Source organism: Hyperolius riggenbachi, chromosome 9 (genome assembly GCF_040937935.1).
Source record: "Hyperolius riggenbachi isolate aHypRig1 chromosome 9, aHypRig1.pri, whole genome shotgun sequence".
NCBI classification, from domain to species: domain Eukaryota; kingdom Metazoa; phylum Chordata; class Amphibia; order Anura; family Hyperoliidae; genus Hyperolius; species Hyperolius riggenbachi.
The window spans coordinates 188536086-188608174 of NC_090654.1; positions in this window are offsets into that span (position 1 = coordinate 188536086).

The following is a 72089-nucleotide window of genomic DNA, read 5'->3' on the forward strand; positions in this document are numbered from 1 at the left end:
TAAATCCACCTGGCTTCACGTCTAAGTAGGGCCCTAGCAATATCGCCACCCCTCATACCCAATTTAATCTGATCTAGACCACACACCTTGAGGCCCACCGTGGAGCCCCCGTGCATGAACAGGAAATGGGATGCAACTGATGTCAAAGTATCACCATTGTCCAGGTCTCGTTGGGCCAATCTAATTTTGGATAGATGTTGTTGAATCCTGGTTTTTAACATATTTTTGGTCTGTCCCACATATATTTTACCACAGGGGCAGGTCATCGCATAGATGACCCCCCTGCTTTTACAATTAAGGTACCCCTTGATCCTATATTGTTTAATACCTTTGGTGTCATGGATCGTACTTTGAGGCCGCATATACATACAGATATTGCAGTCACCACAAGGATAACTGCCTTTAAGAGGACCTCTACATCTCTTTCTTCCTCCAACAAAGTAACTTGAACATAATCTGTCTTTAAGACTAGGACATCTTTTAGCTGAAATAGATGCATTAGGAGTAATAAATTGTGCAATAGTCGTATCTGACAGTAAAGTTGGCCATGATCCATTAAGTATGCGATATAAGTCCCTCCATTGGTTATTATAAACCGTGCTGAATCTTACCAGTTGGCTAGTTGTTCTTGATGTCTGGTGTAGCAACTGGGACCTGTCCATGGCCCTGGCCCTTTGATATGCTTGCGAGATCACCCGCCTGGGGTAACCCCTGTCTTTAAACCGATCTGATAATTCTCGTGCCTGTGAGGAGAAATCATTGATGTTAGAACAGATGCGACGTACTCGGAGGAATTGTCCCGTGGGGATATTATTACGTAGAGGCCTGGTATGTGCACTTTGATAGTGCAATAAGGAGTTAACTGAAGTAGGTTTGCGAAACAGATCTGTGTTGAGATGACCATCTGTATCAATTTTGATTTTAATATCCAAGAAGTCAACATCTGTAGAAGAAACATGCCTAGTTAGGTGGATATTCATATTATTGTTATTCAAAGCACTCAGGAACCTGTCGCAATCCTCCATGGAACCCCCCCAGAGCATGAACACATCGTCAATAAATCTGAACCAGCCTGTAATATAGGGCTGGAACTCCTCCAGGGGTGGCCCAAAAACAATTTCCCGTTCCCAGTAGCCCAGAAACAAATTGGCTATTGAAGGGGCACATTTCGCGCCCATAGCTATTCCGCACACCTGTTTATAAAAAACACCATTGAATAGAAAGTAATTATGACTCAAAACAAAATCGGCCAACCTCAAAAGTAATTGCTTTAGATCATCTTGGTGGTTACTCTCCATATTGAGGAAATAAGATATAGCTTTAAGGGCCCATTCATGCGAGATGTTAGTATATAGAGATTCAACATCAAATGACACCAAAAGGGTACCTGGTGAAACTGTGAGATCTTCCAAAATCTTCAACAGATCGGAGCTGTCCCTCAAGTATGATTCCAGACTTGTCACATGTCTTTGTAGAAAAAAATCTATAAATTCACAAGGGGGAGCAGTTAGACTTCCAATTCCAGCTACAATCGGTCTGCCAGGTGGACAATCAGCATTCTTATGCACCTTAGGCAACAAGTAAAAGGTCGGTATTACTGGGTGATTGACCGAAAGAAACTCAAACTCTTTTTTGGAGATAGTACCTGCATTCTTAGCCATCACCAATATGTCATCTAATAGTGCCTTATAATACTCGGTCGGATTTCCAGGTAACGGTACATAATTGTTGATGTTCTTTAACTGTTTGTATGCTTCTTTCAAATACATCTCCTTAGGCCATAAAACAACATTCCCTCCTTTGTCCGATTCCTTAATTAAAAAAGAGTCATTATCAGATAAACTTATTATAGCTTTTTGTTCTTCTTTACTCAGATTCTGTCCCTGATTAGGAATAACTGGTAAACGTTCAATCTCTTTCCAAACTGTTTCAAAGAAAATTTTAACCACTGGGCAAGAGCCAAAAGGTATAGTGTACTTAGATCGAGGCCTAAAAAGGCGCGACCGGTTACTCACCAAGTCATTCTGTTGATTCTCTTGTAATAATGCCATTAAGTCTTCGAAAACCTGTCTGTCCAGGAGCTCCATGTGTGGGGATACCTCCGTACCTCCCTCAAAGTATTTCTTAAATACGAGCTTCCTACAAAAAAGATACACATCCTTTAAGACTTCAAATTTATCTAGGCTTTTAGTAGGTGAGAATGTGAGTCCCCTTGTTAGTACACTTTGCTCAGCCATAGTCAATTCATAGTTTGTGAGATTTATTACTTTTAATCCATGTGTTGTTGTTCCCTCAAGCGTTTCACTCGTGGAGTTAAAGGATCTCTGAATGGCCCTGTTCTTGTGCCTCCTGCCGCCCCTCCTTGTTCGCTTTCTGCGTCTATGTCGCTGTCCGATAAAAAATCGCTGTTGGACGCTGTATCACTGGATACTGGGACCCTAGGGTTATGTCCATTATGTGGTAATTGTTGGGGACCCCCCTGGGGTATGGGCTTGCTAGGTTTAGGGTATCTCCTACGTCTCCTCCCATTGCCTCTATGTCTCCATCTATAGGCTGCTCCATTGTCATAATCCTGCCGGTCTCTCATGAGTTTTTTACGTTTACCCTCTATAATAAACTTTTCAAAGCTATCCATATCAATTTTCAACTGATTGAGAAAAGGTTGGATAGTGGTGTTCCTGTTGAGGCCCATTAGTGTAGTCTCAAGTGCCTTGAGCTCCACCTTTTTCTTGGCCATTAATTTCTCATCATGCTGTATGAGCATGTCAATAACAATTATTGAGCACTTGGCCAGACCCTCCTCCCAGGTGGCCCTGTAATCGTCAGTGACCTCCCAGGCAGGGAAAATCTGGACTCTAATGCCCCTGGGATAAATCCCTTCTTCTTTATATTGTTTCAGACTGTGTACATTCCACCATAGTTTAAGATAAGCTTTATTCAAGTCTTTAAACGTTCTACATAATTGTTTCATCTCATCAGGAACAGCACTACCGCTTTGAGGGCCAGCCCCAGAAAAGGCTGTTTCAAATCTCCTATTCCAACCTGTCTCTAACGTATCAATAAAACCCTCCATATTGAACAAACCCAATGTCAGTATTAACCAGATATAAATAATCAAATAAGTAAATAAATAGATGAAGATTGCAAGGTGCTGGACCGAGAGGATGGTATAAAGGACAGAACCACCCTTAGTAGTTAAGTAACAAAGCAATATGTCCGCATACACTGGCAAAGGTAAGAGTGTGCTAAGGGCCCAACTAAGAGAGCAATGGTTTGAGAGAAAGAGAGCCCATATATACAGCACCACTCATAAATAATTCAAAAAATATAACAATTTTATTTCACATACTTCATATAATATGACATAATGGGGAGTTCAACAATCTTAAAAACAATTAAAAAGACCACATTATCCTCTAATACCAGCTGCAATAATTCATATATTCTAAGCATGTAAATAAATGTACACACATGTAAATAAATGGACTAATTCCTATAAAATATGCCAACTTGGTGGGCTACAAATGAGAGCCCACCAGTGGTAGAACCCGGGTTCAGTACCTAAATTAAAGTGCTCAGTGAAAATGACAATTCATTAATAAACAAAGTGCTTAGTGCAAAACAATATATGTTGTAAACCAAAACATGGACTGCATGAATTCAACTATAATGACAGGAGCAGCCTAATAGATAAAGTGCATAAGAGCAGAGAGTGACAGTGAAAAAAGGAAGGGGAGATACTCAGCCCAGGTCGCTAATATGAAGAGCAGCTGGAGAAGACTGGGGTCCCCTCAGACATTCCACCAGGTTCGCGGGCGTCACCCCGCTTTGACAGGAGGAGAGGACACCGTGTTTGTGAACGCCAGTCCGGCGTTTAAATAGAAAGAGGAGGGCGTGTGCCGAGCGAGCGGGCGTCATCCGGATATGACGTCACCGCCCCTCGGACGAGAGAGAGGAGGAAAGAGGAAGGCGGAAGAGACCACGCTGGAGCGCAGTATGGAAAGCCGGAAGGTGAGTAAACAGAGAGTTACCCAGGCAACCAATCACTAACCATACACACGGAAGGAAAAATGTGTCTTGAATTATAACAATAATCTACAATTGTAAACTAGGAATGCTTCAATATGCACATTTCTAACAACAACCCAGCAATATGACTCAAAATATGTATGCAAATGCACATTATACATTTTACATAAAAACAGCAGCCGCATCCATATCCAAGCCCCTATTTAAAGAGGCAGATACATATCTATGTACCAGTCTGTATACTGCCAACACTGCCACCAAAGCAGCAGAATGACAGAAAAACAGGGAGAATCCAGAGTGAATGTTCAAAAATCCGGAATAAGAGTCCATTGCAAATAAGGAGGCCTGTATTAGCCAAAGGAATGGGGTCCCATAAGCATATGAAGTTCCACGAGTTCATATCCAAATTTGGACATCAGGATGGCAAGGTCCATGCATAGGTCCATATACAGAGGTCCATGTATAAACGATTGGCAGATATAGACACATATACAAACAGATCTGCACATGCATAAAAAGGAGGAGAAGGATACGGGTAAGTATATCATACAAAAAATGTATCACACAATATCCACCAAGAAAAAATATATATATATACATGCATGTAACAAGAAATGGAATATCGACCGACCATTGTAAACAATATAAGTATTGTGAACACAGCACTATCCCAAATACCCAGACCAATCAATTTCTTCATTGATGCCTGCTGGTGACATGCTGTCAAGCTGATAAATCCACCTGGCTTCACGTCTAAGTAGGGCCCTAGCAATATCGCCACCCCTCATACCCAATTTAATCTGATCTAGACCACACACCTTGAGGCCCACCGTGGAGCCCCCGTGCATGAACAGGAAATGGGATGCAACTGATGTCAAAGTATCACCATTGTCCAGGTCTCGTTGGGCCAATCTAATTTTGGATAGATGTTGTTGAATCCTGGTTTTTAACATATTTTTGGTCTGTCCCACATATATTTTATACATAAATGCATACATAGACAGACAAACAACAAAACACAGCCAGGATCTTCTTTTGTTCCTCGGTTTCCTACAAAATAGAAACTGAAAAACCATTATTAACATTTGACAAAGTTCCTCCTAGGAAGACTGTGTTCTGGAATGTCCCTCATTGTTCTACATTCCAGTATCTCCAGCTTTATTTCACTAACCTCCTGAGCAAATTTCCCTCGAAGCCAACTTACCTCAGCTTGTAATTGCTCAGTCTGTGATCTGAGAACTTTGTAAGGAACCCAGGCCCTGTCCTGGTTCCTCTGCCCGTTCCCCCACCTAGGAGAGTACACCTCAGTTTCTCTCCTCCTGGTATGGAATTTATCTATGAAATAATTCTGTCTGTCTCTCCCAAGTGATGGGCAAAACTGTTTTATGTGGCCCTGCTCCCCACATTTAAAGCATCGCCGGGTCTCATGCCTTCTCTGGGGCTTGTTCACTATATGTACAGTGCTGTCCCTTACAGGCTGTACAGCAAACACCTTATTGAATTTTCTCTTGTGCTGCACTGACGATTTGAAATGGTTCCTTTTCAAATCATCTCTTGGACTCTCTAAAGTCCTGTTCCCCTGAATGGGCCTTTCCAGAGAATGCGCCTCCTGCGTACTCTCTGGCAACTCGATAACTGAACAACCACTGCATTCAGAACTACTATAACCAGCATCACTTTCACTTGGACACTGATTAACTGCTTCACTACTGGAGGACACAGACAATGTTTCCAACTTGCATTGTGCATCCTTCAACTGCTCAGTCAGACCTGCATTCTGACGAAGCAATCTTTTATTTTCCACAACAATTTTTTGCTGGGTAATGGAAACCACCTTGGGCTCTTCAGCAGCAATTGTTAAAATGGAGACTGCACTTTGTAAGTCTTTTACATTGTCCTTCAGCCTCTGAACCTCATGTTCTAGGTTTGATTTTTGTTCAACAACACCTCTGTATCGCTCTGCTATCCACTGTGCTGCAAAAATAAGCATAGCTTTGGCCTCCTTTTTCTTCAACTTCTTATTATTTATCAAATCATACACATACATCTGGGCATGCTTCCACGGATCTACAGAGCTCTGCAATATATTCACCAGTGGTGCTCAGCAGAGCTCGAATATTCGAGTAGCTCGAATATTCGAGCTCTTTTCCAGCTATTCGAGCTCGGTATTTGAGCTCCGAATAGCTGCAGCTATTCGAATGGGCTATTCGAGTAAACGCGAATAGCCCATTCACTATTCGAGCTATTCGAGCAAACGGCGCTATTCGAGCTCGAATACCGAGCTCGAATAGCGTCATAGCCCAGATTGATGTCCTTAGAGCCAATCAGAGGGCTCCCAGGCCCTCTGACGGCAGCCAATCACAGAGGGGGACCCTGGCCAGCCCCTACCCTATAAATAGCGGCCGCCATTTTCCGTTTCTCCGTCCTTGCCTGAGACTTGCTTAGAGAGAGAGTTGCTCCTTTGTGCTTTGGCTTAGCAAGAGCTCTATTGTGGTCATTTACCTAGCGTTTTTGCTCACATACACCTCCTATACACACCTATATTGTTGTTAGTTAGATAGACATTGTATTTTAGTTAGTAGCTTTTGTGTTACATAGAGAGAGACTCAGACAGCTGCTGCAGGCTTACAGCTTTAGGCCTCAGGGCCTTGCCTGTGTGGGCAGCTGTCCTCCTGTCCTCTGTTAGTTTATTTCTCATTAGTATTTAGACAGTATTAGACAGTATTAGATAGTATTAGACAGTATTTCTGCTGTCCTTTGCTACTTAGTGATTGTATTTTGTATTGTAGTTATATACTGTAACTGTACTAGGACACTCACTGACTGTCACTGTTCATAGGCTAGCTCCTGCGTGTGCTTGCACTCACTGTCTGTGTACACACACTCTATTTCCTTCTGAATAGTTATATACTGTAACTGTACTAGGACACTCACTGACTGTCACTGTTCATAGGCTAACTCCTGCGTGTGCTTGCACTCACTGTCTGTGTACACTCTATTTCCTTCTGAATAGTTATATACTGTAACTGTACTAGGACACTCACTGTCACTGTTCATAGGCTACTAGCTCCTGCGTGTGTGTGTGCACTCACTGTCTGTGTACTGTACACACACTCTATTTCCTTCTGAATAGTTATATACTGTAACTGTACTAGGACACTCACTGACTGTCACTGTTCATAGGCTAGCTCCTGCGTGTGCTTGGACTCACTGTCTGTGTACACACACTCTATTTCCTTCTGAATAGTTATATACTGTAACTGTACTAGGACACTCACTGTCACTGTTCATAGGCTACTAGCTCCTGCGTGTGTGTGTGTGTGCACTCACTGTCTGTGTACTGTACACACACTCTATTTCCTTCTGAATAGTTATATACTGTAACTGTACTAGGACACTCACTGACTGTCACTGTTCATAGGCTAGCTCCTGCGTGTGCTTGCACTCACTGTCTGTGTACACACACTCTATTTCCTTCTGAATAGTTATATACTGTAACTGTACTAGGACACTCACTGTCACTGTTCATAGGCTACTAGCTCCTGCGTGTGCGTGCACTCACTCACTGTCTGTGTACTGTACACACACTCTATTTCCTTCTGAATAGTTATATACTGTAACTGTACTAGGACACTCACTGACTGTCACTGTTCATAGGCTAACTCCTGCGTGTGCTTGCACTCACTGTCTGTGTACACACACTCTATTTCCTTCTGAATAGTTATATACTGTAACTGTACTAGGACACTCACTGTCACTGTTCATAGGCTACTAGCTCCTGCGTGTGTGTGTGTGCACTCACTGTCTGTGTACTGTACACACACTCTATTTCCTTCTGAATAGTTATATACTGTAACTGTACTAGGACACTCACTGACTGTCACTGTTCATAGGCTAGCTCCTGCGTGTGCTTGCACTCACTGTCTGTGTACACACACTCTATTTCCTTCTGAATAGTTATATACTGTAACTGTACTAGGACACTCACTGTCACTGTTCATAGGCTACTAGCTCCTGCGTGTGTGTGTGCACTCACTGTCTGTGTACTGTACACACACTCTATTTCCTTCTGATTACTGATTGATTATTGTAAATTCTACTTCCTGACAGTTACTACTTACTTACTGTAGTAGGGACACTCACTCAGTCACTGTTCATAGGCTAGCTCCTGCACGTGTGTGCGCGTGCGTGCACTCACTGTCTGTAGTGTACACACACTCTATTTCCTTGTGATTACTACTGATTATTGTAACTTCTAGTTGTACTTCCTGACTGTTACTACTTACTTACTGCACTAGGGACACTCACTCACTCTCTGTTCATAGGCCAGCTCCTGCGCGTGTTTGCGCGTGCGTGCACTCACTGTCTGTAGTGTACACACACTCTATTTCCTTGTGATTACTACTGATTATTGTAACTGCTAGTTGTACTTCCTGACTGTTACTACTTACTTACTGTACTAGGGAGTCGGGACACTCACTTAGTCACCTCACCCACCAACCCACTCCATTAAAGTACCCCACTTTTCACCCGCCCTTTTCAAAAACTTTTGTGTTTACGCCCAAAACATCGAAGATGTCTGGAAGTGGCAGCCAGCGCGGTTTGGGCAAGGGGAAGGGCAGCAAGGGAATCAGGAGGAGAGGGAGCAGCATTGTGGCAAGCCGCGGGCGCGGCCGCGCCACCATGCACAGTTCCGCAGCAGCAGCAGCAGCGTCAGTGGCTAACATTCCTCCCATAGCCACTGGCCGTGGACGCCTTGGGCGCCGCCCAGCAGGAGCATCTGCAACTCACGCTGCAGAGACACAGCAGCAGCAGCAGCGTGTAGCACCTGTTCCGATTTTCCTCCAGCCGGGTCGGAAACGTCCCATTGAGGAAAAGGATGCAGACACTGTGGTGCAACTGATGACGGAGGATGAGCAGCCCGCCATCAGCTCTGCATCCGAGGCCTCCACCCTCACCACCACCACCACCACCCCTGTTCGCAGCAGCCGCCCAGCAGGGCCTGGGGAGGAGGCCAGTTCACCGTCAGTCGCCGACCTGTCACTCAGCACTCTTTTGACCCCAGGCATGATGCGTCACTTGTCTGCTGTTGTTGGCGATTTGGAGGAGGAGATGCTGATGGGCACTTTGGGGGATGAGGGATTGGACAGCAAGACTGTGGCGACAGTCAAGCAGCCCATCCATGCATCAGGAGAGGAGTTTGGGGGGTCATCATCCCAGCAGGACATGTTTCAGGAGGGGGAGGCTGATGATGACACGGTGACAGACAGAGACTGGGTGCCACCACCTCCAGGGGATGTCGTCCTCAGCAGCTCTGAGGAGGAGGAGGAGGATGCGCTTGTGGGCCTGGCAAGGAGGCGCATCATTGCAAGCATTGGCAGCAGTAGGCAGGTCCCACAGCCTGCTGGTGTTTCAGGCTCAGCAGCAGCAGCAGCAGCATCTGCCAGTACCACCACCAGCCGCACCCAAGCCCCCCCCCCCCAACCACCACAGGGAGACAGGCAGCAGCGGTTCCATGCCGTAGGGGGTCGTTTTTGTCACCAATCTGGCGTTTTTTCACCATGCCCACAGTGTACAGCAAGTACGCCACTTGCAACCGCTGTCAGCGGAAGTTGAGCAGAGGTGCAGACCCCTTAAAGTTCAGCACCAGCTCGCTCATCAACCACCTTGCTGCAAAACATTTCCACCAGCATGAGGAGTTCCAGAGGCTGAAGGCATCTGGTGCTGGCAGTGGCACCACACCCATCACTGCACAGCCTTCAGCAGCAGCAGCAGCAGCAGCAACAGCAGCCACCCGCCCTCCTGCTCCTCCAGCAGAACCAGCAGGAGTGCGGAAACGCACTGCTCCTCCCCCCTCTGCAACTCCTGCCGCCGACACTGAGGCCTGTTCTGGCAGCCAGTCCTCAGTGGCCTCCTCTGCTGTGTCTGCTGATTCCCGTGCCAGCAAAAGGCCACGCCAGAGCCTTTTGAGCGAGTCCTTCCAGGGGGTGGTTAGGGCTCTGCCTCCCAGCAGCCGTCGCGTGCGGCAGCTGAACGGCTTGCTGGCACGGGCCATGTGCTCCCAACTCCTGCCGTACACGCTTGTGCAGGAGGGGAGCGACATGCGTGCGCTGCTTGCTTGCGCAGCCCCAGACTGGCAGCTCCCCAGCAGACACTTCTTCGCCCGCAAGGCCATTCCTGCACTGCACCGCTTTGTGATGGCCAATGTGGAGCGAGGGCTGGAGCACGCGGTTGGTGAAAGGGTCCACGTCACCATGGACTCCTAGAGCAGCCGCTTCGGGACAGGCCGCTACCTGTCTTTCACTGTCCACTGTGTCAGCTTGGTGGAAGGGGGTGAGGATGGGAGAGCAGCAGCGGGCACAGCAGCAGCAACACAGTGGGTGGTGCCCCCCCGCAGGGTCAGGGGAACTGCAGCAGGTTCCTCCGATCCTCTGCCATCCTCCGGCACACCTGGCCAAACCCCCCGCCTCAGCAGCAGCGTGAAGGCCCGCCACTGCCAAGCGCTGCTGCACTTGGCCAGCCTTGGGAAGACCAAGCTGACGGCAACCCATGTGTTGGCCAAACTCCAGGAGCAGGAGAGGATTTGGCTGACCCCCAGAGGCCTCAGAGTCGGAGAGGTGGTGGCCGACAATGGGGCCAATCTGGTTGCCGCAATAGACAGGGGAAACCTGACCCACATCCCCTGTCTTGCCCACGTGCTGAACCTGGTGGTGCAAAAGTTCTTGCGCACCTACCAGGGGATGGGCGAACTGCTGGAAACGGCAAGGAACGTTGTGCGTCACTTCCGGCGCTCGGCTGCAGCCTGTGCGAGCCTGGAAGACGTGCAAAAGGAGCTGGAGCTGCCACGCCATCGGCTGATCCTTGACGTTCCGACTCGCTGGAACTCCACCCTGGCGATGTTGGAGCGTCTGGTTGAACAGAAGCATGCTGTCAACCAGTACCTTGCCCTGGCCACTGTTTCCGCCGCTCGGAGAAGGGACAAGACCAGCAACATCCCGTTCATCGTCCCCGATGATGACTGGAGGCACATGCAGCAGGTGTGCTTAGTGCTGGCTCCCTTTCTGCAGGCCACTAACATGGTGAGCAGGGACCATGCTATGGTCTGCGAGTGGGTGCCCCTGGTTTGTCTGCTGAACAGGGCCCTCGATGCTTTGCTGGAACAGGGAGCGGCAGCCTTGGACCAGCAGGAGCGGCAAGCAGCTGCACAGTCCACCTCTGAGGGGGAGGAGGAGGAGGACTTGGTGGAGGTCCCTGACCTTGCTGCTGATGAGGGGGATCAGCACAGCGCAGCTGAGTTGGTGCGGGGGTGGAGAGAGGATGAGGCGGCAGAGGTGGAGGATGAGGAGGACAGCACTGCCGTCGATGTGCCAGCACACGTGGCCCGCCTCTTCCCAATGGCAGCGCACATGCTGGCGTGCCTGCGCAAGGACCCCAGGGTGATCCAGATGAAGCAGAGGGAGGACATCTGGTTCAGCATGATGTTGGACCCACGCCTCAAGGGGAAGTTGAGCCAGTTCCTGCCGCCTGCAGGAGGAGACCCAGCGCAACAAATAAGGAGCTTGCAGCAGGCCCTTGTTGAGCGCTTGGAGGAAGCCTTCCCCCAGCCTTCCACCTCCACTGTCCAGCAGCCAGCACAGAGGCAGCAGCAGGTGCCTGCATCCAGCAGCAAGCGCCCCACAGACCTGCTGTCTCTCAGCCACGAGCTCTACAGGACTGTAGAGGCTCCGGCAGCAGTGACTAGAGAGGAGGTGCATGATGCAGCAGCATCCTCCTCCGGTCACAGCCAGCGCCTGACCCGCATGGTGGCTGACTACATGGGGTCCTACAGCGGGCTTGACAGCGATGCCCCTGTTGATCCCATGGAGTATTGGGTCAAGCGCCTGGAGATCTGGAGTGAGCTGGCGCAGTACGCCCTGGAAGTGCTGTCCTGCCCCCCTTCCAGCGTGCTGTCCGAGCGCTGCTTCAGTGCAGCTGGTGGCGTGGTCACCGAGAAACGCTCACGTCTGTCTCACAAGTCTGTGGACAGACTGACGTTTCTCAAGATGAACCAGGCGTGGGTGGAAGGCGAGTTCCTGGCCCCTGTTGTCGGCGAGAGGGGAACATGAACTGGCTAAGAACCATCGTTAATGTGCCTTACCACCCTTTACCACCTCCTGGCTCCTGCTCACTAAGCCAGCCTGGTTCAGTTTGACTATTACGTCGCCTGCAGCCACACATTTTACACCTACAGTGGGCTGCTGTGTACTGCCCTTCTGCTGTCTGTCTGTGTTTCCCACTGCCAGGGTACACAGAATTACATTCTGCTGCCACTCTGCCACCAGCTAGTACGTCAAACAATAGCTATATATCTGTGTAATTGGTTGTACAAACAAAACCAAAAAACCATTGAAAAAAAAAAAAAGGTTTAATTTTTCTGAGGTGCCCGGGTTGAAAACTGTGTTGTCCCAGTTGTGTATTGGACACGATGTGGGCTGCATGACCGCTGTCTGGGACCTCCTGTTGTGTTTATTTACAGCCCTGGTATCACCGCTAGGTACCAGGGCTATTATGTCACGCTGCCTGCCTGCTGCCACACTCACACTACTCCTCCATTCCTCCTGCTGCTGCTGTCTGTCTGTGTTTCCCACTGCCAGGGTACACAGAATTACCTTCTGCTGCCACACTGCCACCAGCTATTACGTCAAACAATAGCTGCTCACATTACTCCTCCATTCCTCCTGCTACTGCTGCTGTCGGTCTGTGTTTCCCACTGCCAGGGTACACAGAATTACATTCTGCTGCCACTCTGCCACCAGCTATTACGTCAAACAATAGCTATATATCTGTGTAATTGGTTGTACAAACAAAACCAAAAAACCATTAAAAAAAAAAAAAAGGTTTAATTTTTCTGAGGTGCCCGGGTTGAAAACTGTGTTGTCCCAGTTGTGTATTGGACACGATGTGGGCTGCACGACCGCTGTCTGGGACCTCCTGTTGTGTTTATTTACAGCCCTGGTATCACCGCTAGGTACCAGGGCTATTATGTCACGCTGCCTGCCTCATTGACTGCCTGCTGCCACACACTCATCCTCCTCCTCCTGCTGCTGAATTTACCTCCTGCTGTCTGTGTGTTTCCACTGCCAGGGAGCACATACAATGGCGCTTCCAACATGCGTGCGCCACCAGCTATTTGTTACGCTCAAAAATAGCTGCATTTCTGTAAAAAAAAAAATTGAAAAGAGAAATAAGTGAAGAAGAAGACGATATAGAAGAAGATGAAGAAGATGAAGAAGAAGAAGATGAAGAAGAAGAAGATGAAGAAGAAGAAGGAGAAGAAGAAGAAGATGAAGAAGAAGATGAAGAAGAAGAAGATGAAGAAGATGAAGAAGAAGAAGATGAAGATGAAGAAGATGAAGAAGAAGAAGATGAAGAAGAAGAAGGAGAAGAAGAAGAAGATGAAGAAGAAGAAAATGAAGGAGAAGATGAAGAAGATGAAGAAGAAGGAGAAGAAGAAGAAGATGAAGAAGAAGAAGAAGAAGAAGAAGAAGAAGAAGAAGAAGAAGAAGAAGAAGAAGAAGAAGATGAAGAAGATGAAGAAGAAGAAGATGAAGAATAAGAAGATGAAGATGAAGAAGAAGAAGATGAAGAAGAAGAAGATGAAGAAGAAGAAGGAGAAGAAGAAGAAGATGAAGAAGAAGAAAATGAAGGAGAAGATGAAGAAGATGAAGAAGAAGGAGAAGAAGAAGAAGATGAAGAAGAAGAAGAAGATGAAGAAGAAGAAGAAGATGAAGAAGATGAAGAAGAAGAAGAAGATGATGAAGATGAAGAAGATGAAGAAGAAGATGAAGAAGAAGAAGATGAAGAAGATGAAGAAGAAGATGAAGAAGAAGAAGATGAAGATGATGATGAAGAAGATGAAGAAGATGATGATGATGATGAAGAAGAAGAAGAAGAAGAAGAAGAAGAAGAAGTATATACAGTACTGAACAAAATTCTGGACACAACTTCTCTTTTCACCTTTTTTTTTTAAAGGAACATCCCCACATAATCACTTGCTGTTGTTACTTGGAAAAAAAGATGTTTCTTGCATCATTCACCCTCAAAACAAGTGTTGGAAGCTATTTAAGGCCAATTCGAATAGTCAGCTCGAATAATGAGCTCGAATACCGACTCGAATAGTGAGCTCGAAGTCCGAGGTCGAATCGAATAGTAAAAATTATTCGACTCGAATATTCGACTGACCTCGAATAATTTACTATTCGAATTCGACCAAACTCAAATTTTAAAAAGGGGTATTTGAGCACCACTAATACTTTCCTGGTTTTTCAATTTAGTCAGTTGCACAGAGGTCTCCATTTTGTTTACCCCTAAACAACAAAATGCACAGTCTATTCAATGCAAGCACTTTGATCTCTACACAACAATAGGCAGGGTCTACTCTGAAACCATGTGGCTGCTAACACACTTTCTCCCAAAACCTTTCTGCAGTATAACCTCAACATCAAACCTATATCACAAATCCAACATGCAATATTATACAGTTATCAATATGCTTTCCCGCCAAAACATAACGCACCTCCTACCTGGCTCACCATTTATGTAAGAAATACGATATTGCTGAAAATATTGCATCAACAATGGGATAATAATAAAGACAACAATACCGATTTCTCGTAAGTTCTAGGTGGTCGTTTGGCAAAGAAATACACATCAACAACAGTATAAATAAAGTTTATATTGCAAGTGGTATTTGCGGTAAAGGTACAGAATACTGATGAACCACAGAAAACAACATGTACAGAGCACTCCAACCATATAAGCACATAAAGCTTAGGAAACAATGCCCACAATGTATACATTAATATATAACATTAGTGCAGCTTCCCAATATATCTTCTAAATACAGCCCACAATGCGCAGATACATCTTACCATTAGCCATGGTTTCCAGCTAACAGCCTCACCAGCCCATTCCAGCAAAAGACCCCCTAACCACATGGTCAAAGACTCTATATACTTCTTGACTCCACCCCCTCACCACACATCACTTCCCTGTGAGAAGGCTCAGTGTGATTGGCTGAAAGGATGCAGATTTGACTTTATCCTCGCCCAGGGTCAGTTAGCAGGAAGTGAAGTCTTTTGTCTTAGAAACATGTGCTCTAAGAATGGATTTTCAAACAGTCCGATTCTTACAACTTTATTTCGCCAAGTACAGCAAGAGCTGTAATCGGAATTATTTGTGGTTCACATGGCATAGACAGAGTAAGAGACAGACATACACATGGCATAGACAGAGTGTGAGACAGACGCACAACACGTACAGTAGAAATGCATTGACCAGTTCGTATCTCATATCGGCCATTGTCCTGCTGTGCAAATACAGTCCTAGTGACTAGTAATAAGGTGCAGGTAAAGGCCCCGAGTCCATTTTGGGTATCAGACCGTCCATTTGGGTATCAGACCGCCCCGGCAGGCATCGGCGGGCACCGGCTGACCGACCCAGCTGGAGCACGCTGGTGCGCGGGCCAGACAGGGGGAGGTTGGAGTTCAGTAGCCGAACAGCTTGGGGGAAGAAAGTGTTCCTCCGCCTGGTGGTTTTAGATGGTATAGTCCTGTAGCGACGGCCCAGCGGAAGGAGCTTGAAGTAGTGGCTGCCTGGGTGAGAGGGGTCACGGGAAATCATGGTGGTTCTCTTCCTCATCCTAGCGGAGTGGAGGAGATCAAGAGGTGGAAGAGGAGATCCGATAATCTTCTCCGCGTCTGTTATGACTCTCTGTAGTTTGCGTTTGTCGCTGGCCGATGCACCAGTGTACCAGACAATGACTGAGGAGCAGAGGATGGATTCTATGGTGGCGGTATAGAAGCTGGTCAGCAGCTCCCTGGGCATGCCAAATCTCTTCAGTTGGCGCAGGAAGAAAAGCCTCTGCTGGGCTTTCTTCTGAATTCTGGTGGTGTTTTGCCCCCATTTCAGGTCGTTTGTGAGAGTCGTGCTAAGGAACCGAACAGATGTCACCGTAGAGACTTCCGTACCTCCAATGAGGACTGGAGGGAGGGGAGGGGGGTTCCTCCTGAAGTCAAAGAGGAGGTGAGAGGGGGAACCAATGAATCTGTCCCTTGGAGCACACCTGATCCAGCCCACCTCCTTCCTCTGCTAGGAAGAGATTTACTCTTTGTGGTCAGAACTGCAGCTACAGCTCGATCTTATATAGCTGTCTGTATTCAACCCTTCCCACACCCTTCCCAGTGTCTTTACAAAACATTGCTACGTAAAACAGATTTACTATTACACATATTACAAAACTGAAAGCTTACTAGGGCTTTCAATAATTATGCAAACAGTAGTCAGGGTCAGACAGCATAAAATCAATGGGGGGTATGATTATGTCAACAACTGTGGGATCCAATTAAAGCAATCACATGTAATAATAGCTTATTGAGTTCAATAAAATCTATACAGTCCCATTTCTGTGAATGGAGTACCGTTTGAAAATGTTTCATATGTTTGTTTTTGTTTGTTTATTACGGTAATGTCTCAGCAAACACTGTGTAACATGGCTGCTTTATACTTTAACACAGCCAGTGCCTCCAATACAGGAGCTCCTTGCTTTATGATGTGTGGGAAATTGTGCCTAATTACATATCTGTGGGCTAAAAATACAGCATTACCCCTTGACACATAATTACACATCATCATGTGTACCATAACATCTGTTTTGTTTAGTGCACAGAGATATCTAATTATGGCGAGCAATGTGCTTATTTAGTGATGCTTCCCTTAGCATTTCTTTATAAAGTTTTGAATGATAAAGCGATTTCTAAACTAGGGATTGCCAATTAACAAAAAAGAGAAGAAAATCCAACAACAACAATAACAACAAAAAAACAGAAGAAAAAAGACAGAGTAGCAAATGCCCTTGTAGCCAATATTCTAAATTAATTTTACAGTAAGAATGGCAATTGGGCTGTGCACTATTTATAGATTAAAGGACGACTATCATGAAAAATTGTACAATTCAAAATACATACTGTACATATACAATGTAGATTTCTCCTATAGAAAATGCACAGTAGGCAGTAAAAAGCTGACAGATCTGACAGATTTTGGATTAGTCCATCTCCACATGGGTTAGTCTTAGTATTACTATTATATTCTTCTTTATATTCTTTACAAAAATACTCCCTTGAAAGGATCTATGAAAACAAAGATCTTCCAGCTGCCCGACTTGCTTGCACACTATTTTGCAGTTGTACTAGGCTACTGCAGTTGTTTAAAGAGGAACTCCAGTGAACATTTTACTGTTGGCAGGTGATGTAGCTGCTGCATGGTTTTTGGCAGATGGAAACAGCTGTAAACAGTTTTCAAACAGCCCAGGCCTTTGCTTTCATTAGTGACATCGGCAACTGGAGTTCCCATGGGATTTGCCCCAGACGCGTCATCAATACTATGATTACTCACTGTAAGTCCTCGCTCATCCCCAGTAGCTGGCTCTGTACTTTCTGGCCTGGGGGTCCTACCATACGGAACATATCTGATACATTTGAGAGCCTTTCCATAACATTTTCTAGGCAAAATTTTGACAGAGTAGGTCGCCAGGTCTTTCTCCAATCCTCCCCATTTATCCGGCCTTGGGACCACATTTTTTTGTATGTAGTTTATTTTAAATATAAATATGAAAATTCAACTGCAAATTGTCCTCCTGACTAGTGATGGAAATATATTCCATTACTGATATTTCCTTCAGGAATGGATATGAGAACCCCTAGATACCTCTTGTTTACAAACATTTCCCATGTAACAGCAGTCTGTACATATACAACACTGTGCACCAGCACTTATATGCATCTACCTTCCAGTTTTATAGATTATTTATACCCTTTATGTCTACACCCTATGACTATATACTAGCAATTAAAGCAAACTGGGCTTGACACTACCATGAAGCCCCATGCTGCATTCCTGGATTCTCTTTAGTGAGGATGACTATACTGTAGCTATCCTAGGCACACCTTCCCTCACATTACTATTTCCCACCAGTAGGGAGGAAGGTAATTGGCTTTAAAGCAAACCTTGACTGAAAATAAATTCCCTAATCTTAGGGAACTTGGGTAGAGAGGAGGAATGGCCTCATGTGGCATAACTTCCCATCCCAGGAGGCACATTGGGAAGTCAGGTTGCTGTGATACCATGCTTTCATGCCAACCTCCAATAAGCATCAGGACCTTAATATCAACATTGGACTATTTCGCCAAGGGGACCAGAGCCAGATCATCCACAAGGCAAACCTAGGCAGTTGCCTAGGGCCTGAAGAGTGTCTAGAGGCCTGGTGGATGCTAGTCCCTAACAAATCTTATTTTAAAAAAGATAGGTAATCATCAGCAGTGGGCAAACAGTGCTATCTTACCTAGGGTAAAACATGTACCTTTCGAGAGAATTACTAGGAAAAAAATCCTGGCATTCCAATTTTTTTTAAACATGGCCAGCCACGTATGCAAACTTTCTCATGTATCTAGTGGCATAGTTTAGGAGCTCTGGGTCCCAGTGCAAATTTTATATTGGGTCCCCTCAAGTGTTTTATACATAACAATTGATATGGAACACCAAAACCAGCAAGGAGAGGTGTAAGCAGGTGTAAGCAAGAGCTACTAAAACAATTGAAGGAGGGCCCCTAGTAGGCTCCTCTGGTCCAGGGGCCCTGGCGCAGTGGCCACCTCATACCCTATTGCTACGCCACTGGATCATGTCACATATTTTAAAGGAGCACAAAACTAAATCTAAAATTTGGCTTATAGGAAATACAACACATGTCACAAACATATAACAGTATGCAAGTTAGCATCACTTTATCTTAAAGAGAACCAGTCCCAAATACTTATTTTGAATAACTTGAATTTGCTCTAACACACACTAGAGAACAGTCGGCCAATTTTTTTAGATGGGGGGGGGGGGGGGGGGTCATTAGCTGCCTTGCGGGGTTATTAGTTGCCCACCATGGTAAGGTTCTGTGTGAGAATGGTGAGAGGTTAGGTCATACTGTAATAACTGCAAATATTACCGATATTTCACTATATCAATTAAGATGTAGAATATCAGCAAATTTACTGATATTCCACTACCGCTATAAAATGCAGCATTACCTGTGGCTTCAATCGGCCCCCTGCAGCTTTCATGTCCCACACTGTCCTCCTACGAGCCTCCTTTCCCCGCCGCCAGTCCCGGTCTAATCAGCCATCTGATTAGACTGAGGCTGCGCGGCTGTGGCTGCGAGCGTGTTCGCCACTCGCGTGCGTCATCGGGAGCTTACTGCGCAGGTGCAGTACAAGAAAACTTGGTACTGCGCCTGCGCAGTAAGCTCCCGATGACACACACGGAAGTGAGCACTGTTTGTCTTGTTAGACGAATCGAAGCATCGGAGGAGGACAGCACGGGACATTACAGCTGCAGGGGGCCGATAGAAGCCCCAGGTAAGTGTTGGTTTTTGTTTATTTAGACAGTCCACAGAACCCCTTTAACAGTTTTATTTTTTCATTTATGCCCACGCCCAAATTAGCGCACAGTGTTTTAAAATATACGCCCTGCGGTATGCTTACCACAAGTTGAGAACCTAGGTTCTAGACAACAAAATGATGCCACACTAAAACTATCCTTAGTATTTATTTCTTTACCACTTTGTCCTTTAATACAGTATATCTACGTCAGCTGTGGCTCTCTCCAAGCCACAGCGACGTAGATATACTGACCTGCTTGCAGCCCTGTTGTGCAGGGACAGGTGCGCTTCAGAGCGCACCTCCCGGCACTAACAGCTGCAATACTAATTGGTGAAAGGGAAAATGTTCCCTTGTAGCCAATTAGTAACCCCTCCACGGATGAACGATCACCGCTGTAGCAAACAGCGTGATCATTCATCCCTCCCCTCCGTGGTCGGATCTGCTAAAAGAAAAGGATTAGAAAGCAGCCTGACTCACCTTTTCCTGTTCCAGCGACCAGCCTGCAGCCCAAGCCTCCGATCGCCGCTCTGCACGCAGCCCTGTGATGCTGAATAGCCGAGTCCCGGCTTGATGACGTCATCAAGCCGGGACCCGGTAACCGGCATCACAGGGCTGCGTGCAGAGCGGCGATCGGAGGCTTGGGCTGCAGGCTGATCGCTGGAACAAGATAAGGTGAGTCAGGCTGCTTTCTAATCCTTTTTTTTAACAGATCTGGCCACCGAGGGGGCTGCCTGGGTGGGGGGTGGGGCATCTGGCTGGCTCCTATGGGGGTGCGTGGACCCCTGGTGGGGGGTGGGGGGTAAAATGTGCAGCTGGGGGGGGGGACAATAAAATAAGAGGGGGAACAATTTTATTTTATGTTTATAATTTTATACTGGGGGCAGATCTGGCTATAATGGTGGGGGGCCCTAATCCAGGGTGCACCCGCTAATCCTGAGGGCGCATCTGGCTATAATGGGGGACCACTAGTGTTGGGCGAACATCTAGATGTTCGGGTTCGGGCCGAACAGGCCGAACATGGCCGCGATGTTCGGGTGTTCGACCCGAACTCCGAACATAATGGAAGTCAATGGGGACCCGAACTTTTGTGGTTTGTAAAGCCTCCTTACATGCTACATACCCCAAATTTACAGGGTATGTGCACCTTGGGAGTGGGTACAAGAGGAAAAAAAAATTTAGCAAAAAGAGCTTATAGTTTTTGAGAAAATCGATTTTAAAGTTTCAAAGGGAAAACTGTCTTTTAAATGCGGGAAATGTCTGTTTTCTTTGCACAGGTAACATGCTTTTTGTCGGCATGCAGTCATAAATGTAATACATATAAGAGGTTCCAGGAAAAGGGACCGGTAATGCTAACCCAGCAGCAGCACACGTGATGGAACAGGAGGAGGGTGGCGCAGGAGGAGAAGGCCACGCTTTGAGACACAACAACCCAGGCCTTGCATGAGGACAAGAAGCGTGCGGATAGCATGCTTTGTACCACCATGCAGTCATAAATGTAATAAAGATAAGTGGTTCAATAAACAGGGACCACGCGGCAACGCTAACCCAGCAGCAGCACACGTGATGGAACAGGAGGAGGCGCAGGAGGAGAAGGCCACGCTTTGTGAGACACAACAACCCAGGCCTTGCATGAGGACAAAAAGCGTGCGGATAGCATGCTTTGTACCGCCATGTAGTCATAAATGTAATAAAGATAAGAGGTTCAATAAACAGGGACCACGCGGCAACGCTAACCCAGCAGCAGCAGCAGCAGCAGCACACGTGATGGAACAGGAGGAGGCGCAGGAGGAGAAGGCCACGCTTTGTGAGACACAACAACCCAGGCCTTGCATGAGGACAAAAAGCGTGCGGATAGCATGCTTTGTACCGCCATGTAGTCATAAATGTAATAAAGATAAGAGGTTCCATAAACAGGGACCGGCAACGGTAACCCAGCAGCAGCAGCAGCAGCAGCAGCACACGTGATGGAACAGGAGGAGGCGCAGGAGGAGAAGGCCACGCTTTGTGAGACACAACAACCCAGGCCTTGCATGAGGACAAAAAGCGTGCGGATATAGCAGCAATGCTTTTTGCCGCCATGCAGTCATAAATGTAATACAGATGAGAGGTTCAATAAACAGGGACCGGAAACGCTAAACCATCCCAGATGTTCATCGGTCATGTTACTTGGTTGGGGTCCAGGAGTGTTGCGTAGTCGTTTCCAATCCAGGATTGATTCATTTTAATTTGAGTCAGACGGTCTGCATTTTCTGTGGAGAGGCGGATACGCCGATCTGTGATGATGCCTCCGGCAGCACTGAAACAGCGTTCCGACATAACGCTGGCTGCCGGGCAAGCCAGCACCTCTATTGCGTACATTGCCAGTTCGTGCCAGGTGTCTAGCTTCATGCCCGGTTTCAGGTCCAGCGGTGCCAGCCACAAATCCGTCTGTTCCTTTATTCCCCTCCAAATTTCCTCCCCTGTGTGCTGCTTATCCCCAAGGCAGATCAGCTTCAGCAACGCTTGCTGACGCATGCCAACAGCTGTGCTGCACTGCTTCCACGATCCTACTGCTGCTGGTGCTGGGTTAGCATTTCCGGATGAGGTACAGCTTTGAGATGCGTTGGAGGAGAAGGAGTCAGAGAGGTAGGTGCTGCTGTTGTTATCCAGCTGTTTGCGGCGTGGGCAACACCCGCGCCGTAGCAGGTGAGGAATCGCTGCCAGGCTCCACAAGGTTCACCCAGTGCGCGGTAAGGGAGATGTATCGACCCTGGCCGAACGCACTCGTCCAGGTGTCAGTGGTGAGGTGAACCTTGCAGGCAACGGCATTCTTCAAGCTTTGGGTTATTTAGCTGACCACGTGCTCATGCAACTCAGGCACTGCAGAGCGCGCAAAGTGGTAGCGGCTGGGAACCACGTAACGTGGGATGGCCACTGACATCATGCCCTTGAAGCTGTTTGTCTCCACCACTCGATATGGCAGCATTTCGCAGGCCAGAAGCTTGGCTATGCTGGCTGGCTGTTACTGCCACGGCCCGGGGGTCATTTGCTGGCAATTTCCTCTTGTGCTCAAACATCTCAGAGACAGACAACTCAACCGTAGCGCTGCACACCGAAGGGCTGTTGGTTGTTGTGTTTGATGAACACTGGGAGACCTCAAGAGCACTAGTCCGGAAAGTGACAGTGTCAGCATCGTCTGATGTTTGTGAATGTTGTGAACCACGCAATGGCTGGGCTACTGCTGCTGCTGAGGCGGGTCTGGTGGTGAGTCTGGTGAACCCAAGGGAGGCAGTGTTGCTGGTGGTACCCTGTCCTGCCGCGTTTGCCCACAGAGTGGGATGTTTGGATAGAATGTGGCGGCTCATGCTGGTGGTGGAGAGGTTGTTAATACTTTTCCCCCTGCTCAGGCGGGTCTTGCACACCTTGCAAATCGCCATGGTAACATCCTCAGTGCAGTCTTCAAAGAAAGCCCAGACTTTAACTGGCTGAGGACTCGGACCTCGTGCGTGATGTGCTGGTGCTGCTTAACCCACTGCTGGACGCTTGAGAGGTCATCCAAATAATTATCTGGTCCTGTTCTTTTGGATCTGTGAGGGTTGTTGTCCTGGACAACATGGGCAGTATTGAGTGGGTTTTCTTGGGTGCTCCCCTGTGGCCTGTACGTGAACCGTCAGGGGAAACACCTCTTCCCTTGCCCCTCCCTCTTTCACCGGATTTCTTCCTCATTTCACTTATCCTTAAAGTACACGCTGACTGGCAGCAGTACAGTGGCAGTACAGAAATGCTATACAGTGGTGGGTGAGCGGTGTACCACTATTGTCAGCAGTGACACAGAGCACAATGCTATACAGTGGCGGGTGAGCGGTGTACTACTGTTCCCAGCAGACACAGAGTGGAAGTAAACACAATGCTATATAGTGTGGCTGAGCCGTGTACACAGAGTGGCATTAAACACAATGCTATATAGTCTGCTATATAGTCACCCCGAACAGGGTGATGTTCTGCAGAACCCGAACAGTGGCAAACACTGTTCGCCCAACACTACTGGGAGGGAACGCAGATTTTAGTACCTAAACACACGATACAACATGTTTTCCGGGGTCGGACTCTGAGGCACATACAGATGGTCCCGATCATCATCCTCATCATACAACTCTTCTCCTGAGTCTGACCCACCCACCACCTCTGCCACCCTAACATCCCCAGACACAGACCCCTCATCGTCCTCAACATTAACTTGGGATGCTGGCCTGAGCCAGACCTCCTCCTCCACATCAGGCCCCATCATCTCCTCAATGGCAGCCCTCATTAATCGCTCTGGCGACGGACTGATGGACACAACGTTCTCCTCCGGGGAGGGCTGCTGCTGACCACTGGCTGCTGGGGTGGATGTTATAGCTTGCGTGGGGCGTTGGCTGTTGCTGTTGTTGGGAGTGCTGCTCACAGCGGAGGTCTCTGGGGAACTCATGTTGAGCTCATATAGTGGTTGACGGTGAGTGGAGTATTACTGATCCCAGCAATATACACACTGACTGGCAGAGTACGCAATGCTATATAGTGTGGCTGAGCGGTGTACACAGAGTGGCAGTAAACACAATGCTATATAGTCTGGCTGAGCGAGTGGTGTACTACTGTTCCCAGCAGAATCAGAGTGGCAGTAAACAATGGTATATAGTCTGGCTGAGCGGTGTACACAGAGTGTCAGTAAACAATGGTATATAGTCTGGCTGAGCGAGCGGTGTACTACTGTTCCCAGCAGAATCATAGTGGCAGTAAACAATGGTATATAGTCTGGCTGAGCGGTGTACACAGAGTGTCAGTAAACAATGGTATATAGTCTGGCTGAGCGGTGTACACACAATGCTATATAGTCTGCTATATAGTGTCAGTAAACAATGGTATATAGTCTGGCTGAGCGAGCGGTGTACTACTGTTCCCAGCAGAATCAGAGTGGCAGTAAACAATGGTATATAGTCTGGCTGAGCGGTGTACACAGAGTTTCAGTAAACAATGGTATATAGTCTGGCTGAGCGGTGTACACAGAGTGTCAGTAAACAATGGTATATAGTCTGGCTGAGCGGTGTACACAGAGTGGCAGTAAACACAATGCTATATAGTCTGGCTGAGCGAGCGGTGTACTACTGTTCCCAGCAGAATCAGAGTGGCAGTAAACAATGGTATATAGTCTGGCTGAGCGGTGTACACAGAGTGTCAGTAAACAATGGTATATAGTCTGGCTGAGCGGTGTACACAGAGTGTCAGTAAACAATGGTATATAGTCTGGCTGAGCGAGCGGTGTACTACTGTTCCCAGCAGACACAGAACAGTAAACAGAATGCTATATAGTGTGGCTGAGCGAGCGGTGTACCACTATTCCCAGCAGACACAGAACAGTAAACAGAATGCTATATAGTGTGGCTGAGCGAGCGGTGTACCACTATTCCCAGCAGACACAGAACAGTAAACAGAATGCTATATAGTGTGGCTGAGCGAGCGGTGTACCACTATTCCCAGCAGACACAGAACAGTGAACAGAATGCTATATAGTGTGGCTGAGCGAGCGGTGTACCACTATTCCCAGCAGACACAGAACAGTGAACAGAATGCTATATAGTGTGGCTGAGCGAGCGGTGTACCACTATTCCCAGCAGACACAGAACAGTGAACAGAATGCTATATAGTGTGGATGAGCGAGCGGTGTACCACTATTCCCAGCAGACACAGAACAGTAAACAGAATGCTATATAGTGTGGCTGAGCGAGCGGTGTACCACTATTCCCAGCAGACACAGAACAGTGAACAGAATGCTATATAGTGTGGCTGAGCGAGCGGTGTACCACTATTCCCAGCAGACACAGAACAGTGAACAGAATGCTATATAGTGTGGCTGAGCGAGCGGTGTACCACTATTCCCAGCAGACACAGAACAGTAAACAGAATGCTATATAGTGTGGCTGAGCGAGCGGTGTACCACTATTCCCAGCAGACACAGAACAGTAAACAGAATGCTATATAGTGTGGCTGAGCGAGCGGTGTACCACTATTCCAAGCAGACACAGAACAGTGAACAGAATGCTATATAGTGTGGCTGAGCGAGCGGTGTACCACTATTCCCAGCAGACACAGAGTGGCAGTAAACAGAATGCTATATAGTGTGGCTGAGCGAGGTACACAGAGTGGCAGTAAACAGAATGCTATATAGTGTGGCTGAGCAAGCGGTGTACTACTATTCCCAGCAGACACAGAGTGGCAGTAAACAGAATGCTATATAGTGTGGCTGAGCGAGGTACACAGAGTGGCAGTAAACAGAATGCTATATAGTGTGGCTGAGCAAGCGGTGTACTACTGTTCCCAGCAGTGACACAATGACAGGGGGGACCCTGGCTAGCGTGGCTGGAGCGCGAACTACCCTGCCTGCCTACCCAAAGCTAAACCCACAGACAAATGGCGGAGATATGACGTGGTTCGGGTATTTATTTACCCGAACCACGTGACCGTTCGGCCAATCAGAGCGCGTTCGGGTCCGAACCACGTGACCCGTTCGGCCAATCACAGCGCTAGCCGAACGTTCGGGGAACGTTCGGCCATATGGCCGAACGGTTTGGCCGAGCACCGTCAGGTGTTCGGCCGAACTCGAACATCACCCGAACAGGGTGATGTTCTGCAGAACCCGAACAGTGGCGAACACTGTTCGCCCAACACTAGGGACCACTATTCCTGGGGACACATATGGACACATGAGGGGCAGCAATCCTGGGGATACATCTATCTATCTATGTTGGGAGGTCCCAAACACAGAGGACACATTGGGCTATACTGGGGGTGACTGATATTGGGGACACATCTGGCTATAAGGGGGGGTCTGATACTCGGGACACATTTTGCTATTTATACTGGGGGACAGAATACTGGTGACATGTTTTTATCTTCTGTGGCACTTTTTATTTTTAAACTGGAATTGATAAAAACTGAGCAAAAATGCATTTTTTTTTAATTTTTCCCCTCTTTTTCCCATTAAAATGCATAGAAAACTTTTTTGGTCTAGGGACAAAATACCCGCCAATGAAAGTCTAGTTTGTCCTGAAAAAAACGATACCTAGATCATTTAGGTGTCGTGAGTAGGGATAAAGTTATGGATGATTAAAAAGGGACACCGCTAAAGCGTCAAAACTGCTCTGGTCAATAAGGGGAAAACAAGGTCTGGATGCGAAGTGGTTAAATACAGTCAAGAAAATGTCCATATATAATGACAATGACAAGAGGTATGTTTCATAGTTTTACCTTCCATAGAAAGAAATTATTGCTTAATAATGCAGTTTGGCCATTGTAACATGCCCTGTTTTTTCACATAAAGTGAGATTTTTGTGATATGTTCACTTTAATTATGTCTGACTTGAACTCAAATCTGTCCTTTGGGCAAAATAAATTCAATTACTGACCTTTGTCGGCTGTCAGTAAACTACATTTGTATTACCCTGACCATGGCTTGAAGTCTCAAAGGATAATCTGAACAATGCTCCCAAAATAGCCCAGACAAATCCAACTGTGTATTACACCACTGTATTGTGCTGTTTAAAATGAGTCAAGCAGGCTCCGGTCTCCTCGCCGTCCACTGCCACACTAATTTGCTGTCATAAAGTTTTATGTAACCTGGTGCTAATGCTAAATTATGTCAGCTGATGGATAATCTAGGATCATGACAGGTGAAGCCCGAAGTTCACCCTTATACACTTAATGATCTGGCTGGTTCTTTAAGTGACAATCCTCCCAGTCAGTTGTTCCCCTCCTTAGCCTGTTGAGGAAGCTACTCCATCAGTATGGTTATATTGTTCCTCCTCCCTTCTTCACAGACCCAGAATGTCTTGCTCAGCTTCTGTCACTCAGCTCTTATACCTAGTGATGTGTCTGCACAAAATTTGGAACTCCATGGTGTCACCCGTAGGTTTGAGTTTGATCTTTGAAGATGACACAAATTGTGGTCAAATTTTGCATGTGTACACACCTTAATTCTAGGGCTGCTTCTTCAGAGATATCATAAAGAAACCTATAATTGGCTGTCCTCATGACAGCCAAGACAGAGATTGTCTAGGGCTTTTTTGTAAGAAAAAGGCAGGCCTTCAGGGCAGGGGCATAACTATCGCCCCTGCAAGAGATGCAGCTGCGGGTGGGCCCAGAGGGGGAGAAACCTGAGAGGGGCCCAGGCTCTGGGCCATCCCTGCCTGTATGCCCAGCAGGCGGAAGCACAAGAAAAAAACATTGTTTTGTTTTGGAGCAGGCTGTTGCTGCAGAGTGCGGCTGCAAGCACTAGGACCTGGAGGCATACTTCTTTTCCCCCTTCTAAATCTCCTGCTTGGACGCTTCCTCGGGCCACCCTTCCTCGCCTCCTCAAGCACGCTGGACGGACACAGGGAGACAACCAGGAAGAGGATGTCGCGTTGCTGCTGCTGCGAAATGTGAGACACACAGCCTGTCTGCATGTGTGTAGTGTGTGCCTGTGATGTGTGTAGTGTGTGCCTGTGATGTGTGTAGATTGTGCCTGTTATGTGTGTAGTGTGTGCTTGTGATATGTGTAGTGTGTGCCTGTGATGTGTGTAGTGTGTGCCTGTGATGTGTGTAGTGTGTACCTGTGATGTGTGTAGTGTGTGCCTGTGATGTGTGTGAGTTGTGCCTGTTATGTGTGTAGTGTGTGCCTGTGATGTGTGTGAGTTGTGCCTGTGATGTGCGTGAGTTGTGCCTGTGATGTGTGTGAGTTGTGCCTGCGATGTGTGTGAGTTGTGCCTGTGATGTGTGTAGTGTTTGCCTGTCTTCATGTGTGTGTAGTGTGTGCCTGTGATGTGTGTAGTGTGTGCCTGACTGCATGTGTGTGTAGTGTGTGCCTGTTTGGTTTGGTTCACCCCCATAGTGCATCATGAGGGTCAACTTTGACCCTCTACATCACAGTCAGCAGGCCCCGTATAAAAGGCAGGCAGTGTCAGGCAGTGGACTCACTCATGTGCCTGCAGTAATTAGTGAAGGGATAGCTGCTGCAGACTCTCATAGGAAAAGCTTGGTTAGGCTCTTGTAGGCTTGTTAGCTTGCTCCTGGCTGATTGTTATTGCTATAAAAGCACCCCTCAACAGCTCTTTTGAGAGCTAATGTTGTTCTTGTGATCTATTTTTTTTGTGTGTGGCCCACTTGCATTATATACAGCCCTGTCAGTCAGTGTCACTGTGCTTGTCTGTGTGTGACAGCTGCACATGTAATACCCATCACTGCATATACCTGTATTTATATAGCTCAAAACATGGGAAGAAATGGTCAAATGGGATGACAAAAAGCTATAAACTACACATCAGTTTCATAATAACAATGTTCTCATGCATCATGCCAACAGTAATGAAATATTGTAATTAAAAGATGAGAATTGGCTATTGGGTGCATGAGAAAATATAAAACAGCTTTATTAAATATCAAATCTACATCAACCACTACAACATACAAATACTATATAATCTACAGATTAAAAATAGCTCAATTCCCTCAGGCATCGCCTTTTAGATAGAAAAGAGGCTGCAGTCCTCAAAAAAACCACAATGTGGGGATTCCACTTGTAGAAGATAAGGAACCATTGTTCACAACAGGGAACTAATAAAAAATGGATTCAAGATCTCCCAGCACTGGTAAATTGCAAAATTTGACTCCAGGAATAGAACAAAAACTCAGCATGCAGGGTGGCATATGCATATAATGATGTAGCCTGAAATATTCCAGAGCATGTGACTGCAACAGTTTCCAAGCATCAGAGATGTAGATAGTGACATGCAGAACAGTGGAATGAAGTCAATAAGTATACAGCTTCAAGCTTAGCAAGCAAAGATGTTAGTATGCAATAGCATCAGATGGCAAACCGGCTGGCAGTTCATATCTTCTCCATAATATAGATAATAACTCCCCCAATCGCAGGGACAAGTAGGAGCCAGACATCACTTGATATGAAACACAACACCGAGATGGTTTGTTGCATAAGCGTGGAAAAGTAGCAGCAATTCAGGTGCATATAGCAATGCTGATGAAATGCCAAGCAGTTCAAACAGATAATGGGTGGTATCCCATAGTTACCATCCTGTTGCTGGAATCAGTGGTGTCCATAAAGGTTCCATGGCTCCAAAAGGTGATGGCAAGGTGGTGAAAGGACGATGCCAGGGAGAGCTAAGAGCTGTCAGAAATGCCTGACATGTTTCGCCGCCTCTCGCGGCCTTTTCAAAGGCTGACAGCAGAATAAATGCACTACACGCCGTAATGGCGTATTTAAACCTATCGCGCGTGTCTAAGTGCCGCCCGTCCCCGCCCATATAGCAGCCAGTGTCCAACAGCGTAAAGCCAGGACGCACAAGCGAGCGGACGTCATAAGCCACGCCCCCCGACATCCATGGGACGTGCAGACGTACGCCCGCTGGAGCGCATATGCGTCCCATCAAGCCCAATAGGAAGCACAGAGTGCTCCGAAGGGCGGGGGAGGCATGACAGCGCCCAGAGGCAGAACGAAGGCGGGGAGGGGCGGAGCCCACAGACAAGCGCGAACACATCAAAAGACCACTAGAACATTCAAAACTAACCTAAAGCATACATGGCAAAAAGCCATGCGTGCCCACATAAGTGAAATATAAATATAAAGGTAGCCATAAATGTAAATGTGCTCCCATCTACAGGAACAGATAAGAACATGGAGGCGCCGGTAGGAAGGCTCAGAGTCCAAAACATACCAACACAGCACAGCCACGTTCAGCATCAATATTTAAACTGCATAGTGATGCCAGGGTGCCGGGGCAGCCCAAAAGGGGAGAAGCCCATAAAGATACAAACACAAACAATAGCAACTGGGTGCACGCGTATAGCATGCCCAGCCAAACAATCCCCAGGTCCATGCCACAGAGGGTAAGGAGAAATGCAAACAAGAGGAGGACAGGCAGAACCCGCAAAATTGACAAAGGTGAGCCAAACGCCAGGGACGAGCATATCCAGCCTAATTGGGCAGGAACACCCGATAGTTGATACTGTCGTTCAATCCCTTAGGTTCGGTTGCTTTCAGATTGAAAATCCATCTAGATTCAAGTTGCAGCAATTTTCTATCAATGTCGCCCCCTCTCGGATGTGTATGTATTCTATCAAGACCCACAAATTTGATGAAACTGGGGTTCCCTCTATGTTCAAGATGTATATGTCTAGAGATGGGGGATTTAAAATTGCATGTCGTGATGTCACTAACATGATCCTTGATCCTCTCCTTAAAAGCCCGTGCGGTCTTACCGATGTAAAAACATCCGCACTTGCAAAATAGGAGGTAAATGACACCTATCGTGTTGCAATTGACAAAATGTTGCAGCCACCATCTACGACCATTTGGTAACATCACTGACTTGCCAATTAGGAGGTAACGGCAATACACGCAGCCCCCACATGTATACGTCCCAGTTACTGTACAATGTTTATTGGGCCCATCCCTGCCCCAAAAGTGACTAGAGGTGAGCATGTCTCTCAATGTTTGGCCACGTCTATACGTAATCTGTGGAACAGGTGCCACAAATTCAGTAAGATTCCTATCAGACGTCAGAACATGCCAGTGCCGACGGAGGATCTCCTCCACCCCCCTTCTCTGATCATTAAATCGGGTGATTAGGCGTGTCGTGCCTTTTGTATTAATTTCTTTAGTTTTATTAGCAAGCAGATCAATTCGGCTTGCTGCCTTGGCCCGTTTGTAGGCTTTTTTAAGCCACCTGTCCTTATATCCCCGCTCCCTAAAACGGGAGCGTAGTAATTTCGCCTCTCTTTCAAAAGTAAGGTCCTCCGTACAATTACGGCGTAACCTTAGGTATTGACCTGTCGGTATCCCTCGTATTGTGTGCTCAGGATGAGCACTATTTGCATGTAAATATGCATTAGATGCTGTAGGCTTTCGAAATAACTGGGTGGACAAGAATCCCTCGGCACTGACATCTATCCTCACATCCAAAAAAGGAATGGAGTGCATATTGCACTCCATAGTGAACTTAAGATTCCAGTCATTCTGGTTAAGGATCAAAACAAATTCATCCAGAAGGCTCTTCCCACCTGTCCAGAACATGACCACGTCGTCGATGTACCTATGCCACGAAACAATGTGGCACAGGTACTCGACGAGGGCGTCATCCCCGAACAGGTGTCGTTCCCAATCCCCCAGGTACAGGTTAGCAAGCGACGGCGCACACGTGGTCCCCATCGCTGCCCCCTGCACCTGGAGGTAGTGGGTCCCGTCGAACACAAACACATTATTCTCCAAAATGAATGACAAGAGATCAAGAAGGAATTGATTATGTGGGAACTCGCTGATTTCCATTTCAGATAAAAATTTGCCTACTGATGTGACTCCTTTTTCCTGTGGGATACTGGAATAGAGGGCCTCCACATCCAGGGTCACCAAGAGTGCATCCAACGGTAACTGCAAGCCCTCCAGGATCCCCAGGAGGTGCAGTGTATCCCGCACAAAGGATGGCAATCGATGCACATGAGGTTGCAGATGTTTGTCTACGTATACACTAACCTTTTCGGTTAGAGACCCATTGCCAGACACAATTGGTCGCCCCGGGGGTCTAGAAAGGTTTTTGTGTACTTTGGGTAGCGCGTAGAAGGTTGGCACGACCGGGTGTTCAACCTTTAAGGCTGAGCCCACCTCGGCTGTAATAATCCCTTTCATAATGGCATCATCAATGATGTCAAAGAGTGCCCGTTGATTTCTGATGACCCTGGATGCGGGGACCCTCCGATACCACTCTCCATTACTCAAAATCCTCTGGCACATGTAAGTATATTGCTCCGCATTCATGACCACCACGTTCCCCCCCTTATCTGATGGCTTAATGACCAAATCTCTCTTTTCTCGTAACTCCGCAAGAGCTGAGATCTCACTTTCGGAGAGATTTGTCATCTTATTCTTTTCAATCCATAACCCCTGGATATCTTTTTCTACCAAAGAAATGAATGTATGTACACTAGGGCACATAGAAGAGGGGGGGAACGCGGTAGATCTCGGGCGAAGCTGTTTGTTAATCTGCTCGCTCACCATGTTGCTGGATGGACTGAGACCAAAAAGGTCCTCGTCCTCCATCTGATCGTTTTCCTCACTAAGTTTGACCAGATCCATCAGGGCCCGATAGTCGCGATTGGACCAATCCTTCCAATCATTGATTGCTCCCCCTAAAGGGGACTCGCTTTTCCTTTTATATAGAGTTTTCAGAGTAAGGTTGCGTCCAAATAAATGTAGGTCTTTCACAAACTCAAAACGATCCAAATTGCTATTAGGGCAAAAGCCGAGGCCCTTAGCTAAAAGATCCGTGACCCCCTGTGATAAGTCACGGCCTGATATGTTTATAACTTGTAAATTGGCTTGATTACCGGGTTGACTCTTGCCCGACGGGACTACGTAGTCAGCTCCCGGTCCTCCCCTAAAAAAGCAGAGGAGGACTGAGAATCTGAGCCCCCACATGCTCCCAGATTAGACTCACCTTCCTCCTCCTGTGAATCACTGGCACTAGTGGTCAAATATTTATTAATAGGACCCGTTTTCAGTCTGTTCTTGACCTCAATTTTGTCCTTATCTTTCTTTTTCTTGCTGTCCCTATTCTTACTCGATTTAGGGAGACTACCGCCCGTGACGGATCTGGTCAAAGGTCGGCCAGGAGCCTGTGGACCCTGTCCACTGGAAGACGCCGAGGCTTCGCTGCCCCCACCCACAGATGAGTCAGAGTCCCCTACTGAACTAGGATCAGCCGGGATTTCAACAGGCGGATTATCAGGCGGATTTTTTGGATAATTTTTTGGGATTATAGGTTTTTTGCCCCTAGGGGGTGGTTTGCCCCATCTATAGGCGTATCCAAGCTTGTACGCAGTTTTATCGCGTTCAAATTTATTATCCTTTCTCGTGACAAGTTCCTTGTTGTATTTCTCAATATGAGATTTCAATTTGCTATTCCTTGTCAAGAACAAGGGATGTTCTCGAACATTGGTTAAAGAACCCAGTATATCTGCAATCTTTTGATCAATTTCAGACAAATCCGCCTTTTCCAATTCCTGCATCAATCCCAGCATAACCATAGAACAATTTTCAAAATTCTCCTCCCATCTCTGTTTGAAATTGTCAGGTAAAGTTTTCTTAAAAGGAAAAATTTGTATACGTAACCATAAGGGTGTTTTTCTCTCTGCTAGATAGTCTTGATTGAATTTGATGTTCCACCAAATCCTACTTTTTTGTTCATACAGTTTCTCTAACTTTCTAAAGCTAGAATTAATCAGCTGCTCTGCGTTTCTTGCTCCTCTGTCACGGGCACACTCATCCCCCACCTGTCGCACAATATCCTCCCACTGTAGCATGGCCTAAGTGCCGTGAACAAATATATATATCAATTGTATAGAAATAATAATGACAATGGACTCCCCCGTTCACCCTGGCACCAAATGCAGCAGATCCCTTGACCAAAAGGTTCCCAAAAAGGGGCTAATACCCCAATTTAATTGTATTTATATAGCTCAAAACATGGGAAGAAATGGTCAAATGGGATGACAAAAAGCTATAAACTACACATCAGTTTCATAATAACAATGTTCTCATGCATCATGCCAACAGTAATGAAATATTGTAATTAAAAGATGAGAATTGGCTATTGGGTGCATGAGAAAATATAAAACAGCTTTATTAAATATCAAATCTACATCAACCACTACAACATACAAATACTATATAATCTACAGATTAAAAATAGCTCAATTCCCTCAGGCATCGCCTTTTAGATAGAAAAGAGGCTGCAGTCCTCAAAAAAACCACAATGTGGGGATTCCACTTGTAGAAGATAAGGAACCATTGTTCACAACAGGGAACTAATAAAAAATGGATTCAAGATCTCCCAGCACTGGTAAATTGCAAAATTTGACTCCAGGAATAGAACAAAAACTCAGCATGCAGGGTGGCATATGCATATAATGATGTAGCCTGAAATATTCCAGAGCATGTGACTGCAACAGTTTCCAAGCATCAGAGATGTAGATAGTGACATGCAGAACAGTGGAATGAAGTCAATAAGTATACAGCTTCAAGCTTAGCAAGCAAAGATGTTAGTATGCAATAGCATCAGATGGCAAACCGGCTGGCAGTTCATATCTTCTCCATAATATAGATAATAACTCCCCCAATCGCAGGGACAAGTAGGAGCCAGACATCACTTGATATGAAACACAACACCGAGATGGTTTGTTGCATAAGCGTGGAAAAGTAGCAGCAATTCAGGTGCATATAGCAATGCTGATGAAATGCCAAGCAGTTCAAACAGATAATGGGTGGTATCCCATAGTTACCATCCTGTTGCTGGAATCAGTGGTGTCCATAAAGGTTCCATGGCTCCAAAAGGTGATGGCAAGGTGGTGAAAGGACGATGCCAGGGAGAGCTAAGAGCTGTCAGAAATGCCTGACATGTTTCGCCGCCTCTCGCGGCCTTTTCAAAGGCTGACAGCAGAATAAATGCACTACACGCCGTAATGGCGTATTTAAACCTATCGCGCGTGTCTAAGTGCCGCCCGTCCCCGCCCATATAGCAGCCAGTGTCCAACAGCGTAAAGCCAGGACGCACAAGCGAGCGGACGTCATAAGCCACGCCCCCCGACATCCATGGGACGTGCAGACGTACGCCCGCTGGAGCGCATATGCGTCCCATCAAGCCCAATAGGAAGCACAGAGTGCTCCGAAGGGCGGGGGAGGCATGACAGCGCCCAGAGGCAGAACGAAGGCGGGGAGGGGCGGAGCCCACAGACAAGCGCGAACACATCAAAAGACCACTAGAACATTCAAAACTAACCTAAAGCATACATGGCAAAAGGCCATGCGTGCCCACATAAGTGAAATATAAATATAAAGGTAGCCATAAATGTAAATGTGCTCCCATCTACAGGAACAGATAAGAACATGGAGGCGCCGGTAGGAAGGCTCAGAGTCCAAAACATACCAACACAGCACAGCCACGTTCAGCATCAATATTTAAACTGCATAGTGATGCCAGGGTGCCGGGGCAGCCCAAAAGGGGAGAAGCCCATAAAGATACAAACACAAACAATAGCAACTGGGTGCACGCGTATAGCATGCCCAGCCAAACAATCCCCAGGTCCATGCCACAGAGGGTAAGGAGAAATGCAAACAAGAGGAGGACAGGCAGAACCCGCAAAATTGACAAAGGTGAGCCAAACGCCAGGGACGAGCATATCCAGCCTAATTGGGCAGGAACACCCGATAGTTGATACTGTCGTTCAATCCCTTAGGTTCGGTTGCTTTCAGATTGAAAATCCATCTAGATTCAAGTTGCAGCAATTTTCTATCAATGTCGCCCCCTCTCGGATGTGTATGTATTCTATCAAGACCCACAAATTTGATGAAACTGGGGTTCCCTCTATGTTCAAGATGTATATGTCTAGAGATGGGGGATTTAAAATTGCATGTCGTGATGTCACTAACATGATCCTTGATCCTCTCCTTAAAAGCCCGTGCGGTCTTACCGATGTAAAAACATCCGCACTTGCAAAATAGGAGGTAAATGACACCTATCGTGTTGCAATTGACAAAATGTTGCAGCCACCATCTACGACCATTTGGTAACATCACTGACTTGCCAATTAGGAGGTAACGGCAATACACGCAGCCCCCACATGTATACGTCCCAGTTACTGTACAATGTTTATTGGGCCCATCCCTGCCCCAAAAGTGACTAGAGGTGAGCATGTCTCTCAATGTTTGGCCACGTCTATACGTAATCTGGAACCTTTTGGTCAAGGGATCTGCTGCATTTGGTGCCAGGGTGAACGGGGGAGTCCATTGTCATTATTATTTCTATACAATTGATATATATATTTGTTCACGGCACTTAGGCCATGCTACAGTGGGAGGATATTGTGCGACAGGTGGGGGATGAGTGTGCCCGTGACAGAGGAGCAAGAAACGCAGAGCAGCTGATTAATTCTAGCTTTAGAAAGTTAGAGAAACTGTATGAACAAAAAAGTAGGATTTGGTGGAACATCAAATTCAATCAAGACTATCTAGCAGAGAGAAAAACACCCTTATGGTTACGTATACAAATTTTTCCTTTTAAGAAAACTTTACCTGACAATTTCAAACAGAGATGGGAGGAGAATTTTGAAAATTGTTCTATGGTTATGCTGGGATTGATGCAGGAATTGGAAAAGGCGGATTTGTCTGAAATTGATCAAAAGATTGCAGATATACTGGGTTCTTTAACCAATGTTCGAGAACATCCCTTGTTCTTGACAAGGAATAGCAAATTGAAATCTCATATTGAGAAATACAACAAGGAACTTGTCACGAGAAAGGATAATAAATTTGAACGCGATAAAACTGCGTACAAGCTTGGATACGCCTATAGATGGGGCAAACCACCCCCTAGGGGCAAAAAACCTATAATCCCAAAAAATTATCCAAAAAATCCGCCTGATAATCCGCCTGTTGAAATCCCGGCTGATCCTAGTTCAGTAGGGGACTCTGACTCATCTGTGGGTGGGGGCAGCGAAGCCTCGGCGTCTTCCAGTGGACAGGGTCCACAGGCTCCTGGCCGACCTTTGACCAGATCCGTCACGGGCGGTAGTCTCCCTAAATCGAGTAAGAATAGGGACAGCAAGAAAAAGAAAGATAAGGACAAAATTGAGGTCAAGAACAGACTGAAAACGGGTCCTATTAATAAATATTTGACCACTAGTGCCAGTGATTCACAGGAGGAGGAAGGTGAGTCTAATCTGGGAGCATGTGGGGGCTCAGATTCTCAGTCCTCCTCTGCTTTTTTAGGGGAGGACCGGGAGCTGACTACGTAGTCCCGTCGGGCAAGAGTCAACCCGGTAATCAAGCCAATTTACAAGTTATAAACATATCAGGCCGTGACTTATCACAGGGGGTCACGGATCTTTTAGCTAAGGGCCTCGGCTTTTGCCCTAATAGCAATTTGGATCGTTTTGAGTTTGTGAAAGACCTACATTTATTTGGACGCAACCTTACTCTGAAAACTCTATATAAAAGGAAAAGCGAGTCCCCTTTAGGGGGAGCAATCAATGATTGGAAGGATTGGTCCAATCGCGACTATCGGGCCCTGATGGATCTGGTCAAACTTAGTGAGGAAAACGATCAGATGGAGGACGAGGACCTTTTTGGTCTCAGTCCATCCAGCAACATGGTGAGCGAGCAGATTAACAAACAGCTTCGCCCGAGATCTACCGCGTTCCCCCCCTCTTCTATGTGCCCTAGTGTACATACATTCATTTCTTTGGTAGAAAAAGATATCCAGGGGTTATGGATTGAAAAGAATAAGATGACAAATCTCTCCGAAAGTGAGATCTCAGCTCTTGCGGAGTTACGAGAAAAGAGAGATTTGGTCATTAAGCCATCAGATAAGGGGGGGAACGTGGTGGTCATGAATGCGGAGCAATATACTTACATGTGCCAGAGGATTTTGAGTAATGGAGAGTGGTATCGGAGGGTCCCCGCATCCAGGGTCATCAGAAATCAACGGGCACTCTTTGACATCATTGATGATGCCATTATGAAAGGGATTATTACAGCCGAGGTGGGCTCAGCCTTAAAGGTTGAACACCCGGTCGTGCCAACCTTCTACGCGCTACCCAAAGTACACAAAAACCTTTCTAGACCCCCGGGGCGACCAATTGTGTCTGGCAATGGGTCTCTAACCGAAAAGGTTAGTGTATACGTAGACAAACATCTGCAACCTCATGTGCATCGATTGCCATCCTTTGTGCGGGATACACTGCACCTCCTGGGGATCCTGGAGGGCTTGCAGTTACCGTTGGATGCACTCTTGGTGACCCTGGATGTGGAGGCCCTCTATTCCAGTATCCCACAGGAAAAAGGAGTCACATCAGTAGGCAAATTTTTATCTGAAATGGAAATCAGCGAGTTCCCACATAATCAATTCCTTCTTGATCTCTTGTCATTCATTTTGGAGAATAATGTGTTTGTGTTCGACGGGACCCACTACCTCCAGGTGCAGGGGGCAGCGATGGGGACCACGTGTGCGCCGTCGCTTGCTAACCTGTACCTGGGGGATTGGGAACGACACCTGTTCGGGGATGACGCCCTCGTCGAGTACCTGTGCCACATTGTTTCGTGGCATAGGTACATCGACGACGTGGTCATGTTCTGGACAGGTGGGAAGAGCCTTCTGGATGAATTTGTTTTGATCCTTAACCAGAATGACTGGAATCTTAAGTTCACTATGGAGTGCAATATGCACTCCATTCCTTTTTTGGATGTGAGGATAGATGTCAGTGCCGAGGGATTCTTGTCCACCCAGTTATTTCGAAAGCCTACAGCATCTAATGCATATTTACATGCAAATAGTGCTCATCCTGAGCACACAATACGAGGGATACCGACAGGTCAATACCTAAGGTTACGCCGTAATTGTACGGAGGACCTTACTTTTGAAAGAGAGGCGAAATTACTACGCTCCCGTTTTAGGGAGCGGGGATATAAGGACAGGTGGCTTAAAAAAGCCTACAAACGGGCCAAGGCAGCAAGCCGAATTGATCTGCTTGCTAATAAAACTAAAGAAATTAATACAAAAGGCACGACACGCCTAATCACCCGATTTAATGATCAGAGAAGGGGGGTGGAGGAGATCCTCCGTCGGCACTGGCATGTTCTGACGTCTGATAGGAATCTTACTGAATTTGTGGCACCTGTTCCACAGATTACGTATAGACGTGGCCAAACATTGAGAGACATGCTCACCTCTAGTCACTTTTGGGGCAGGGATGGGCCCAATAAACATTGTACAGTAACTGGGACGTATACATGTGGGGGCTGCGTGTATTGCCGTTACCTCCTAATTGGCAAGTCAGTGATGTTACCAAATGGTCGTAGATGGTGGCTGCAACATTTTGTCAATTGCAACACGATAGGTGTCATTTACCTCCTATTTTGCAAGTGCGGATGTTTTTACATCGGTAAGACCGCACGGGCTTTTAAGGAGAGGATCAAGGATCATGTTAGTGACATCACGACATGCAATTTTAAATCCCCCATCTCTAGACATATACATCTTGAACATAGAGGGAACCCCAGTTTCATCAAATTTGTGGGTCTTGATAGAATACATACACATCCGAGAGGGGGCGACATTGATAGAAAATTGCTGCAACTTGAATCTAGATGGATTTTCAATCTGAAAGCAACCGAACCTAAGGGATTGAACGACAGTATCAACTATCGGGTGTTCCTGCCCAATTAGGCTGGATATGCTCGTCCCTGGCGTTTGGCTCACCTTTGTCAATTTTGCGGGTTCTGCCTGTCCTCCTCTTGTTTGCATTTCTCCTTACCCTCTGTGGCATGGACCTGGGGATTGTTTGGCTGGGCATGCTATACGCGTGCACCCAGTTGCTATTGTTTGTGTTTGTATCTTTATGGGCTTCTCCCCTTTTGGGCTGCCCCGGCACCCTGGCATCACTATGCAGTTTAAATATTGATGCTGAACGTGGCTGTGCTGTGTTGGTATGTTTTGGACTCTGAGCCTTCCTACCGGCGCCTCCATGTTCTTATCTGTTCCTGTAGATGGGAGCACATTTACATTTATGGCTACCTTTATATTTATATTTCACTTATGTGGGCACGCATGGCTTTTTGCCATGTATGCTTTAGGTTAGTTTTGAATGTTCTAGTGGTCTTTTGATGTGTTCGCGCTTGTCTGTGGGCTCCGCCCCTCCCCGCCTTCGTTCTGCCTCTGGGCGCTGTCATGCCTCCCCCGCCCTTCGGAGCACTCTGTGCTTCCTATTGGGCTTGATGGGACGCATATGCGCTCCAGCGGGCGTACGTCTGCACGTCCCATGGATGTCGGGGGGCGTGGCTTATGACGTCCGCTCGCTTGTGCGTCCTGGCTTTACGCTGTTGGACACTGGCTGCTATATGGGCGGGGACGGGCGGCACTTAGACACGCGCGATAGGTTTAAATACGCCATTACGGCGTGTAGTGCATTTATTCTGCTGTCAGCCTTTGAAAAGGCCGCGAGAGGCGGCGAAACATGTCAGGCATTTCTGACAGCTCTTAGCTCTCCCTGGCATCGTCCTTTCACCACCTTGCCATCACCTTTTGGAGCCATGGAACCTTTATGGACACCACTGATTCCAGCAACAGGATGGTAACTATGGGATACCACCCATTATCTGTTTGAACTGCTTGGCATTTCATCAGCATTGCTATATGCACCTGAATTGCTGCTACTTTTCCACGCTTATGCAACAAACCATCTCGGTGTTGTGTTTCATATCAAGTGATGTCTGGCTCCTACTTGTCCCTGCGATTGGGGGAGTTATTATCTATATTATGGAGAAGATATGAACTGCCAGCCGGTTTGCCATCTGATGCTATTGCATACTAACATCTTTGCTTGCTAAGCTTGAAGCTGTATACTTATTGACTTCATTCCACTGTTCTGCATGTCACTATCTACATCTCTGATGCTTGGAAACTGTTGCAGTCACATGCTCTGGAATATTTCAGGCTACATCATTATATGCATATGCCACCCTGCATGCTGAGTTTTTGTTCTATTCCTGGAGTCAAATTTTGCAATTTACCAGTGCTGGGAGATCTTGAATCCATTTTTTATTAGTTCCCTGTTGTGAACAATGGTTCCTTATCTTCTACAAGTGGAATCCCCACATTGTGGTTTTTTTGAGGACTGCAGCCTCTTTTCTATCTAAAAGGCGATGCCTGAGGGAATTGAGCTATTTTTAATCTGTAGATTATATAGTATTTGTATGTTGTAGTGGTTGATGTAGATTTGATATTTAATAAAGCTGTTTTATATTTTCTCATGCACCCAATAGCCACTGCATATACCTACTACCTGAGTGTTCACTTCAGTGCACCCACCTACCTACATGAGCGCACGCAGTGTCATTGTGCCTATCCAGTACCTGTCTGTGTGTGACAGGTGCACATGTAATACCCATCCCTGCATATACCTACTATCTGTTGTTCACTCACTTCAGTGCACCTACCTACCTACGTGAGCGCAGCAGTGTGATATACCACTCCTTGCATACCTGTTAACTGCACCTGTGTGACTGACTGCACATTGTTTTAGTCAATTCAGTGCATACCTTTCACTTCATCCACCCCAATATGGACAAAACAAAAGGCAGAGGCAGGCCACCTGGCAGGTCTGTTCGAGGTTGCGCGGTTTTGTCTGGCCCGCGACCAAAGTACAGTGTTCAGAAGAAGGCACGTGCCATCAACCCCCAATATTGTCAGGACGTAGTTGACTATTTAACACAGAACACCTCCTCTTTCTCAGCTTCCGCACGGAAGCGTGACATATCTCCTGCTTTGATTCTGGCACCCCACTTAACACTCAGTCGGCCGACACCACCAAAGTGCCATCACCCCAGGGCTCAGCAGTGTGGAAATTTGTGTGTGTGTCTGCCTCAGATGAGAGCAATGCTATCTGTCCTCTCTGCCACCGAAAATTGAGCCATGGAAAGACCAAGACCCGCGTAGGGACAACTACCTTACGAAGGCACAAGATTACAAAGCACAAACTGCAATGGAATGACCACCTGAGGGAAAGCAGCACACAAAAGCAAATCCACACACCGCAGTGGAAGATATGCAATTATTGCTCAAAAAAGGCGATACCCAAACTGTACTGTGATGTTGAAAAGCAAGTAATGTCATCTCTGGCACACAGCATTGGGTCAAGGGACCATCTGACCACGTCTTCTGCAAAGCACGGTCAGGCCTGCCTGAAGACTAAGTCAGTCCCCACACACAGCATCTCTGCCTGCAGGCCGGTTGACTGCCTTCTCCGCCACCACCAACAGGGACCAGGCCTCCAGGCGGATTCCTGAATTTTTAAGGCCGCTGCTAGCAGGGGCTGCTATAGTAATTTTTCTGGTGCATGTACATGCCTACCTAATTTTTCTGGCTGCAACAACAAAACAAAAGGCATGTACATGTGCCAATTCCCCTTCGTGATCATCACCTTGCCGCGGTGAAGGGGCTTGCGTATCACAATGAAGCAATATGTATATGAGTGCCTCGGGTGGGTGGGGGGGGGGGGGGCACACCCAAGACAATAAGGTTGTTGCTTCATTGTGGACAGACCAAATTTGATCAGCTGGATAGTCACTGTTCTGTCATTCAGCTACCTCAGCCCGGCGACCGTATGGGCTTGAAAACCGCCACGGCCTGCACTCTCGCCATGGTGCGCACCAGTCCAGCATGGCCGTCACTACACAAACAGCTGTTTGCGGTGCGTTACACAGTGAGTTTGGTGTGTCGGTGTGAATGAGTACTCTAATTACACTCCCTGATTGATACATACACATGCAAGATGTTGTAATGCACTTTAGGCCTGCAATTTAGCATTCAATGTGATTTTGGCCCTTAAAACGCTGCTTTGTGTCAAATCCAGATTTTTCCCCGGGACATTTGGCGTCTATCCCACTCCGCCATGCCTCCTCCCCCCCCCCCCCCCCCCCTTGAAACATCTTTTCCATCACTTTTCTGGCCAGCATAAATTTTTCTAGTTTTCCAAGTTCGCCTCCACATTGAAGTCTATTGTGATTCACGAAAGTTCACGCGAACCAAACTTTCGCGGGAGTTTCGCGAACACGGTTCACGAACCAAAAATCGGAGGTTCGGACAATCTCTCCTGGCAAGTCTCTCACATTTTCAAATAAGCATGAGCCCTGCATAACTTGTTCCGTTGTCCATGGTTATACTGTATAATGTTTTGTGACGGTGCTGGCTAATCATTTGCTCAGTACTTTAATATTGATGATTCAATTCCTTGGAAATGGGCCAGGTGACCAGACAGACAGGGAAAGCTGTCACTGGTACTGAAGCCAAGAGGATATTGTAATTCTAGAAGCCACAACTTATGTTATAAAGTCAACCTCTTCCTGCAGAACGTCATGTGAAGACCGAACTGCATACTCCTAGCCAAGTTTATATATTTAGACCTCGAAGCAAAGCTTAATATGTAATCTAGCAGGTCAAGTAGCCAACACCAGCCAGACAAAACTATTTTCCGAGCCCTGAAGCTGGGCTTTAAAGGTTACCTCTTCTAACAGAAAAATGGAGGCTGATAATTATCTGCAAACTGGTTTAAGTCTCTGGCCTCCAAAGTACGGAAACGCAACATAATATGTCGAGAACCTACAGTTTTCATAAAAAGATAAGGAATAGGAATAGGAATCTACTTCATAACCAGAGATTAGTTTTTTCAGGGAGAAATACAGTTTGGATTAAATGTCAAAAATTTAAATTTTTTAAGCATTTCCCTACAATTAAAAATAAACAGTGGAAAAGATGGGAGGGACTTCCAATTCACCATCCTGGCCACCCCAAGGACAATTGAATAGTCAGTGTTTTCTTATACTTATAAGTGGCCATTCAGGAACACAAAGGCTTTGATTAGCCATTGGACTAGTTATGCTCTGATTATCCAACAGCTCTTGCCAGTCTGCAGTTCATATGCCCTATGGCCAATCAGAGGCTTTGTGTATCTGTAAATAGCCACTTTCAGGTTTCAGGTGACATGGGGCCACTGTACACATGTAGAGTCTCAGCAGAGGTGGATGTTGTTATCAGCAGCATTGACTGAGTTTAACCTAACATGTGTAGCAGGCTTAACTCTTGACCTCACAAATAAGTGGCAAGGTAAGTGCTTATTACTAAGTACACCTGACTTGAAATAGTTGCATAAAAAGCTTCCTGGCAAATTTAAAGGTTCAGCATGTGCGATTGCATCCATGGTACCAGAATATGCAGAGGATGCGACCAACTACACTATCACTTCCTCTCACTAAGAGAGACGTTGATCTAAATAAACATGTTTACATGTTAACGTCTAGTAGGCTGCCTTGTTCCCTAGGAAAAGAGGACCAGAGCAGGCAGCACCCCAAGCACAACTGTTGCTTAGAAGTTCCAACCACAACTGCACCGTCGGGGGAGCGCCTTACTCCCCCCCCCCCCCCTATGTGTTGCCACCTCACAGGGAAGCCGTCCACCACAATATACCCCCAAAGTAGATAAAACCTACTTCTTGCAAGCATTGTTCCAGCTACGAGATGTGTTTACTATGCGACATCTTAGTCAATAAATGGTATTATCTTTATTCAAAACTTACTGTATATATATTTGGTTACAGTGCATTCCTAGTTTATTTCCCTACTTAGCTTGTGTGTGTTGATCCCTGCTCTTCTAACTTTCACATAGCTGATCTCTCCCTTCTTGTTTCCTGCTTGCATGTCACCATCCCTTCTGTTCCTTTCTCCTAATCAATGGCCTCAATTCACTAAGCAGTTTAGACTAGTCTACGGATGGTTTTTAGTCTGCTGATGGTTTGGTGTAATGTTTTAGACCAGCTTTTAGACCTGATCTAACATTCAGCAATTACACAATTCACAAAGGCAAACAAGGCGTAACCACACCCACTTTTTCTGATAGAGATTAGATTAGTTGATTTTATGTGAGGTATTTTAGATGTGAGGATGGAACCTTTTGAATTAATTATGCAGGATTTTAATTGTATACAGCGGAGAGCTCATCAAAGGAGAAGGATGTCAGTCATAGCTACTCGTTTGTGAATTGCATCTTTTGATCATTTCCCCTGCTTTACCCACCTAATTACCAAATGGTTTAACCAGGTCTAAAAACAGGTCTAAAACATTTGGTAATAGTCAGTGGCGTAGCTAAAGAGCTGTGGGCCCCGGTGCAAGTTTTACATTGGGGCCCCCCAAGCACTCTATACATAACAATTGATACGGCGCACCAAAACCTGCCAAGGACAACCCCAGTGTCAGAGGTGCAAGAAGGGGATGAGGAACAGTGTGTTAAGGATTGCTACTATTCAAAGAATCTATAGAAGTGATTATTACCAGCACAGGACCAATAGAGAGCTAATACTGTGATAGAGGATGGACCTTTCGGAGCCCCGATGCGGTCGCTACCTCTGCACCCCCTATTGCTACGCCCCTGGTAATAGTGAATTCCCCTTTGATGCAACTGACCAAACCATCAGTAGACTAAAAACCACCAGTAGACTAGTCTAAACAGCTTAGTGAATTGAGGCCATAGTGTCTGTGCCTCTCCCCCTCCATATGTTTCTAGCCTTCTCTATGTCCAGGGGCGTAGCAATAGGGGTTGCAGAGGTAGCGACCGCATCTGGGCCCTTGGGCCAGAGGGGCCCCATGGGGCCCTTTCTAAACCAAAGTATAAGCTGTTTATTGGTCCTGTGGTGGTAATAATCACTTCTATAGAAGCTTTGAATGGTAGTAATCATTAACACACTGCTCCCCATACCCTTCTTGCACCTCTAATACTGTAGATTTTGTTAGGCCGTATCAAGTGTTTTGTATAGAGTGCCTTGGGGGGCCCAATGTAAAACTCGCACCGGGGCCCCGAGCTCCATAGCTACGCCACTGTCTATGTCTATTCCCTAGGTGTAGCTAGAGATCATGGGGCTCCATAGCAAAACTTTCATGAGGTCCTTAGATGTTGGCACTCTTAAGTAATAACAGCTGCCCCAACCCTATGGATATGAGTAAATTGGGCAGTTTACATTCTTATGCAATCAACACATATAGTCCATGGGTACTGAGACAAAGTCGGAGGGAGGAGAAACACAAGAAAGTTAATGGTGAATACATTAAGTACCCATTGGGCCCCCTATGCTGCTATGACTATTGCTATGCCCTACCTCTCTCTTTGCGAGTCGTAACCAGTGGCGTAGCAATATGGGATGCAAAGCTTGTGAATTTACCCGGGCCCTTGGGCCACAGGAGCCCACTATTGGCCCTTCTTCATCCATCTTATTAGCCTTTTGTTAGTGCTATGCTAGTAATGAACACCTCTATAGGTGCATTGGATATGTGCAAGGATACATGAGCTGGGGGGAAAAAACCTGATTTACTTACCTTGGGCTTCCTCCAGCCCCTAGAAGCCTATGTGTCTCTCAGCCCAGCTCCACTCTCTGCCAGTGTCCTGTGGTGTTAATGGAAGGTGTGTATACAGGCATGACTTTAGAACACTGATACGCTAAGCTTTAGTACAGTAGAATCCCTTTATAGTACGGTGGCATGGTGGCATAGTGGTTAGCTCTCTCGCCTTGCAGCGCTGGGTCCCCGGTTCGAATCCCAGCCAGGGCACTATCTGCAAAGAGTTTGTATGTTCTCTCCGTGTCTGAGTGGGTTTCCTCCGGGCACTCCGGTTTCCTCCCACATTCCAAAAACATACAAATAAGTTAATTGGCTCCCCCTAAAAAATTGGCCCTAGACTACAGTACTTACAATACATAATATAGACATATGACAATGGTAGGGATTAGATTGTGAGCTCCTTTGAGGGACAGTTAGTGACAATATATATATATATATATATATATATATATATATATATATATATATATATATACACTGTACAGCGCTGCATAATATGTCGGCGCTATATAAATACTAAATAATAATAATAATAATAATAGTAAACTCAAAGGGACCAGGAAAAGTAGTTTACTGTATCAGAAGTTTACTATATCAGAATTGGCCGTACATTGTTTATTTATACAGATGCATTTGCTGGGACCTGAGGACTACGTTTACTATATCAGGGTTTACTATAACGAGATTGTACTGTAGTAGAGATGGTTGGAAAATTTCTGTATTGTACGGATTTCTGTGTTTCTGATCGGAAATACCACCAATCAGAAATCGGTCTCTGAAATCGGTATTCCGCGGAAATACCACATTACCGCAACTTGGAAATTTTAGCCAATCACAGAGCTTGGAAGCATTGGACCAATCACAGGCTGCAGAATTTTTGAATACTGTGGAAATTTTAGACCAATCACAAGACTCAGTAAAACTCGGTAGTATCCTAAAATTTGAATGGTGTATTACCACCGTGTATTTCCAAATTTCGAGTGTTGTAATTGGCCTTAAAACTGACATTTTGGACCAATCACAGGACTCGAAAATATTCAGTAGTTTTGGACTAATCAGAGAATGCTGAGGTTTACCTAAGAAATCGGAATACCATGGACATTTTTAGTTTCAATAGTTTTTATTGGATTACCAGCATATTAGAAAAACAGAACTGCCAGACAATATCCCCGCAAAGGGGGCCAAAGAGTTGCATAATCTGTACAATCCTTAGACATAAAGCCAGAGAAAATGGAAAAAAACTCAAACAAACCAATAGTGTAACATTAAAAGAACAATAATGAGAAAGGTAACAGATCTGGAGGTCCATTGCTATAAGGACACTGACCTGTAACCATAGTGAAGAAACCACCGGGCAGGACCACCACATGTGGGCAACAGTGCCCCACCTTGGACATTTTTGACTGCAAAGCAAGTAACATGTCACTTGCAGGTGCGGGTCCCTACATCACAGTGACTTGTTGAACACTCTTCTTGTAATGATCAAGTTTTAGGTTTGTATCCTAAACAGGACACCATCTGCATGGAGTTTGTATGCTCCATACAGTTTTTGTATGGGTTTCCTCTGGGTGCTCTGGTTTTCTACCAAAAGCCAAAAAATATACTAATCAATGAGTTGGCTCCTATGAAACTGATCCTGTTGTGTGGATTTTGATTTTGAGCTCCCGAGCAGGACAGTTAATGATGTAATTTATTCCATGTCCTCTATAAAGCACACTGCACTATATACAGTAAATATCTAATAGTAGCAGTAGTAGTAATGGCAATATCATGTGGACTTTGGTGTATTGCTCTTAATGTAAACATAATAAGTTTGTTGCTCACCTGACTTTTGTTTTAGCAGAATCCAGACAGGGAGCCATGGTAACACAGTTAATAAGAATTTAGGGAGTAAAAGTTCTCTGCTCTCAAGTGTCTCTAGAGCATTTCAGTAAGCTGAACCAGTCGCCAGTCTCAGCTGTCAAATCAATAGGAGTAAAGAGAGAGGATAATTTGGCATTTTGTGATTCGTCTTTGGAGAGAGTGCCTATGCCCTCAGGATGATGCCACTAATCCTTAACTGGGGTCATGGCCAGGGCAGAGGAAGGAACTGTTTGGGAAATTGCAGAAACTTGCACCTTCATCCAGTAAGAGGATATTCAGGAGTTTACCTCCTGCTGATGAAGCTTACAACCCTGTGCTAAGGCAATCTGCACTGTGTTCAAAGCACTAGGATGGTCAAATAATAATTGTTTACTTCTGCTTGACTTTGCATTCATCTCTCCATAAAGCATTTAGTTAGAAGAACCTTTTCCTTTGATATGTCTCATTCATCAACCAGTGTAAAAAAACCTGTAACATACTTTGCCAAAACAAATATTACTTGATTTACTGCATACGTGCCAACATCTTCCATAGCGCTGTACATGGTAGAAAAACATACAATAATAAGGAGCGTAGATAGATGAGCAATTCAACGAACTGTAAAACACTGATTATTTTCAGAGTAAGGGCCCTTTTACACTTAATGCGTTGGTACGCATTCGTGTGTGTTATTATTTATTTATTTGTTGTATTTATAAAGCGCCAACATATTACGCAGCGCTGAACATTAATTTAGGTTACAGACAATATTTAGGGGTGACATACAGCAATATGACAATACAGGAATACAACAAAACCAGATCACACACCATAGTATGAGTACCAGGTAATGCTTAGTCAGTCACTGGATGGAGCATGAAGATTAGGCAAGTTAGGTTCACTCAGATGCATAGCATGGGTGCACAGTAATGGAGGTGCCAGATCAGGTAGGACACAAAAGGAGGAGGACCCTGCCCAAAGGGTGCATTGGTACACGATTTTCCATTGCAGTGCATTGTGAAAAAGATTTCGGTGAAAATGCGTATAGTGGGAAATGTGCCATAGGAAAACATGGGCATTAGTTTGAAAATCAGTTTTCTTTCACTTATAACTGAGAGCAGCTGATTAAGTGTAAAAGGGGCCTTAGGATTTTCCCTAGAAGGAGTTATCCTAAGGATTATGGTCAGAATTACTGGATGTATTTCTTTTACACTCCTTCCATGTAAAACCCCATCAATTTGCAATAGACCACTTTTTCCATGTGTAGCAGTCTGCCTTCTATGTGCAGCCCTCCATTTGCTGTAGTCTACCCTTCTATGTTCAGCCCTCCATGTGTTGCAGTCTCCCCTACAATGTGCAGCCCCCCATGTGTAGCAGTCTACCCTACAATGTGCAGCCCTCCATGTGTAGCAGTCTACCCTGCAATGTGCAGACCTCCATGTGTAGCAGTCTACCCTGCAATATGCAGACCTCCATGTGTAGTAGTCTACCCTACAATGTGCAGCCCTCCATGTGTAGCAGTCTACCCTGCAATATGCAGACCTCCATGTGTAGCAGTCTACCCTACAATGTGCAGCCCTCCATGTGTAGCAGTCTACCCTACAATGTGCAGCCCTCCATGTGTAGCAGTCTACCCTGCAATGTGCAGCCCTCCATGTGTAGCAGTCTACCCTGCAATATGCAGACCTCCATGTGTAGTAGTCTACCCTACAATGTGCAGCCCTCCATGTGTAGCAGTCTACCCTACAATTTGCAGCCCTCCATGTGTAGCAGTCTACCCTGCAATGTGCAGCCCTCCATGTGTAGTAGTCTACCCTGCAATGTGCAGACCTCCATGTGTAGCAGTCTACCCTGCAATATGCAGACCTCCATGTGTAGTAGTCTACCCTACAATGTGCAGCCCTCCATGTGTAGCAGTCTACCCTACAATGTGCAGCCCTCCATGTGTAGCAGTCTACCCTGCAATGTGCAGCCCTCCATGTGTAGCAGTCTACCCTGCAATATGCAGACCTCCATGTGTAGCAGTCTACCCTACAATGTGCAGCCCTCCATGTGTAGCAGTCTACCCTACAATGTGCAGCCCTCCATGTGTAGCAGTCTACCCTACAATGTGCAGCCCTATAAGTGTAGTAGTCTACCCTTCTATGTGCAGCCCTCCATGTGTAGCAGTCTACCCTACAATGTGCAGCCCTCCATGTGTAGCAGTCTACCCTGCAATGTGCAGCCCTCCATGTGTAGCAGTCTACCCTTCTATGTGCAGCCCTCCATGTGTAGCAGTCTACCCTACAATGTGCAGCCCTCCATGTGTAGCAGTCTACCCTGCAATGTGCAGCCCTCCATGTGTAGCAGTCTACCCTACAATGTGCAGCCCTCCATGTGTAGCAGTCTACCCTACAATGTGCAGCCCTCCATGTGTAGCAGTCTACCCTACAATGTGCAGCCCTCCATGTGTAGCAGTCTACCCTACAATGTGCAGCCCTCCATGTGTAGCAGTCTACCCTACAATGTGCAGCCCCCCATGTGTAGCAGTCTACCCTGCAATGTGCAGCCCTCCATGTGTAGCAGTCTACCCTACAATGTGCAGCCCTCCATGTGTAGCAGTCTACCCTACAATGTGCAGCCCTCCATGTGTAGCAGTCTACCCTACAATGTGCAGACCTCCATGTTTAGCAGTCTACCCTACAATGTGCAGCCCTCCATGTGTAGCAGTCTACCCTGCAATGTGCAGCCCTCCATGTGTAGCAGTCTACCCTACAATGTGCAGCCCTCCATGTGTAGCAGTCTACCCTGCAATGTGCAGCCCTCCATGTGTAGCAGTCTACCCTACAATGTGCAGCCCTCCATGTGTAGCAGTCTACCCTGCAATATGCAGACCTCCATGTGTAGCAGTCTACCCTACAATGTGCAGCCCTCCATGTGTAGCAGTCTACCCTACAATGTGCAGCCCTCCATGTGTAGCAGTCTACCCTACAATGTGCAGCCCTCCATGTGTAACAGTCTACCCTGCAATGTGCAGCCCTCCATGTGTAGCAGTCTACCCTACAATGTGCAGACCTCCATGTGTAGCAGTCTACCCTGCAATATGCAGACCTCCATGTGTAGCAGTCTACCCTACAATGTGCAGCCCTCCATGTGTAGCAGTCTACCCTACAATGTGCAGCCCTCCATGTGTAGCAGTCTACCCTGCAATGTGCAGCCCTCCATGTGTAGCAGTCTACCCTACAATGTGCAGCCCTCCATGTGTAGCAGTCTACCCTGCAATGTGCAGCCCTCCATGTGTAGCAGTCTACCCTACAATGTGCAGCCCTCCATGTGTAGCAGTCTACTCTTCTGTGCAGCCCTCCATGTGTAGCAGTCTACCCTGTAATGTGTAGACCTCCATTTGTAGTAGTGTACCCTGCAATGTGCAGCCCTCCATTTGTAGTAGTCTACACTTCTATGTGCAGTCCTACATGTGTATCAGTCTACCCTACAATGTGCAGCCCTCCATGTGTAGCAGTCTCCCCCACAATGTGCAGCCCTCCATGTGTATCAAATAAACACTGACCATCCCCTTCAGCACCTACTTTCCCTTTTAAATCCTGGGCCCTCAAGAGGATGAGCATAGCTTCCCCTGCTTGTCTCCATGTGTAACAGTCTGCCATTCTATGTGCAGCTCTCTATGGGTAGGCATATATTTAAAACTGCTGCAAGTAAAACTGGGCATGAGATATTGCCAATAGTAGAATATTGGTAAATTTACCAATATTTTTCTATTACTTGTTATTGGCAGCATAATATCGATAGTGTTAAGGTGCCCATACATCAGATGATGTATAGGCAGATCGTCCAAGAGACTGATCTCTCGCCCATACACAACAGGCCTAATCCCGATCAATTTCACCATGAAATATCTCGGGAATCGGCCTTGTGACGCCACATCCACCTCCTCCCCGGCCCCAGCGATGTTCCCCTAATGTAAAACACCCGCCCCGGTGCCTCGTGCATAATCCTTTTCCTGACAGTGTCCACTGCTGGCTCCGAACGTGGTTGTCGATGTAACGGGGGCGCATGTTTGACGCCACACATGCGCCCACGTATACGCCTGCAGGTATGTGTGCAAAGAGGATGGAGCATGGAGCCTGCTGTGGACACCGACAGGGAAAACTAGCAGGGATAGCGCTGATGGTTCTGTCGCGTTCGTCCATTGTCCTGATATCGCACACCATTACCGCCGCACACGTGATTGAGCATGACAGCCCAACATCTTGCAGCAGGTGTCTAATCGATACATCTAACCAATTTTGGCCCGAAATTGGCTGCATGTCAACCGGACTTGCTCTTGGCAGCGCCAATTTTCAACCAATCCGATCATATAATCGAATTGGATGGTCGATTGGCCACTAAGTCCCCTGATGTATGGCCACTTTACCGATATTCTACTATCGCCTATCTCAACCCATTCTCACACTAACCTTCCCTGCATCCATGGGCGTAACAATAGACCCTGCAAGGGATGCAGCCGCAGGGGAGCCCAGAAGCCACAGGGGGCCTTGTGGGGGGAAAAGTTTATTTTCCCTGTCGTAAGAGACTGACAACTAAGGGCAAGGAGAAAAAAACTTTCTGCTCTATCACAATTGTTCTAATGGCTGCATCTGCTCAGTCACTGATAAGGAATCAAACAAAGTTTTGAAGACAAAGATTTGTAGACAGTCCCTATTCAGTGTTCAGCAGGGTCTTGTGTACAGCGCTGCGGGGGGAGGGGGCCCCATCCAAAGTTTTGCAGGGGGGCCCAGTGATCTGTAGTTCTGCTCCTGCCTGCATCTATTGACTAAGATTAACCTACCCTCATCTATTCCTAACACCAACCCCCCAAACTACACCTAACTTTAATATCTCCCACCTACACCAAACCACTTTGGGGGAGAGAGGTAAGCTAGAGAAAAATATCCTGGTAATGGTCCTTAAAGGACAAGTAAGAGCAATATGGAGGCCGCCATTTTTATTTGCTTTTAAGCAATACCAGTTACCTGGCTATCCTGCTGATCCTCTGCCTCTAATGCTTTTAGCCATGGACTCAAATACTATAGATCAACAGGGCTGCCAGGCAACTGGTATTGTTTAAAAGGAAATAAATATGGCATCCTTCATATTCTTCTCACTTGTCCTTTAACAGAACATGCAGGAAATGAGGCTAGAATTTGTCCCATACTGCCCCTAGAGGAACTCACCTATCTCGTCCTGCTGTCCCTTGTCAGGAATATCTTTACAACCTTGTATTTTCATGTAGAACACATTAATCAGTAGTGACAATAAGAATTTCTTTGATGGCTATTTCTTGCTAGGAAAAGAAAGATTTTACACACCATATAATGTGGGGGAATTTAAGGTGACAGAGACTAGTGAGTAAAAGGTCATTTGTAGACCTCCTGTACTTTGGTTTATGACTCTGCTGGGAAGGATAATCACCAGACTGCACTGTGGTGTGACATACCAGGGCCATTATGACAGTGTCACACCTCATAAGTCACCAGGACAATCATCATAGTAAAGCCATCAGCAATCCTCAGTTTCACCTGAATGTTTTCTTTATAAATATTAATTTTCTTGTCAGATATGGCATATGCACTGTCTTCCCCAGACAGACAGACAGATAGAAAGACATATAGATAGATAGATAGATAGATAGATAGATAGATAGATAGATAGATAGATGTAGACAGACAGACATTATTACAAACAGCATGTGTGCAGTTCTAGTGGAGTATGAGGAGGGACAGGAGATCTCATAATATGCCCGCACCTGCTTTTACCTGCTAACCAGTCAAAAGCTAGTATAAGAACAGTGCAGTTCTGTATGCAGATAAACAGTGTAAAAAAAGCTGGTGGCATTGTCACTGAGAAGAGAAGTCGCCTAAGTCAAAAAAGTGTTCAGTACCTCATCAAAATAAATGAGGCATGGATCCCGGAGGGCTACTGCCCGCCCGTAGACTAAGTCAGTCCCCGCACACAGCATCTCTGCCTGCACGCCATGTGACTGCCTGCCCCATGACTAAGTCGGTCTCCACACAGCATCTCTGCCTGCAGGCCGCTTGACAGCCTTCTCCGCCCCCACCAACAGGGTCCACCAGGACTCCAGGCAGCGGCCACTATAATAATTTTTCTGGTGCGTGCACATGCCTGCCTAATTTTTCTGGCAAAAAAATAACAAAAGGCATGTACATGTGTCAATTCCCCTTCGTGATCGTTACCTTGCCGCGGTGAAGGGGCTTGCGTATCACAATGAAGCAATGACCGACGGCTATATGAGTGTCTCGGGGGTGGCACACCCAGGGCCGGGCAGAGGCATAGGCTGGAGAGGCTCCAGCCTCAGGGCGCAGTGTAGGGGGGGCGCACAATTCATTCAGTTGTCATTCCTAATTGTGTTGGAAGCAGAAAGAAATAAGAAAAGGGGATACATAGCAGTGACTGCAAGCCAGATAACTAGATATTAAGGTGTTGGGGAGGTTGTGGGCCCTGTGGCCCTCTTAGTCTAATAGCAATCAGTGTGTGACGGCTGGGGTGGGAGGGATGGAGGGGCGCACTTTGGTGTCTCAGCCTTGGGTGCTGGAGGACCTTGTCCCGCCTCTGGGCACACCAAAGATAATAAGGTCGTTGCTTCATTGTGGACAGACCAAATTCGATCAGCTGGACAATCACTGTTGTTCTGTCATTGAGCTACCTCAGCCTGGAGACCATATGGGCTTGAAAACCGCTATCGCCTGCACTCTGGCCATGGTGCACACCAGTCCAGCACGGCGTCACAACACAAACAGCTGTTTGCGGTGCGTTACACAGTGAGTTTGGTCTGTCAGTGTGAAGCAGTACTCTAATTTAGAGATGTGGCTAACTGTTCACCCCGGCGAACATCTCTGGGCGTTTTACTACTTCCGGGTCGCTCTGACCCGGAGTAGTACGCCTGCGCTGCACGGCGGAGCGCGTCCTAGATCGCGCTCTTGTTGCTGGGCACTCTCTGCGCATGAGCGTGACGTCGTTCATGACGTCACGCACATGCGCAGAAAGTGCCCGGCAACAGGAGCGTGATCTAAGACGCGCTCCGTCGTGCAGCGCAGGCGTACTACTCCGGGTCAGAGCGACCCGGAAGTAGTAAAACCCCCAGGGATTCAGAGATGTTCGCCGGCGAACGGTTCAGGAACCGTTCGCCACATCTCTACTCTAATTACACTCCCTGATTGATGTATACACATGCAAGATGTTTTAAAGCACTTTAGGCCTCCAATTTAGCATGCAATGTGATTTCTGCCCTTAAAACGCTGCTTTGCGTCAAATCCAGATTTTTCCCCGGGACTTTTGGCGTCTATCCCACTCATCCATGCAAAAACTCAGATGTTAGACCCCTTAAAACATCTTTTCCATCACTTTTGTGGCCAGCATAAATGTTTCTAGTTTTCAAAGTTCGCCTCCCCATTGAAGTCTATTGCGGTTCGTGAAAGTTTGCAAGTTCGCGCAAGTTCTAGCCATTTTGTCACTCCAGGCGAGAAAACCTGTGGTGCCCCCCCCCCAAAGAAAATAATCGTAATGCAGCAGCGTTTCAACAAAAATAATCGTAATGCGGAAGCGTTTCTCCTGAAAATAATTGTATTGCAGCAGCGTTTCATCCAAAAATAATCGTATTGCAGCAGCCATTCACCTGAAAATAATTGTAATGCGGCAATGTTTCACCAGAAAATAATCATAATGCGGCAGTGTTTCACCAGAAATTACGCAATGCGGGCAGTGTTTCACCAGAAAATACACATAGGCAGGGCTCCACTTTCATGAGGCAAAAAGGGGGACAGAAGGAGGCACAGGGGGACTGAATATGGCACACAGGGCGACATAGGGAGGCACAGGGGGACAGAAGGAGGCATGAGGGTCAGAAGAAGTCACTAAGGAGGACATAAGGAGGCACAAGGGAACAGAAGCAGGCACACAGGGAGACACAAGGAGGCACATGGGCAACAAAAGGAGGCACAATGGGAGACAGAATGAGACACAAAGGAGGACAGAAGGAGGCACAGGAGGACAGAAGGAGGTACACAGAGGGGCAGCGGGTGGTACAGGGGGACAGAAGAAAGCATGAGGGCCAGAAGGAGGCACAAAAAAGGACAGAAGGAGGCACAGGGGGAGTGAAGGAGGCACATGGGGACAGAAGGAGGCACAAAGGGGGACAGATTGAGGCACAATGTGGGACAGATTAAGGCACAAAGGGAGACAAAAGGAGGCACAGGAGGAAATAAGGAGGCACAAAAAGCGGCAGAAGGAGGCACGGTGGGGGACAGAAAAAAACACAAAGGGGGCAGAGGGAGGCACAGGGAGACAGTAGGAGGCACAAAGGGGAACAGAAGGATGCACAAAGGGGCACAGAAGGAGGCACAAAAGGGTGACAGAAAAAGGCAGAGGGGGATGTATGGGGGCACAGGGAGGCAGAAGTAGGCAGAGGGGGACATACAAAGCCACAGGGAGATAAAAGAAGGCACAAAGGGGCAAAGAAGGAGGCACAAGGGGACAGAGGAAGGCACAGGGGGCAGAGGTAGCACATGGGGACTGAAGAGGCACATGGAGACAGAATGAGGCACAAAGGGAGACAGTAGGCAGCACATGAGGACAGAATGAGGCAGAGTGGGACTGAAGGAGGAACAGGGGGGCAGAGGTAGCACAGGGGGACAAAGAAAGGCACAAGGGGACATAAGGAGGCACAGGGGAACAGAAAGAGGCAGAGGTGGCACAGGGGGACTGAAGGAGGCACATGAAGACAGGAGGCACAAAGGGAGACAGGAGGCATAAAGGGAGACAGAAGGACAAACAGGGGTTCAGTCATGGCACAAGGGACTGAAGAAGGCACAAGGAGACAGAAGGAGACACAAAAGGGACAGAAGGAGGCACAAGGGGTGGGGGGGAGGATGAACAAGGCCACAGTGGCAGCTGCCTGCAACTTACGCTAAGCAGAACACCCATGGGGTGGGGCTTAGTCGGGGGGCATGGCTTCTGTCAGGGGGTATGGCTTAATCCAGCAACATGGTGCTCCCAGGACCAATGGCACTCCAGGCAATGGCCTGTACTGCCTATGCCTAGAGGCTCCCCTGAAGATTAGATTGGGAGCTCCTCTGAGGGCAGTCAGTGAGATGACTATATACTCTGTAAAGCATTATCGGAACCAGTGCAAGCAGTGCAAGGTGAATCGGAGCAAGTCTTCAGCCAAAACAGGTGCAATGGTGGAACATTTGGTTTGAGCAATTTAATTTCCTTCATCTGTTCTTTTTTTACACCACTTCTGCTCCAGTTTTCCTCGCTCCTGTTTTGATAAACCTGCCCAAGTAAACTTTACATTTTCTTTGCTTTGTTTTTGTGTGGACATTTTCAGGTGTCCTCAGGACACCTCCAGCTTGTACTCCCCTCCTGTCTTCCACCCAGTGGCGTGGCTAAGGAGCTGTGGGCTCCGATGCAAGTTTTACAATGGGGCCCCACAAGCACTCTATACATAACAATTGATACGGCGCACCAAAATCTGCCAATGGCAACTACAGTGTCAGAGGTGCAAGAAGGGGATGGGGAACAGTTTGTTAATGATTACCACTATTCAAAGTATCTATAGAAGTGATTATTATTAGCACAGGACCAATAGAGAGCTAATGCTGTAGTTGAGGTAGGGCCCTTCGGGGCCCCTCTGGCCCAAGGGCCCCGATGCGGTTGCAACCTCTGCACACCCTATTGCTACGCCCCTGCTTCCACCCGCCTCCATAGGGCCGAACTGGCTGCTCGGCAGAGAGCCAAACAGTTCATCTTTACATTAGGGATAAACCATCAGCTGAAGTGATTATGGCTTGGGAGCCAGATGTGGCTCTTTTGATGGCTACATCTGGCTCACATACAAATCAGTAGGGGTTGATTCACTAATCTACACTGCTCAAGCAGCGCAGCTTTGTGTGGCACTGAAAGTAAAATGTTCAAAGTAGGCACGCTACTGCCGTAGCATGCACTACTAACTTACTTGCGCTACCCTAAAACTACCAGCTGCTCCAATTGTCCCACTCTGGACCCTGTCAGGTCCAGTGACTTTGTAGGACGAGATCCTCGCACTTTGATTGGCCCAATAGGCTGCCTGTCACTTGACAGGCAGCCTATTGGGCCAAAGTGCTGGGATCTCATCCTACAAAGTGAATCAACCCCCAAGTCAGCTAGCTAATTGAACAAGTTTTTCTCCTGGCTGGTTCTCAGGGAAATTGCTGATGTTGCTGAAACCCAAGAGAAGCTGAAGACATGTCTGACACTTCCGCTGCCCGGCGTATCAACTGTATACACACCACCATGGCAACAGGGACGGGAGCCCTACTGTCCCAGTTTGAAACATATTGTATGGCTCTCACAGGATTACATTTTAAAATATGTGGCGTTTATGGCTCTCTCAGCCAAAAAGGTTCCTGACCCCTGGTTTAAAGAGAATCTGTACTGTCCGATTTGTGCAATAAAAAAACATACCAATCGAGTCACTGTGATCTCCTGGTTCCCTCTTTGCCATTACCACCGCTCCCCGACGCGATCCTGGCTTTTAATCACCAATTGTATGCAGTGTTTACAAACAAAAAACATGGCCGCTAACCAGGAAGTGATGTGTGTATATATACGAATCTTCCGCGAACCGCAATAGACTTTAATGTGGAGGCGAACTTTGAAAACTAGAAACATTTATGCTGGCCACAAAAGTGAAGGAAAAGATGTTTTAAGGGGTCTAACATCTGAGTTTTTGCATGGATGAGTGGGATAGACGCCAAAAGTCCCGGGGAAAAATCTGAATTTGACACAAAGCAGCGTTTTAAGGGCAGAAATCACATTGAATGCTAAATTGCAGGCCTAAAGTGCTTTAAAACATCTTGCATGTGTATACATCAATCAGGGAGTGTAATTAGAGTACTGCTTCACACTGACACACCAAACTCACTGTGTAACGCACCGCAAACAGCTGTTTGTGTTGTGACGGCCGTGCTGGACTGGTGCGCACCATGGCCAGAGTGCAGGCGATGGCGGTCTTCAAGCCCATATGGTCGGGCTGAGGTAGCTGAATGACAGAACAACAGTAACTGAATGTCCAGCTGATCGCATTTGGTCTGTCCACAATGAAGCAACGACCTTATTATCTTTGGTGTGCTACCCCCTCGAGACACTCATATAGCTGGCGGTCATTGCTTCATTGTGATACGCAAGCTCCTTCACAGCGGCAAGGTAACGATCACGAAGGGGAATTGACACATGTACAAGCCTTTTGTTTTGTTGTTGCAGCTGCAGTGCAGCCAGAAAAATTAGGCAGGCATGTACACGCACCAGAAAAATTATTATAGCGGCCAGCGGCCTTAAAAATTCAGGAATCCGCCTGGAATCCTGGTGGACCCTGTTCGTGGTGGCGGAGAAGGCAGTCAAGCAGCCTGCAGGCAGAGATGCTTTGTGGGGACCGACTTAGTCTTGGGGCAGGCAGTCACACGGCGTGCAGGCAGTAATGCTGTGTGTGGGGACTGACTTAGTCTTCGGACAGGCCTGAGCGTGCTTTGCAGACCGGGCATCTGTGGTCAGATGGACCCTTCACCCTTGACCCAACGCTGCGTGCCAGAGATGTCACCACTTGCCTTTCAACATCACCGTACAGTTTAGGTATCGCCTTTTTTGAGAAAAAATTGTGGCCTGGTATCTTCCACTGCGGTGTGTGGCTTTGCTTTTGTGTGCTGCTTTTTCTTCATCCCATTGCAGTTTGTGCTTTGTAATCATGTGCCTTCGTAAGGTAGTTGTCCCTACACGGGTCTTGGTCTTTCCACGGCTCAATTTTCGGTGGCAGAGAGTAAAGATGGCAGTGCTCTCATCTGAGGCAGACTGTTATGATCACGTCTGCAGCATGTACTTCTGGCTGCAGTTTTTGATGTCATTACATGCATTTGCTTGCATAGTTTGGGTTGCACTCAAACTAGTTGCTGATTCCATCTGCAGTGGCTCTGCAGGTCTGGCCAGCTCAGGATTGAATGATTACCATTCACCTGTGTGGGAATCTGCATGTTTGCTCCCATTGGATGACCTCAGTATAAAGATCTGCTTCCTGCAGGGCACCTCGGGCTATCATAGCTTCAGCATAAGCCTGTCTTGCTGCTGCTGCTCTGGCCCCAGACTGTGTTTATAGTTCTAATGTTAATTCATGTGGACTGCACTGATCTCCTGCGTAGGAGTCAGTGAGTCCTAGTTCTGTTCTGTTTATCAGTAATTGTTACTTTGCTAGTCTTGCATCATATATTGGTTCATCGCCAATATATACGCATACTAGCGTGTTTGTTATATTCCTTGTATTCGTGCTACGTTGATACATCAGTGTCGCTGATATATACGTACTCGAACTGTTTATATCCTGTGTTTAGTCAGTCAGTTCCAGCACGTTTTGGTAGGTTGCGCGTATCGTGATCACCCGTGCTTAGCAAGTTCAGTCCTGTTCCTGTTACCTTGCGTGGATTGTGCTCACTTCTGCATAGAAGTAGCGAATCCTTCCTAGTCCTGCTCCAGTTCTTAGTTAGTGTTCCTTGCTTATGTCATATATCGGTTTATCGCCAATATATACATATGTCAGTCAGTCGTTTGTAGTTTCATTGATAGCTGTAATCGTAATACGCTAGGAAATCATACCTGTTGTATATTTGTGTGCATTACGTCTGCCTTCTTTGACTCTATTTCCCGACTATTCTGTCCTTTCCTTGTGAGGCACGCCACCGCTGCAATCGCATTGGCTGCCTCATTCCAGTCTGTCTTGTTATGGACGTTGCTGTCACTTAAGCAGTGACTAGTTAAGCAAGCGTTCATTCTGTTACCTGTCCTGATCTTCTGAGTTCTGGTTTATGCGCTCAGCGCTACCTTTGCGCTGAGCCACTATAGTGGAAGGATTGTTTGTGGCTGTTCGGATCTACGCCTGCTCTGTGCGCCACATCTCCTGTTGGAGTCAGTCCTCTCCTCCACTAAACTGGGGATATCCTGGTTCCTTGTGCTAGCGTGTGTACCTCCTTCACGTCAGGATATACACCACGTGCTGACTGTGGAGAATATACCACCAAGCGTAACACAGACACACAAAAAAATTTCCACACAGCTGAGCCCTGGGGTGATGGCACTTTGTTGGTGGCGGCCAACTGAGTGTTAAGTGGGGTGCCAGAATCAGAGCACGAGGAGGAAGATATGTCACGATTCCATACAGAAGCTGAGAAAGATGAGGTGTTCTGTGTTAAATAGTCAACTACGTCCTGACAATATTGGGGGTTGATGGCACGTGCCTTCTTCTGAACACTGTACTTTGGTCGAGGGCCGCACCAAATCACGACAGCGCGACCTCGAACAGACCTGCCAGGTTGCCTGCCTTTGGCTCTGCCTTTTGTTTTGTCCATATTGGGAAGGAAGAAGTGAAAGGTATGCACTGACTTGACTAATACAATGTACGGTTACACAGATGCAGTGAACAGGTATGCATGGAGTGGTATATCACACTGCGTGCGCTCACGTAGGTAGGTGGGTGCACTGAACAACAGGTAGGTATATGCAGTGATGGGTATTACAAATGTGCATCTGTCACACACACGTACCGTGAACAGGTACAGTGACTGGTGGTATTAAATATCACACTGCGTGCGCTCACGTGGGTAGGTGGGTGCACTGAACAACAGGTAGGTAAGTATATGCAGTGCTGCTGGGTATTACAAATGTGCACCTGTCACACACACACACATACCATGAACAGGTGCAATGACTGGTGGTATTAACAATGCGTGCGCTCACGTAGGTAGATAGGTAGGTAGGTGGACTAAACAGTGAACAGGTGCAGTGATTGGGATTACAAATGTGCAGCTGCCTGTCACACACACAGGTGGTCACTGAATGTGCTGGGCCTGGCAGTGGCACAGTAGGAATTACCAAGGCTGTCTATGCGACACAAGTGTCTGTGGGACACAAAAAAAAAAAAAATAGATCACAAGAACAAGCTTAGCTCTCAAAAGAGCTGTTGAGGGGTGCTTTTTTAGCAATAAGAATCAGCAAGGAGCAAGCTAACAAACCTACAAGAGCCTAACTAAGCTTTCCCTATGAGAGTCTGAAGCAGCTCTCCCTTCTCTAATTACTGCAGGCACACGAGTGAGTCCAATGCCTGACGCTGCCTGCCTTTTTATAAGGGGGAAGGGCCTCCAGGAGGGAATGTAGCCTGATTGGCTACAATGTGCCTGCTGACTGTGATGTAGAGGGTCAAAGTTGACCCTAATGATGCACTATGGGGGCAAATCGAACTTCCGAAAAAGTTTGCGGTCCTCCACGACCGCAAACCACGGAAGTTTGCCGGGAACCGTTCGGGCCATCTCTCTCTCTCTCTATTTACATACACATACACTCACACACATATACGTGTGTGTGTGTGTGTGTGTGTGTGTGTGTATATATAATGTTACAGTATACTACAAGTTTTGTTACATATCTGAGAGTGAGGAATAAACAAAGCAGACAGAGCCTGCAGGGGGCGTGCTTAATTTGTATTCATTACAACAGAGGCAGCCCATTCCTCCATGGGTCAACAAAGCTTGACAAAGAAATGAAGATTAGATATATTACAGAGATAGCGCAACTAGAAAAGGCAGGCAGGTATAGGAACTTACAGGATAGAAGAAATAAGATTAAATATTTTGTTACAGAGTCTCTTTAAGACACAGGAAGGAACTTCTGATGGGCAGAGTTCATACTATCTGGCATGTTTATGTTTAAAACCTCATAGGCAGATATTCCCAGAACACAGAGTTGATCATTAATATTGATTGGCCACAAATTTTGTTAGCCTCTGATTATACGCTTTCCTTATATAAAGAAATTAAGCAATTTTACCAGTACTGCCTCAGGCTCAATCTTTCTTATTCCAGCTGCCATACTGGTGGGCAGCATTTTACATTGAGTGTTGGATTTCTGCCAAGGCAACATAGCCCATGGCCTAGGATGACTTCTACCCAAGAGGGAAATTCCTGGATATGGAATGCTGAATGCGGAAGAAGAGAAGGCTGCAAATGGGGAGCTACACAAGGTAGAAGAGAGATATACTTGAAAGAGAGGGGCTGCTGTATATGAATGTTGCACATGGAAGAGGGGCTGCTCGTGGAACCCATTCTCAAATGAACTCTTCCTTCTAAGTGCCTGAACCAACCCCCCTAGCTAATGCTTAACTCTGACCCCCTCCCCCACCCCCCACCCCAAGTGCCCAATGTGACTTCCCTACCTAATGTCTAATTCTACCCCCCCACCCCCCAAGTGCCAAAACAGAATCCCCCCACACCTAATGCTTAACCCCCCTCTAAGTGCCTGAACTGATCCTCCTAATCTAGCACCTAAATGATTATTGTAGCTGATCGACTATAAACGGCTACAACCATTGATTTGTTTGTAGTAGCCGATTGGCTACTACCAGCATTGGGCGCCCAACTAACCACTTGAGTGCCCAATTACCCATATTTAACACAATCTATTGGACTCCTGCCGATCACAACACCCAAATGACCTGATCTGGTGATGTTGTGGTCTTACAACATCAGTTTCCTCTGCTGTGCTGACTGAGCCCTACCTCCAAGCAGCAAGAAGATGCTGAGGGAATCAGCAGCCTCATTGCTTTCAGCTCCTCCAGCTAAACTATAGCTGATCATGTGACTAAAACATTAAAACAGGATTTTTAGCTGGAGAAATATTGTTTCACCCAATAATGTAACATTTGGGCCCTCTGTTTACCAGGTTATTAGATGGTATGTTTAGATCTGTGCCTGGAGCTGTGTTTTAAGACAGACAATAGAGTAAAGCAAAATTAATTGATTCCTCAGTTGCACGCAGTTTTTCTCTTGAAATCATCTTAGCTAAGCATGTTCCATTTCAATTACTGGACGCTCACACAGGAATTAGCACAATTATTTGGGAGCTTCAAACCCGCCGCTATGTCAGATGTCACCGACGTTAAGTGTGTACATAGATGATTAGTTCCCATAGCCCAAAGCCTCGTAAACAATGTTTGTTAAGGCATGTGAGCTCATTTGTCCGAGGCTTATTTACCACATGCGGGGGGATGACATCATGCGTTTGGACACTGACAGCCCAGAGACGGCTGTACTGCTCCTCTCATGTCTATGCATGTGGCGAATTCTGCTTAATCCGCCTCAAAAGCTTTACACGTTCAGCATGTTGGGATAATCTGCCTTTCACACAATCCCCCCCTCCCCTCCCTTCCCCTCCTCAGGCTTCTTGTGACTCAATGAATTGTACATAGGCTCCAGCCAAATTAAATATTGCCAATGCCATCATATATATATGCTGGTCTGCTATATAGTGCATTGTTGTAGTGTTTTAGATATGCAGTTTGACACTTATAGGTATGACATCCAAAATATACACTTATGGGGCAGATTTATCAAACACAATGCAAGGAAGATTTGAGCAAAACTGGTACAAAAATGAGCAGTTTTCATGAGGAACCAATCAGACACATCTATATGAGGGCTTAAGAATAGCCCCAGTGAACCAACGCCTCTCTTTTTCACTGTAGCTTCTACACAGTATCTCCCTGCTGCTCCCGCCTCCAATCCAATCCTCTATTTGCTTTAGAGAACCATGGTTTAGTAAGGAGGCTCTATGTATAGAGTTCTACTTTAAGAAACCTTCTAACTAAAGAAAAATGGTTCAGATATTTAGTAGAACATTTTGCTTGTAGGGAAGCCCACAGAGCAGATAAAGATGCTCTATGTACAGACGCCTAGGCTAGCAGATTATAAACAAACCTGCCTGGTTCCAAAACATACAAATTCTTGGAATCAGGGTACATGTTACCGGAAGCTCCAATTTTGGTTCAAAGTTCTGGTGCATGCACAGTGAGCCTCTGCACATCACATGCTCCTAACAGTCAATAGCAGGCTTAGAATGTGATATGTAGTTGGCCCACCCCCACAGGGTGGTGTCAGGAGTTAACCCTTGGTAGGCTGTTTATAACAGGCTCATAGCTTCCAGGGAACTCACTTGAATTTCCTTCAACCTTCCTGCATCCTACTTAGCCTTCCTTTACTACTACTTAGCTTCACTTTCTATTTATGCTGTTAGGTTCTATTAGTGTAACATAGCATATAGACTATTCTTAATAGGAACTTGAGCCAGTCAAAAGGGCAGGCTCAAGATTGCAATGAAACACCATGAAATGATCCACATATTCTTGCTTTGCTGAGGCAGGGCCGCCTTTAGGGCATCACAGATGGGTATGCAGTGTAGGGCCCAAGCGAGTCTGGGGCCCAACAAAAAATGCCACAAACATGGGCCCCAGCTGCAAGTCTGTCACTTAATGTACAGAATGTGAGTGGGCGTGGCTGCGTTCTCCTCGGCTGGCCGATTTTGCCTTGCTTCTGCTTCGACATTCTCATTTCAGTGATTGAGAATTGCATTGCAATCACAGAGAAAATGCTGCATGCAACACATTTACGATTTGCAAATTGCAAGCCCTGCTCAAGCACTGCAGTGAGTAATTCCATAGGATTACCTGTGTCACAGTGCTTTTCTGATTGCTGGTGATCACTTTAAAAACAGGGTCTTCACCGGGGAGGGGAGTCCTGTAGGTTTTCTCAGTATGGGGCCCCAAAATTTCTGATGGCAGCCCTGTGCTGAGGTAACAAACATTGCTGATTATTGATGATGTATGCACCTCTATTCCTGTCAAAGCCAAATAAATCTCCTTAGCTGTTTGAGACGTCTGTGACCTCCCTCCATTGTCTGCTGCTGAGGTGAGAATGTCAAGTTACTTAGCGCAGTTCTTATAGTGCTGGTGCCGGAAAAGTGGTTACCCCTAGCAACCACAAATCATGTTTTAACATATGCCACACGACATTCAGAGACACAGTGCAGAGAAGGGAGCCACAAGGAGATAGGCTGTGCAGGGCAACAGTGGAGAAGAGAGGAGTGAGGGCTGCAGGTGTTATGTTAGTCAGTCACACATGAGCAACACTTTGACAGCAGCTGAAAAGTTTCCTAAATCAATCATAAATATTGATTGAGATAGTTTATTCTTGACATTGTGTGTCATGAAGGTGTCCTGTGGCTGCATATAGTGGCTGAATAGAGTACTGGTTAAGGGCAATGCCTTTGACATGGTGAGTGGCTCTGGCTTCACTATATTGTGTGTGGGGGAACTCTGGCTGCCTATATTGTGTGTGTGTGTGTGTGGGGGGGGGGGGCTCTGGCTAGGGTTGATGAGGGAGGCGTTCTCTCGCTGGCTTTATTGAGGTGGGGGGGGGGGGCTCTGGCTGCCTATATTGGGGGTGATGAGGGAGGCATGCTCTGGCTGCCTATATTGGAGGGGGGCTCTGGCTGCCTTATTGTGTATGGGGGGAGGGGGACTCTGGTTGCCTATATTGTGGGTGATAAGGGAGGTGTGCTCTGGCTGCCTATATTTGAAGGAAGAGGACTCTGGCCTATATTGTGTATGTGTGTGTGGGCAATTTTTTTTTTATTAATTTGCCTACCTATACTGGGGAAGGGGGGGGGGGGTGGTTTAACACTTGCCCTGGGTGCAATTTCACCTAGAGACTGCCCTGATCCTGAGATAACATAATGTCAGTGTATATGTAGAAATATGACAGATGTGAAATAAGCAGATGTTAAAGGTAGTAAAGAATATAGTGTATCAGGTCTCACAAGCGCACACTTTCTCACACTATCCTACTATCACAAGAACCTATGAAATGAGTGCAGTAAATTTCATACCGTTCCTGCGTTAAACGCAGCAGATAAGGCCATTTAGCGAGTGCCAATTATTTGGGTAATGGTTTGAGAAATCCCTTGTTACAGCACCACAGACTATTTTACTTTCAGTCATGTTCCAGGACTGGTAATTCAATTTAATGGCAATTTAGTGCCATAAATGTGTCAGAGCGAGCAGTAAAACCAAACAATAACATTGCCCAAGAGAATATCATTTGAAAAAAAAATTGGAACAAAGAAGCTCATTTTTGTGAGTCTGCTTTCCTCTGAATGGGGATATCATAAATCCTTCTGGAAGTGAAGATTTCTGGGCTCTGTTCTAACCTCGATCATGTTGAACACGTCTTATTAATATCGGACAGGCCAAAGAAAGCTATTATATTAAACTGTAGTTCTGGTTCACTGGGAAATAAATTATCTTTACCAGGTCAACATTATACTTTGCAAGGATATTTAGAAAACAATTTAGTCCTACCTACTGCATACATACTTCGGTGAAAGTTACTAAAGTCATTGCATTCAGTCTCTAACAGGAAGGGGTAGAGGTACCATCCTTAAAGAGGACCTGTAACTTTAAAGCTTTAAAAATATCCCATGGGGGTACTTATCTCGGAAGGGGGAAGCTTCTGGATCCTATTGAGGCTACCTCCATCCTCCTCCATCCCACGGTGGCAGTGCTAGCGATCCCTGAATGGCGGCCATGTAAATATTTACCTTTCCCGGCTCCAGCGCAAGTGTAGTAGTGGCCAGGGGTCAGGCGGAAATAGCTGCTCCCGATTGGATCCGCTCTACTGCGGATCGGCTATTTCTGCCTGACCCTGCGTGCAAAGACGCTACTGCGCTGGAGCCGGAGAAGGTAAATATTGCAGACACTACTGCGCTACAGCCGACTTTCCTTGTCAGCTGTGCTTTCGGGGGCCCAGCTCTGCCACTGTGGGACAGAGGAGGATGGGGGAAGCCTCGATATGATCCAGAGGCTTCCCCCCACGAGGTAAGTACCCCCCAGGGGACATCTTTAAAGTTACAGGTTGTAATTCTGGGGGGGCATACTTTGACCACACAGCACAACAAGCCTAAGTAGCTGGATAATGGAAGAGGCTCCACAGATGGACACAGGAGTAATGAACAAGGGAGCAAGATTGCCCAGAGCAACTGCAGCTCTGGGCCACCTATCAGGCTAGATGCTAAGTGATACAATACACAACAGACGTAGTGGGTAACAGGCTTGGGTCATACACACATTAATTCAGATGTCAGTTGTATTGGAAGGATTAGGCAGATTCGTAGTCGAGAGGCAGGCAAAGGTCGGTACACAATACAATATACAATATTACAAATAATACAATACTGACTGACTAGAGTACATATATATCGTGCTGATGCGCAATATATGAAATGTAGCTCTCAAATAACTCACTAGCTAAAGCACAAGTAATGACATTTAAATCTCATTCACATTTGCTTACTCTCTCTCTCCTACTCTTACTTGCAGCTGGTGATATATCACCTAACCCTGGGCCACAGCCTGCTGCCAGACAAGCATCCCCTGCTGACCCGCTTCATAGCTCTCTGTCCACAAATAACTTCAACATCCATCCTCGCCCCACCCTTATTTCCATCCATCCCACTCACAAGCACATGCTCCCCCTACCCTACGGTCTCTGGAATGCCAGATTCGTCCGCAATAAACTTACAGCGGTCTACGACCTCTTCCTCTCCAAATCCTTCACCATCCTCGCACTCACTGAGACATGACTCACCCCCTCTGACTCTGCCGCAGAGACTGCCCTCTCCTTCGGGGGGCTTCACCTCAGTCACACCCCCAGACCAGACAACAGGCCAGAGGGAGGGGTGGGTCTGCTCCTCTCCCCATCCTGCACATTCCGTGTCCTCACTCCACCTTTCTCCCTACAATTCACATCATTTGAGGCCCACACTATCCGCCTCTACAATCCCCTCCCAGCCATTATTGCAGTCTTATACCGCCCTCCGGGCTCCACACGACAATTTCTCGACAACCTTGCCTCCTGGCTCCCACTCATCCTCTCCTCTAACCTCCCCACCATCATCCTCAGGGATTTCAATATTCCCATCAATAAACCCAAGAACTTCGTTGTGACCCGGCTACTCAGCATAGCCAACTCACATGGCCTAGTACAACACACCAACACCCCCACTCACACTGCACGTCACACTCTCGACCTTATATTCACTAAATCCACCACCTTTGCAGACCTCGACATCGCACCATTTCCACCCTCAGACCATTACCTTCTCACCTTCAACCTCCTCACGGAAGGCATCTCCAAACTACCTGCCCACCCACCTGGTCGATGGCAGCGAGACCTACGCAAGCTCAACCCTGGCGTCCTTGCCTCCCTCCATGCCCTCTCCTCCACTCTCCCCACCCTAACCTGTCCTAATCTTGCTGCAGCTCAGTATCACCAAACTCTCTCATCAGCCCTAGAGAAAGCTGCTCCGCCAATATTCCGCTGCAACCGACCCCCTAACCCCCCTAACCCCCAGCCCTGGCGCACTACCCATACTCGCAACCTCCAGAGGGAAACACGTGCCAATGAAAGAAAATGGAGGAAAACTCGACTAAACCACAATTTCCTACAGTACAAGGCTAACCTGCTGCAGTTCCACACTGCCCTTGCTCATGCGAAGCAGGAATACTTTACCAAGCTCATCGGTGCACAAGCTTCCAATCCCCGGCGTCTTTTTGGCACCTTCAACTCCCTGCTTAAACCCACCCCCCCCAATTTCCGTTTCCTCCCTATCTGCCACAGATTTAGCCACCCACTTCACCAACAATCCATCCGTAAGGAAATATCCAATCTCCAATCTTCACCTCCCACCCGCTCACAACCAACTCCTCCTCCACCCTATCCTCCCCTCACCTCCTTCACTCCTACTACCATTGAGGAAGTCAACCACCTACTGCAGACTTCCCATACCACTACTAGTGATGGGCGAACAGTGTTCGCCACTGTTCGGGTTCTGCAGAACATCACCCTGTTCGGGTGATGTTCGAGTTCGGCCGAACACCTGACGGTGCTCGGCCAAACCGTTCGGCCACATGGCCGAACTAAGAGCGCATGGCCGAACGTTCCCCGAACGTTCGGCTAGCGCTGTGATTGGCCGAACGGGTCACGTGGTTCGGGCCCGAACGCGCTCTGATTGGCCGAACGGTCACGTGGTTCGGGTAAATAAATACCCGAACCACGTCATATCTCCGCCATTTCTCTGTGGGTTTAGCTTTGGGTAGGCAGGCAGGGTAGTTCGCTCTCCAGCCACGCTAGCCAGGGTCCCCCCCAGTCATTGTGTGTCGCTGCTGGGAACAGTAGTACACCGCTCGCTCAGCCACACTATATAGCATTCTGTTTACTGCCACTCTGTGTACCTCGCTCAGCCACACTATATAGCATTCTGTTTACTGTTCTGTGTCTGCTGGGAATAGTAGTACACCGCTCGCTCAGCCACACTATATAGCATTCTGTTCACTGTTCTGTGTCTGCTGGGAATAGTGGTACACCGCTCGCTCAGCCACACTATATAGCATTCTGTTTACTGTTCTGTGTCTGCTGGGAATAGTGGTACACCGCTCGTTCAGCCACACTATATAGCATTCTGTTTACTGTTCTGTGTCTGCTGGGAATAGTGGTACACCGCTCGCTCACCCACACTATATAGCATTGTGTTTACTGTTCTGTGTCTGCTGGGAATAGTAGTACACCGCTCGCTCAGCCACACTATATAGCATTGTGTGTACTGCCACTCTGTGTACACGGCTCAGCCTGACTATATAGCATTGTGTGTACTGCCACTGTGCACCTCGCTCAGCCACGCTATATATAGCATTGTGTTTACTGCCACTCTGTGTACACCGCTCAGCCAGACTACATAGCATTGTGTGTACTGCCACTCTGTGTACACCGCTCAGCCAGACTCTATAGCATTGTGTGTACTGCCACTCTGTGTACACCGCTCAGCCAGACTATATAGCATTGTGTGTACTGCCACTCTGTGTACACCGCTCAGCCAGACTATATACCATTGTTTACTGACACTCTGTGTACACCGCTCAGCCAGACTATATACCATTGTTTACTGACACTCTGTGTACACCGCTCAGCCAGACTATATACCATTGTTTACTGACACTCTGTGTACACCGCTCAGCCAGACTATATACCATTGTTTACTGACACTCTGTGTACACCGCTCAGCCAGACTATATACCATTGTTTACTGACACTCTGTGTACACCGCTCAGCCAGACTATATACCATTGTTTACTGACACTCGGTGTACACCGCTCAGCCAGACTATATACCATTGTTTACTGACACTCTGTGTACACCGCTCAGCCAGACTATATACCATTGTTTACTGACACTCTGTGTACACCGCTCAGCCAGACTATATACCATTGTTTACTGACACTCTGTGTACACCGCTCAGCCAGACTATATACCATTGTTTACTGACACTCTGTGTACACCGCTCAGCCAGACTATATACCATTGTTTACTGACACTCTGTGTACACCGCTCAGCCAGACTATATACCATTGTTTACTGACACTCGGTGTACACCGCTCAGCCAGACTATATACCATTGTTTACTGACACTCTGTGTACACCGCTCAGCCAGACTATATACCATTGTTTACTGACACTCTGTGTACACCGCTCAGCCAGACTATATACCATTGTTTACTGACACTCTGTGTACACCGCTCAGCCAGACTATATACCATTGTTTACTGCCACTCTGTGTACATGGCTCAGCCAGACTATATAGCATTGTGTGTACTGCCACTCTGTGTACACCGCTCAGCCAGACTATATAGCATTGTTCACTGCCACTCTGTGTACACGGCTCAGCCAGACTATATAGCATTGCGTACTCTGCCAGTCAGTGTGTATATTGCTGGGATCAGTAATACTCCACTCACCGTCAACCACTATATG